The sequence below is a fragment of the Passer domesticus genome, chromosome 11, assembly GCF_036417665.1.
Source record: "Passer domesticus isolate bPasDom1 chromosome 11, bPasDom1.hap1, whole genome shotgun sequence".
NCBI classification, from domain to species: domain Eukaryota; kingdom Metazoa; phylum Chordata; class Aves; order Passeriformes; family Passeridae; genus Passer; species Passer domesticus.
In genome coordinates this window covers 32,179,719-32,248,830 of record NC_087484.1, presented here as the reverse complement: position 1 = coordinate 32,248,830, position 69,112 = coordinate 32,179,719, and the positions used below count along the sequence as shown (strand labels likewise).

The following is a 69,112-nucleotide window of genomic DNA, read 5'->3' as shown; positions in this document are numbered from 1 at the left end:
TAGAACGTGTCCTGGAGGATCGTGCCGCACCCGAAGTCGATGAGCTTCGCCTGGCCCGTGCCCAGGTCCACGAGGACATTCTCGGCCTTGATGTCGCGGTGCAGACGCCGTGGCTGCTGCAGGGCAGCACGGCCTCCAGCACCGGGCAGAGCAGCCCCCGCGCCACGGGCTCCGTCAGGAAGCCCCGCTCCTCCAGCAAGTGCCAGAGCTCCTGACTGCGCTCCGCACGCTCCATGACCAGCGCCAAGCCGTCATGGAGCACCTCGAACCAGCCCAGGAGCCGCACCACGCCGCGGAAGCCGGGCCGCCACACCTTCCACAGCAGTGCCAGCTCCAGGGCCACAAGGGCACCCTTGTGCTGCGGGGGGACCGCGATGCCGACAGCGGGGCCGATGCTGCGCCGCGCCTTGGGCCCCCTGCCCGGCCCCGCCGCGGCTCGCCACTGCCCGGCCCGGCACGCTGAGCGGGCCCCGCTCTCTCCACGCTCGCTCCCCTCCGCCTGCCGCCCTGCCGGGCCTCGCCTCAGCCCCGCCCGGCTCGCCCCGCCGGCTCCTCCGCGGGCCCCGCTCCCTCACCGGCCGCGCCCACTCCCAGACGCGCTCCCGGCACGCTCGCTTGATGGCCGCCTGCGAGCCAAGGCCAGCGGCGGGCTCAGCTCGCCGCCCGCCGCCCCGCTCCGACCCGGCCCCGTCTCTTACCGGGTCCCGGAGTAAACGCTGCCGCAGCCGCCGCTGCCCAGCAGCGGCCCTCCCGGCAGAGCTGCTCTGGGCGAGGCTTCTCCGCCCGTGCGGGCGGCACCGCGCTCTCGCTCTTGTGCCCGGGGCAGCCGAGCGCCCGGCGCGCTGCTGCTTGCCGAGCCGCCCCGGGCTGCGGCGGCTCGGGGCCGGCGGCCGAGCTGGCGAGCGGCGGAGCTCGGAGCGGGGAAGCTGCCGGCAGCGCTGTCGGCGGCGGGCCGGGAGCCGGGCGGCAGCGGGGCGGCTGCGGGCGGAACCGCGGCAGGAGCTTCGTTCGGGGCCGGGGCCTCGGCCGGGGCCGGGCCAGAGCCCGCGCCGGGCGGAGCCGAAAGACCGTGCTGCTCCGCCGGCAGCAGAGCGAGCGGCACCTCCAGCGGCGCCACGGGCGGGACGGAGAGAGCCCGGCGGAGGCGGAAGCACGGCGGGCCGGGCAGCGGCGGGCACGGGGCGGCCCCGCCGAGGGGCGCCGTGCGGGACGCGGCGTGAGCCGGGCGGGAGAGGCGGGACACGGACGGGACGGGACGGGAGCAGAGCGAGTGTGAGAGCGAGAAGGGGATGGGGAGCCAGTGGAAAGTCGAACGGAAAACCCATCGAGAGAAGCGCTGCTGCTGCTGCTGTGCCCCGCGGAACGAAAGAGAGAAAGAAACAAATCACACCCCAAAGTCATTCCTATTAGAGAAATAACCAAAGAAAACAATGGAGCAATAAAGAAGCTTCTTTCTTCTTTGGGTGAGACGAAGCATTTCATGGGGAAGAATTGCCTCTTCTGACAGTTTTGCCAGAGTGGACAGGAGCGCAGCATTGAATTTTCAAGTTGAAAAGGGAAATCGTGTCAGTAAAGTCATCTCTTTTCATCCTCTCTTGAGACAGTTGCAGGCTGCCAAAAGACATGGTCTGCAGTGTGGAACTTGGGGCCAAGTTTCTTTTTCTGCCAGAGGATGAGAAGGGGAAGCATCCCAGAATCATGGAGTCGTGGCATGGCTGGGCTTGGAAGGGATCTGAAAAATCCCATGGCTGCAACCCCGCTGCTGTGGCTGGGGAGCCCTTGCACTAGACCGGCTTGTCTGGAGCTCCGTGCAGCCCGGCCTTGACCACTGTCAGGGACGGGACATGCACGCCTTCTCTGGGCAACCTGTTCCAGGAGAGTCTTTTTTTCTGAATCCCTTAGCTAAACCTAATCTGTCTCCATTTGGATCCATTCTCCCTTGTCCTGTCCTTGCCTGCCCTTGTACAAAGTGGCGGGGGGGGGGATTGGTTGTGGAAGAGATTAAGAAAAGTGCCCAATGAACAGACAATCAGTGCCCCACCTCTAACAGATAGGAATAGAATTCCCCTATTTGCAACCTAAGACAACTGGGATCCTGGATCCATTTTTCCTGTGGCTGCGGGTCCCAGCCCCAGCGGAGCAGAACTGGGAGCTGGGACTGCGATCCCTGATTGTCGATCCCCTTGTCTCTGTCTCTCCTGTTCCGTCCCTTTCCTCTGGGGGATCACAAATCCCAGAGCAGCTGCAGAGCCCCGTGCCCAGCCCGGGTTTCCCAGCAAAGGGAGGCCTGGGGGTGAGGTGCCCCGGGCTAGCCAGGAATGGGGGTCCGGGGGTCCCTGGGCTCATGGAAACAGGGAATCCAGGGGCTGGCAGAGGGGGATACCCGGGAAAGGGGGTGCAGGGGGTGTTGGTGCAGGACAAGGGAGTGCAGGGGGTCCTGGAACTGGGGAAGGAGATGCAGGGGGGTCCCAGTGCCCCAAAATGGGGATTCAAGGGGGTCCCTGGGGGAGTCCCCAAAGCCCCTCCCAGGGGGAGCAGGAGCTGGGTCGGGAGCTCTGGGCAGAGAAAAGGGGGTGACCCCGGCATGGGGGGACATGGGGGAGTCAGACGCGCTCTGAGGGGGGACACGACCCCCGGGGACCCCCCTCACCTTCTCCCGCAGGGGAGGCCGAGCCCCAGCCCAGCAGACGAAGCCCAACACGAAGCCCCCGAGCCCCGGCAGCACCTTGGGGGACGTCCGGCGGCAGCTCCGGGGGCGGGAGGGGCAGGATCCGGGAAACGGCGGCTGGGAAGGGACCGGCACGGACTGGGACAGGCTGGGATGGACTGGGACAGGCATGGACTGGGACAGGCACGGACTGGGACAGGCATGGACTGGGATAGGGATGGACTGGGACAGGCATGGACTGGGATAGGGATGGACTGGGACAGGCATGGACTGGGACAGGCATGGACTGGGACAGGTATGGACTGGGACAGGCACGGACTGGGACAGGCATGGACTGGGATAGGGATGGACTGGGACAGGCATGGACTGGGACAGACTGGGATGGACTGGGACAGGTATGGACTGGGACAGGGATGGACTGAGACAGGCATGGACTGGGACAGGTATGGACTGGGACAGGGATGGACTGGGACAGGCTGGGATGGACTGGGACAGGCACGGACTGGGACAGGCTGGGATGGACAGGGACAGGCATGGACTGGGACAGGGATGGACTGGTACAGGGATGGACAGGGACAGGGATGGACTGGGACAGGCTGGGATGGACTGGGACAGGGATGGACTGGGACAGGCACGGACTGGGACAGGGATGGACTGGTACAGGGATGGACTGGGACAGGGATGGACTGGGACAGGCTGGGATGGACTGGGACAGGGATGGACTGGGACAGGCACGGACTGGGACAGGGATGGACTGGGACAGGCATGGACTGGGACAGGGATGGACTGGGACAGGGATGGACTGGGACAGGCACGGACTGGGACAGGGATGGACTGGGACAGGCATGGACTGGGACAGGGATGGACTGGTACAGGGATGGACTGGGACAGGGATGGACTGGACTGGTACAGGGATGGACTGGGACAGGCATGGACTGGGACAGGCTGGGATGGACTGGGACAGGCATGGACTGGGACAGGGATGGATTGGGACAGGCTGGGATGGACTGGGACACTGGGACACACCAGGGTACACCGAGATACCCCAGGACACACCAGAATACACTGGGACACACCACACCCAGGACTGGGACCCACTGGGAGCAGGATCAGAGCACACTGGGACCTAGCAGGACCAGAAGTGGGGCAGTAGGGATCATAGTGGCAGCAACTGGGATATACTGGGAGTGACTGGGATCATACTGGTGGAAACTGGAACTATATTGGGTTAGCTGGATGTGACTGGAAAGGACCATGAGTATGCTGAGGGCAACTGGGATATACTGGGAGTGTCTGTAACCATACTGGGGGTGACTGGTTTGACTGGGACCATGCTGAGGGAGAATGGGATCACACTTGGAATGACTGGGCCAGTGCTAGGGGCAACTGAGAGCAACTGGGATCATACTGGAGCAACTGGGACCACACTGAGGGTGACTGGGGTCATACTGGGATCATATTGGAAGTCACTAGGAGCAAGCTGAGAACAGCTGGGACTATGTTGGGGCAACTGGGATATACAGGGAGTAACTGGAATCATGCTGGAGTTGACTGGGAGTCGCTATGAGCAACTGGAATCATGGTGGAAGCTACTGGGAGCAACTGGGAGTGCGTGGAAGCACGCTGCAGGCAACTGGGATATACTGGGAGAGGCCAGGAGTGAGTGGAATCACAGAGCAATCATAAAGGAAGCTACTGGAATAATATACTGGGAGTCACTGGGATGGTACTGGGAGTAACTGGAACCATACTGGGATGATAGTGGGGGCAAAGGGCATTGTACTGAGAGTACTGGGAGTGACTGAGATGATACTGGGGGTGAGTGGAACCATACTGGGAGAGGCTGGAACCATCCTAGGGGTGAATGGTAACACCTGGGACCATTCTGGGATCATTCTGGGAGTGACTGGGATCATACTGGGATTGTAATGAATGCAACTGAAAGTTACTGGGATCATACTGGGTGTGACTGGGAGCCGCAGAGCCCATGCTGGGAGTGACCTGGGCACCCCTGGGGGAACTGGGGCAACTGGCCCAGCTGGGGCTCAGGGTTGTTCTCCCCCAGGGCTGCCCCGGGTCCTGCTGCCACCTCCGACCCCACAGAGCAAGGGACAGGGGACAGGGACAGGGGAGAGCTGAGGGACAAGGACAGGAGACAGGGACAGGGACAGGAGAGGGACAGGGGACAGGGCAGAGCCAGGGAACACGGCCTGGCCGAGGGACACTGAGCTCCAGCACTTGGGGCTGTTGCCCTTGGGCTCCCAGCACAGCCCAGGGGCAGAATCCCCTCCAGAAAATGTTGTTTGCTTTCAGCTTTGCTCTGGAACATTCCCCAGGAGCCCCTGCAGCGGCTGCAGCCCGGCCGGGTGCCCGGGGCCACCAAAGCTGCTCTGGCAGTGCCCTCCTGCCCTGGGCAGGGCACAGAACAGCCAAGGAAAGGCTCGTGCTGGGCTCAGGGCAGGCACAGGGCACTCCCCTGGCACTGCCACGGGCACAGCAGAGCCGGCCTGGGCACAGCATTGGCACCCATGTCCCATGCAATCCCAGCAGGGATTATGTCTCATTGTGTTATAAATGAGAAGCTTGACTAGACCAATGTTCAGGCAGCAATCAATATATTAATTAATATGGTAAAGTATGAGCAATACAGCACTTGGTAACAGTGGGGGAAATTTTCCCTGCAACTGCACACTGATAGTTGAGGCTTACAGGCATTGATAGGGGTACTCATAAGTTTTCTCAGCAGTTTCCATTCCCAATTTTTATGTCACAATTCTATACACTATTATGATTTAGTTTTTCTCAGGATGTATCCCAGAAAGGAGTATCCCCAGATGGTGGTGTCTGTCTTCTGAAAGAAGGAAGAAATCTCTCAGCTGGTGAGGTCCAGATTCCAGATGGGTTCACCTTTTAATTGCAAATCTCATAACAGTGATATCCAGCTTCCCTTGGTGGAAACTATCAATCCTTGGGTAGATGTTCATCTTCCTTTGTTAAGCTGCTTTTCACTGTTTTGTTAATGCGTCGAGATAAGCATGTTTCCTTTTGATATCTTCTAAAGCTATAGTTTCAAAGATCCTTACTACAAACAATATTCTAAAATGATACTTCAAAAGGTTATTATTGCAAAACTCTTTTTAGCTCAAAGCAGAAAATTCCTGTCAAACAGCAACATCCTTAAAGCTTTAATTCAAATGCTCCTAAATCAAGATTTATAAAGATTAATTGTGAACAAAGGAGAGGTTCAAAGGCCTTCTTCCATGCTTTCCTTCCTCAGTTATTTATTAGAATTGTCTTTATAACTGTCCCACAGTCAGTTTCTACACATATCACAATCACAGATATACACGTTGCCTGTATGTACCTGACATGAAACACAGCTTTGTATTTCACATTACTCCCTTTTTTCTTTTTGTTACTTTTATTAACACTTTCTTTATAACCTTTTAAAATTTTAAGCCTGCTTTACTTTTCTCCTAATCCTATCTCACAACAAAATAAATATATAAATATTCAAGTGACAATAAAACCCACCACACTCATGAATACATTAATTAAGAAATCTCAAAATTAGAAAAATCTTAAATTAACAAACTATAACACTACAATGTCACAATAAACCTTTTGCCAAAATTTCTCTAATTTTCTAAAGTTCCCAGTAAAGGCTGTTTTGAGCCTCTGAGAATCTCTTGTTGGTATTTCTCCAGGGAGGCCAACTCAAAGGACAAAATAATAATAAGTCCTTCTAAAGGTCTTCTTGAGAGAGTTGTTTGGAGGAAACAGCTGCAAGAGGAAATCTGGGAGCAAGGGGAAGGGCATAGATCCAGCTGCTCCAATTGAAGAGATGTCCTTAGACATGGCCATTTAACCAGGAGAGCTGGAAACACCTGAAGGAGGGGGTCATGAAATATTAGACTGAATGTTGGTGGCTCAAATAGAGGGGAAGATCAGTATTTCTTCTCCTGACACCAGTAGAAGAATCTAGTAGATCCAGAAAATTCCTGTTCCTGGTGGGAAAACTTTGCCATTTTTTCAAAGTACTCAAGTGACCCAGATGACAAAGGTTTGCGTGTATATTATGAAAGTAACAGGTATTAAAAGCTGTGCCCCTTTCCAGGCAGACATCAGCTGTGTGCCCATGAACAGGCAGTGCCACTTGTGCCCTGAGGTGCCCAGCTGGGATTGGATCTCTCCGAGAGCACCTGAGGGAGAGCAGAGCACCTTGCAAGCTGCAGGTCCCTGACAGCCCCGCAGGGCTCCTGTCCCATCAACATCTGCTCTGCTCCAGTCTGAAACAGGGCCCAGCATGGTGCCGGGATCATCAGAGAGCTGAGGTGTGTGCTGGAATTCAATGCCCTCCCCATCCCGCAGCAGCCCTGCATTTCCCTGCTCCAGCCTTGGTCTCCAGCACAGCCATGGAGGCTCTTTGGGCTCCTGACTGTTCCTGCAGCCCCCAAGGGCAGCTGAACTCTGCCTGTGGCAGTGGGGTTTTTTGAGGTTGTTTGGTCTCCTCTTGCACTGGGTTTGAGTATGTTTGGTCTTTCCCCGTCTGGTTGGGATAGCAATTTGAAGATGTTTAGTCTATATTTGCCTCCTGTCTAGCCAGGGCACTTGCAGTGGTTTTTTCCCCTAGCCTGGTAAGTTCCCTGTCAGTTCCGGGTTTCTCTCTTTGCTATGGGTTTATGCCTTTCCCATCTTAGCTTCTGACCTAACCCCGCCCCGATTTCCCGCTCTCTCTTACGCAAAAGCCGCTGTTTTCTCTGCCTCCCCGCTCTGTGCCACTGTCTGCCCTTCCAGCTGCACGGCTCCCGCGCTCTGCCGGATCCCGTGCCCCGCTGGCTCCCCCTCCGCAGCCGGCACCCCTCTCCGCCCGGGAAAGGAGGTCACCCCGCGGGGCATCGGCCGCCTGGCTCCTGCCCGCGCCGCCGGCACCGCTGAGCCTCCCGTGAGCCACGGCTCCTGGCGAGAGGGGGATCGCCCACACGAGCACCGCTGCTGCCAGCGCCGTGAGGAGAGAGACTGTCCCCGCCGCCAGGAGAGAGACTGTCCCCGCCGTGAGGAGAGAGACTGTCCCCGCCGTGAGGAGAGAGACTGTCACCGCCGTGAGGACAGAGACTGTCCGCGCCACGCTGCCGCTGCCTGCGAGTGCTGCGCCACCTTCTCACGCCGGCGCTGCTGCCACCGCGGCAAAGAACAGCTCCTGTGCCACGCTGCCGATTCCAAGCAGCGCCATCCTGGCGCGGGACAGAAATAAAGCGGCTCGGAGAAGCCAGCACGGGGTCGTTCCTTATTTCCTTTATAATGAATCTCAGAGGCTGAGCCCGCGTTCCCAGCAGCCGAACCGTGACCCTGCCGGCCGGCGGCAGAGGTCGGGCACGGCCGCTCCTGGGCCTGCCCCGATCGCCTGCAGGGATTGGGGCACGCTGGTGCACACCTTGAAATGAATGGGCAGGAGATCTTTCTCCTTTTTAATGCCTTTATTAAGAAGAATCAGCTCAGGTGGGGAGAAATCGACGGGTTGCGCCCTCGCCGCCGCTGCTCCCAGGCGTGGCACGAAGCAGGAGGATGATGCAGTTTTGTCCGCTGGTCTGCAGACAGAACTGGGGACTCTGTCCTCACGGGAGAGTCGTTGAGTCCTTGGTTTGTTGGTTTAGAAACCCGGGGGGGTCTCTTTAATCAGTTTCTTTTCAGGTTAGGGTGAGAAATAAAAAGATTCAAGCAGGTACGGGACAATGCTCCCATCCTTAGACGTCACTTTAAGTCACTTGTTGGCTCGTGATTTTAGGGGTTTTTCTTATAAAAACTGTAAAACTGTAAAAACCCAGGTTGCACTGCATTTCTTATTTGCATGTTGTCTCTGGTGTCACTGCCCATTCTCTTTACCCTGGAGGGTTTCCCTTGGTATCTCCTTGGCATACAGCTAGAATCAGGGAAACAATCAGTTAATCACCGGCCATTAACAGGTATTCGAAGAGCTTTTCTTCAGCAGCACACCTAAAGAAGTCTGACCGGTTTAACTTGCTTTTTTTTTTTTTTTTAACTCTGAAACTAAAAAAATACAATTTTCTATTCATAACAGTTCCCCCCTATTTTTCTTTGATCAAGCTTAAGCTTGCATCAACTTATAATTTTTGGCTTATTAACATAGAATTTCCTATATTTTTTGTATTGATAATACATTTCTTCAGCACTCGGGTGATCATATTTACTAAACTTCATTACCCTTTTTGGTTTTTTCAGGTTAATTCCTTTAGAAATTCTTAGGTTATTCTGTACAGCAGATGTCACTATTTTTGTTAAACATGGAAATAAGAACAGACTAACAAGTGTACCCACAGTGAAGGTTATAGTTTTCCAACTTTTTTTGAAAATCCATAGATTATCCCACCAACTGGAATCAAGCGTAGGAGTCTTTTGATTTCGTAAATATGCTAGTTCTTTTATTTCGTTTAAAGTGTTTCTAATGACTGCCACAATTAATTTGATTTGATAAGCTACTGTTTTGGTTTGGTTGAGTTGGTCATTAATATGATTAAGAGCCAATGCGGTCTGATTAGATATTACTTCTAATTCTGATTGTAGTTTCAAAATTTTGTTTAACATATCTTGTTTCTTCAGTTTTGTTTTTCTCAAATCCTCATATATAGGAACTCTTAAACTTGATCCAGATTCTTTGTGTATTATAAAGACAGTTTGTTTTATAATTTTAATGATGCTGCTACTAGACCAGCTTCTTGGCAATTCAGTGGATGTTGTGGTACCATTGACCCAAAACAGGCGTTTAGGGGTTTCCTGAAAGATATTAATTTTTGTCGTGCCCTCCCAATATTTAGAAATACTTTTTCCTTTTACCAGATTTACCAGGTTTGCTTCAGTAGCATTACGTTCAAAGCACCACCAGGTTTCTCCTACAGGGTGCTCTCCTAGGAGTGGCTGCCTAAAGGTGGCGGTGTTCCGGGTCATCCAATATATTTTCTTATTCTCTTGATAAAAGATCAATTGGGAGAGGTTAACACAATTGTTGTGGACTCTCAGCAAGGAGCTTACTTCTTTCTCATAGAGAGGTTGGTAGTACTCATTGTACAGCTCTCCTGGGCTCTCCAGAGCACCACCAGCAATCAGAGCCAGCACTACTACCCTTCCCAAGAGTCCGGTATGGGTCATCCTGCACAGCCTGCCCACCCGGCCTTGCCTCTTGAGGATTTTACTGAGAAGAAGTCTCCAAGTTCTTTAGAGTCTTTTGTTCCTCTGGTTAAACCTCTCTTGATCTGTCCCTGCTAATTTGGTCCCTCTTAGGGGAGCACTCTGGAGAAGATTAACCTGGGGTCTTTGGTACCAAGTTGGGCCGACTTAACCAGAATTACTTATTAACAATTTTTAACTTTTACAAATTTCTTAAAACACTTCAAGACATGTTATGATTCTAAACTTTTTTCTTACGCAGTTCATCAGTCTTTTTGAATGTCAGTTTTAAGTAATTTGGTCCTTTTATAATAGTATACTCAGCTGAATTAACTTCCGATGCGGTTGAATCCTGTCCTGAGTTAGAGTGTGAGGGTGGTGTGGAATCTGGTCCAATACCAGAAGGAGACACTGACGAATCTTGTCCAATACTCGGGGGTGAGACTGGTGTGGAATCTGGTCCAATACCAGAATGAGACACTGAAGAATCTCGTCCAATGCCCGGGGGTGGGACTGGTCCTTTAATTCTCGTAATGTGAGTCCAACCTTTTTCTCTGGTTCGCACAGCTGAATTAGCGATGAGTACCTGAAAGGGGCCTTCAAATTTAGGCATTAATGGTCTATAATTCCAGGATTTTATTAAAATCCAATCTCCTGGGTTGATGTCGTGTGCTTTTGTATCAAGAGGGGAGGTTTGGGGGAGGTATCCTCTTTTTCTAAGTCCTTCTAGGGTTCCTCCAATGACATCTAAATATTTCCTTGTAGCTTCTTCTCCTTCCAGGTAGTCTCCTGTGCTATAGAATTATATAGAATGACAGTCCAAAAATAATTTTATAAGGTGAAATCCTTATATCAGACCGGGGTCTTGTTTTGATGCGCAAGAGCGCTAGGGGTAAACACTTTAGCCAATTCATTTTTGAGAATTTTGTTCATTTGTTCCACCCTCCCAGAACTCTGGGGGTGCCACAGAGTATGCAATCTCCACTTTATTCCTGAAGCTTCAATTATAATTTGCAATGTTTGGGCCACAAAATTTGGACCTCAGTCTGAGTCTAAGGTATTCACTATTTCATTCTGGTTCACTTTTTTGGCAAGTTAAACACTCATAAAATTGTTTTTGCTAGGTCATATCCACTTATGCACAGGTTATTTCTTAGGAAATAATCACATAGTCCTTGGACTCCCCAGTGGGTTAGTTTCTGTAGTTTTGTTAGCACTATCCCAGCAAGTGCTTTGCTTAGCAACACCCGTCCATTAGATATTAGCCACTCCCCCATATCCCTTGATGTAACTTTAAATTTCACAAAATATGAGTTCTTTTTTTCTTTTTCCCTACTCGGGTGTGGTTTCTGCTTAAAAAAAACTTTTACCAGATCTTCTGGTCTTAAAGCTGCTTCCTTTGCTATCTTGATCAGCTAGCAAAGGTTTCACAACTTTAGGCTAAACAGTCTGGGGGGGGTCCAGTTGCTCCACAGTAATAGCAGCAGCTTTCACTCAAAGGGACTCGAGGCCTCTCCATGCCTCCTGTCTCTGACAGTACTGGCCCATCCTTGCCTGCTCCTGGTGGTGGACCCCCCCACTCCTTTGTGGCCTCGTACTGTAGGAAAGAGTTGTTTGCTCCCACACTTTCTCTGGCTATAGCAAGCATGATCTTGGCTTTGGCTATTGCTTTTTCTTCTTCTCTCCTTAAATACACTTTCAATGCTTCCCTCAATAACTCTTTAGAGTACAATTGAAAGTTCCGCCTCAGGCGATTAAGCCAAGCGGCAGGAGTTTCATCTTTCTCCTGTATACCCTCAAATGCCAGTTTTGTATTAGTTCCTTTGGGAATTGATTCTCTTATCCCTCGAATTATCAAAGACCTGTACTCCATCATGGCCTTCCTCCCTTCCTCCTGGTTAGGATTCCAATTGGGATCCACTAGTGGCAATTTTTCTTCTCCTGATGGCACTTGGGGCCCTGGACGGTTATCTTTTTCCCAAACTCTTATGCTTGCAGCCCTAATCATTCGGGACTGTTCCGGGGAAAATAATATATTTAGAATGGAATTCATCTCCCCCCAAGTGTAGAAATTTGGACCTAAAAACTGATCCACTTGGTTAGCAATGCCTACGGGGTCTTCAACTAGATTCCCTAACTCCTTCTTGAATCCTCTCACCTCAGAAGCAGTTAGAGGAGCATTTACAAAACCAACACCTCCTGCTACTCCTCCCATAGGAACTTCTCTAAGGGGAAAAAGTCTCTCTGCTTTGGAGGTCTTGGATCGGGTACTACAGTATGGCCCGTCTTCAGACACAAGATTGTTCACTTGAGGGGTAATAGCATTAACTTGGACCTGCTGTAAGTCAACGGCTATACCTGGTGATAAGGGGTTATTAGATAAGGAGGTATTTATGTCACAGTTAGGAGGAGGTGGAGGGACTGCCGTAGGAGGGGGAGAAGAGCTTGGGTGCATGTTAGGTGGAGCTGGAGAAGGGGTGGAGCATGCAGCAGGTGTAGTAGGTATTAGTGGTGCTGCAGAAGCAGCTGAAGGAGTCGAAGGGGGTGGTGAGGGAATGGCCCCCATGGCAGCCGGGAGAAGAACTGGATCTGCTATTTGAGGTGCTCGAAGGAGAGGGTTATAAGGTGGAGGGGCATCAGGAGGCAAGTAGTCTAGGGGGTCCCACCTTTTACCAATTTCCTTAATTCTAGCATCTCCTCTTTCATTCCCTTCTTTCTTGCTCTGCGCTTTACAAATTTGCACTCCTTCTTTCTGTATAGCATTCAACCAACAAGCTATATACAATAATTCCTCAGCATCAGTATTTTCTCTAGCCGTCAGATAGTTACTCAGCTGTTGACACATCCACTTGTCTTTCGTCCCACACCATGGCCATCCTCCTTGCACTTCTAATTCTGGCCACACTTCTGAACAGTAATGAATCATCTTAACTTTATCTAATCCTTCTGTGCCTTCTATAAAGTCCCATTTCTCTAATAGTTCACCTAGGGGACTGTGGGGAGGTATATTCTTCAATCTTTGGCCACTTTTCTTACTACTGCACCCTCCCATTATTTTCTGCCTCTAAACAAATCACAAAGATGTCTTTTTCTCTAAAGGAAATATATCTTATTTAAGAAGTCTCGACCTCCTGCCAAAACTCCAATTTCACTGACCCTTTTCATCAGGACTTTGTTGAGATCTTCGCCTTCCCTTGCTAAGACTCAACAAACAACCAAAACATAAAAAAATCCTCGAGGTCCTGACCTCTGAGGTTTGCCTGACCTCCTTCGTCAGGACTTAGAGAGACCTTGGCCTCCTTTGCCAAGGCTCAAACAGTCAAACCTCGAAACCCTGGTTTCTAAGGGGTGCCTGACCTCCTTTGTCAGGGCCAAACTGCCTGATATCCTAACATCCTTCGTTAGGACCTATATCAGAGCCTTTGGGGCGCGTGCCACTCACACAGCTATTTCCTCCGCACGCCCGGAGGGGGGTCCTCTTTACCCCTCTGGAGGCGCCTCAATCACCAGTTCCACTCGCTTCCCCCTGTTCCCGGCCGGCCCCCTCGCGGGGGTGCGGAACCGTGGTACTGAGGGGTCCTCACTCGCTTCGAGGGACCGAGCTGCCGGACCTCGTCTCACTCACACACACTCGCTCGCCTCCCTCTCCCGCCGCCGGATATTCTCACCTATCCGGCGCTGCTCCGTGTCACCGTCCCAAGCCGATCTTCTCTGGTCCCAATAGCCAGCTGGCCTGCAGGTCCAGGGTGGGCGGCCGTCCCAGTCCTGGTGTCCTCTTCAGGCGTGGCTATCCCAGACGAGTCCCCCAAGCTGAAATAAATGGGCAGGAGATCTTTCTCCTTTTTAATGCCTTTATTAAGAAGAATCAGCTCAGGTGGGGAGAAATCGACGGGTTGCGCCCACACCGCCGTTGCTCCCAGGCGTGGCATGAAGGAGGAGGATGATGCAGCTTTGTCCACTGGTCTGCAGACAGAGCTGGGGACTCTGTCCTCACGGGAGAGTCGCGGAGTCCTGCTTGTTTGTTTAACACTCCGGGATGTCTTCTTAATCAGTATGTTTTCAGGTTAGGGTGAGAAACAAAAAGGTCCAAGCAGGTACGGGACTATGCTCCCATCCTTAGACGTCACTTAAGTCACTTGTTGGCTCGTGATTTTAGGGGTTTTTCTTGTAAAAACTGTAAAACTGTAAAAACCCAGGGAGCAATGCATTTCTCATTTGCATGTTGTCTCTGGTGTCACTGCCCATTCTCTTTACCTTGGAGGGTTTCCCTTGGTATCGTTTTGGCAAACGGCCAGCATCAGAGGAACAATAGTTAATCACCGGCCATTAACGGGTGATTAAGGACTTTTTCTTTGGCAGCACACCCAAAGAAGTCTGACCGGTTTGACTTGCTTTTTTTAACTCTGAAACTAAAAAAAATACAATTTTCTATTCATAACAGTCCCCATACTGACTCAGTGTCCCCTTTGCTTCCCAGATGTCCCATCTGCTGTCCCTGTCCAGGAGATCTGCTGAACTTCGTCTGCAGGATCAGAAGAACCGGTGTCCTTTGGCCACCCCCAGTTCCCACTGAAGATGGGACCACCTGCAGAGCAGAGGGGACCAGCTGGAGCTCCAGGCACAGCTCTTGCTGCTCACAGCTGAGCCTGTGACAAGCTCCAGGAGCTCCTGCCATCTCCCTCCCTGTTGGCAGCTCCCTCCCTCCAGGCCCCAGGCCCTGCCCATCCACTTTTTTCCCTCCCAGCTCACCCCTTTGCTTTGCCTTCCCTTATTAAACAGTTTGTCTTTTTCATTTGACTCGTGCATCTGTCCATGGAGCTGAAGCAGCACAAATCCTGAGCCCGGGGACACACAGGGCCCTGCTGCCATTCTGTTCCAGGCCGTCGTCTGTGCACGGGCAGAGAGGAACAATGGCAGCTCAGGCTGCAAAGGTCTCTGTCCTGCTGCTCCAGTTGCACAGCACCGTGGACTTGAAGGTCGTGCTGAGCACACTGAAGGGAACAAGGACCCTGGGTTTTTGAAGAGCCAGCTTGAGTATGCTCTTCCATGGCGAGCATCCACCGGGGGCAGAGGAGCTTGCCAATGCTGGAAGTTCTCCCCAAGAGCTTCCTGAAAGCACAGCAATGCTCCATGCATACACAGGGACCTGAAGAGGGCAGAACCAGAGACCATGGTGGCCTAACAGTGAGCTCTGGGTGTGCCTCAAAGCAAATGAAGCAGCAGCAGCAGTGCAGTGGCTGTGACTCAGAGGCGCGAGCGTCCCAGTGGCTGCAGCGCTGTCAGGCAGTGCCTGCAGGCTGGGTGCGCTTCTGGCAGCTCTGCTCTCCCCACAAGTGAGGAATCGCAGCCCCTGCCTCAGGCCCACTCAGAAAGCCAACCAAGTGAGACCAGAAGCGGGGGACCCTTCCCAGCTGTCTTGGGCATGGCTGCAAAACAGCCGCTGCCTCTTCCTGTGCCCGTGTTTGGGGTGTGCTGAGCCCAGAGCCGGCCAGCTTGTGCTCTGCTGTGCCAGGAGCGTTCTGGGCGGGCAGGAGAAGTGCTGCGTGCACAGCAGAGCATCCTGCAAGGGGCTGAGCAGAGCCTCCTGCGGGAACAGGGCTCCGCTCCCTGGCTGGGAACAGCCTGGTTTTGCTGCCCTGAGCGCAGGCAGGAGTTCAGGCACGTGCAGAGGCAGCGGGCAGCTCGTGTTTGTAGGGGCCCGGTGATGGAGAAGGAAGACTCGCTCACCATATGATGATCGACAAGTCTCGTCTTTATTCCCGAATCACTGATTATTATACACCTTTTAATTAGCTCATGCATAGTGCAAAATCCCAGCTTACCATTGGCTAACTAGCTATCAGCTAACTACGTGCTGTTTTTGGTATAACTATCCCACTTTCCCAGGTTATTTTTCTCCACCACCTGCTCGGTGCATTACTTCATCCGTGGGCCAAGGACACACAGTTTAATTGGAATGGCAACTCCCTCATTTTCTATCTTGGTCAAATTAATCTCACTGTGAGCTTTAGCTCGGAGCCAGCTTGTTACAAAGCTCTCAACATTTCCCCCATTTTCTTTTTGGGCCAGAAGTGTTGTTTTCCAAGCCCTTTTCATCATCTGACTCACTATTCTTTGTATGCAATTAAGGAAGCATGGTAATACAAGCATTAGCAATACTATCACACAATATCTCTATAGCTTATTGATACAGAATGATCTGATAAATTCATACAACACATACCCTCAAATTCCTCACAACCATGGCCTTGAGCTAATAATAAAAAATCGATTGCTGCTCTATTTTGCAATACTGCGTGATTTACACTTTGTACATCTTGAGACAACATGTCCAATACCTGGGAGGTGGCGTTCAGTTCGTCTTTGGCCCAGCAGCCTAACTGCTTGGCCAAATTCATGGCCTTATTAGTTGCCCCTCCAGGTAAAAGTGTGGCTACTACTACTTGTTTCAGCTCGCTCCAGAATGCGGGTTGCCCTATTTGGCAGTCCCTCTGGAGCGAAGAGAACAGGACTTAAGTTGCTTGATGCAGTCATCTAGTGCCTCCTCAACCCCACAGTCTTTTTTAATCGGTCCAACAGTGGATGTCTGTGTGAGGGGCACAAGCTTTCGACAGCGTGAAGCTGTTATGTGAGTACGTACTTGCTTTTCTACTCGCTCACACAAGGTCTTAAGTTGCCAAGTAACATATGCCAAGATAATTTGCTCCGGGGCTTCATATAAGCCTAACGATCCTCCCAAATCAAACCCTGTAAAATCCCTTAGTGCTCGCTGCCACGAGTTCTGCAAGTTCCAGGAGAATCGGCAGCTTGGGTACCAGTTCTGCCGAACGGTCGATTGCTCCAACCAAAACACCTTATTACAGCCTCCACAGTCTAGCGCGATCCATGCAGCGCATTTATTGTCCCCACAGTCCAGGCATGGCTGTGATTGAGGAGCTTTTACTTCTACCGTAAGGTCCTGACACCACCCGATCCAATCGTCAGGAAGATGAACGCAGGCACGTCGCGCGTCGTTAGAGTAGGGCTTAAGGCGTTGCAAATAGGGTCGCAATATCAGCGTCAGTTTGTTGTGCACCCTCTCTTTGTCCTCCGGTGACAAGGCCGCGACGGTCCTCAACATCTGGTACAGCTCGAGTCCACTTCGCGGGGATCCACAAGGGTCCTGTTGGAGAGGAAACACAAAGATATCCCCTCCCCCAGTATAGTACCCTGGCAGCTATCCTGCTACATAAAGGGAGTCAGTCACAATATTCAAAGGACCTTTTAAATTCATCATTGTCCATACTACAGCTAAAAGTTCCAATGTCTGTAGACTGTCCCTGGCATCTGCATCTAACAAATGCTGTCGCTACTGTCCTTGCTGTTTCCATGTCACGGCTGCTCTCCTGGACTTTTTACCAGCGTCCGTAAAGGCCGTGATAGCCCCCCTTAATGGTGACAGAATCCAAATGGGCTTTGTTATCCAGTCCCATTCTGTCATCCACTGGAGGGGACTAGGATGCAGTTTCCCAGTCTCCATGACAGCTCCAGCTCCTAAAAGGGCTTCCTGGAGCTCCCCAGAGTTCACCGAATACCAGTCAAGCGTGTCCTTTTTGATGGGCAATCATATCGTGGAAGGCTCTGCTCCTGTAACTTGGATGGCCCTAAAACGTCCTTTCTTTATGAGGGATGCAATCATTTCAATTTTCAGTCTCACAGTTCTCTGTTGCTGTAGCGGTGGAGAGAGCCACTCCAATACCCTGAGCTCCCCCGTTTTCTTTTCAAGCTGAGACAGGGCACCTGTTAAAACAGAAACAAATCCCACATCCCTGCAGAACTGAAGAATTTTCTCAAAATCCTGGAGGTGAAGAATGGGTCCTGGTTTCATTTTGCAATGTTACATAGAGAAATGTTAAGATAAGAGTAATTAGGAATCAATTTAGATAATACACATAATCAACAACACATACAAGATCAAAAAATTACTAAACACTATAACACTGAACTCTTATCCCAGAGTCTGCGACAGCTGATAAACCTTAAAATGACAGAGAATTGGAGAAATCCTGTCCGGATTCATGGTTCTCCAAATCACCTCTGAAAATGGCTCAGCTGTCATAGATGGTCAAATTGCCAAGTCAAAAGGACTTGAATACTTTTTGATGCAGAAAACATCTGGGTTGATTGTCAGTCACTCCATCCAAATAGAGTTAGAACTTGGCTAGAGTTCGAACTCTAATTGGTGAGTGTCACTTAACACATTTTCTAAACAGGATTTTTAAAAACAACTGTTATAAACAAGAAACCTTAGGGTTACAAACCAATTAAACCAGCAAATAATTGAATCCTTCTGAAGTTTCTGTCAAGACAGAGATTTTCCAAGCACAGCAAACTTCTTGAATTCTCTACTGGAGTATTCCTGTAATAATAATTAAAAGAACCACAAAACTGGTAATTTGGCTAAAACCCTTCAGAAACATCTAAATAGTTAGGAAATAAAAAGACAGGATCCTGAAGAGACACGTGTCTTGCAAGTGATCACACAAAAAAATAGAAAAACACATGAAAGCTGGCTGTAAATACTACAACAATACCTTAATAATAATTCTTATCACAAAAATCTGAAAACTTCTTAACAAAAGTGCTTGAAGGGGTTAAAACAACTTTCCCAAAATATTCATCTAGTATTAACAACAATCACTATCTATCAGCATTACTTACAAAAACTGGAAATAACAAAGATTATAAACTTAATATCAATCATTCTTAAAACTTTGAATCTTGGATAGATATTTTAAAACAAAACTGAAAAAGATGACAGATAATTTTAAACACAAATAATTTCACTTAAAATAAGGATAGTACAAAATAATTAGCACATTTACAAAATAATTAGCACATTTACATCAATTTATCTAATGCCATCTCTTAATGAATAGAAGAAAGCAAAGACTATAAAGCCCATAGTATACAGAAATCTTAGAGTTTAAATCTTCTCATATGTAGTCTAAACAGAAACTAGGAAGTTTACTTAGACTCTGCCCCCCTAAAAGGTTGTTCCTGCCTCAGGTAAGGGAAAGGCAATGAAGTCATCACACTTAAAGCCATCAAACCCAAATACTCAATCACTTTTAAAAAGGCAAACACATTTACAAAAAAAACCTGGTAAACAAACTGTAAAGTCTGTGGAACAGTTGGGTGAAATGCCCTGTATAACATCTGGATGAAGCACTGTGTGAATTTTCAGAAGTTTTCTATCCTGATCTTGAAGGAAATTCCTGACCTGTTTTTTCTCAGACACTTGTTTGAATTGTTGCAATGGGCTGTCTGCTGTGGTTGCTAGACAGCTGTGACAGGGCGGTGCTTTGAGGAATGTCTGCCCGCGCCCGTCTCCTGCCTGCTCCGGCAGAGCCTCAGTCTGCGCTATCCCGGGGGTGCGGAAAGGAACGCCCTCGCCCGGACCCGCGCAGCCCCGGTCTCCTTTGGGCTCCGCTCTGCCTGGATTTCCGCTCGGGCTGGTTCCCCCTGGCTCTGTGCCAACACCCACAGCCAGCGGGAGCATGTCCCACACTGCTGGTGCTTTTGTGTGCTTGCAAAAAGTGAAAAAACCCTCCCAGCTCCAGCTTTCGGGTTTTGCGTTACTGGTGTGCGTCCGCCGCCGCTAGCACCTATTCGGCTGCCGCGTCTCGCTTTGGCCGGCTTGGCCCTGGCCGGCACCCCCCTCGCGATCTGTGCGCTTTCCCCACGGACAGCTGCTGTGCGAGTTTTTGTCACCGTGCGTGTCACTGGACCCGCGGTGCGCGTAACCGCCGCCGCTACCGAGCATGCTGCCGCCGCAGCACTCGGTCCGCTGCGCCGCCGCACCACTGGCACCACCGCCACCATACGCGTTTCCCTCATGGTCCCGAACTTACGCCACTCTGTTAACTCACGTACTGTACAAGGATCTTGAGAAACTCCTTGTGCACAACCGAAAGCCAACAACTGTGGGAGCTCTTTCTGCAAGTCTATGTCCTTAATCTGCCGCTTTTTTAAAAAGCAAATAAATAAATCATATGCTGCTTGCCTTTCCATTTCTAATCAGCGCTGTTGCAAGGCTTACAGACTTCAGCAGCACGTAGGCTGAGACTGTCTATACAGCTCCCAGGGCCGCGACCTCACAGTGGTCGTTTGCCGTCCCCCACCTTGCTTCAGAAGGACCCGCTTCTACTTCCCCATCCGTGGCAGCCGTGTCCGTCCGTAGTCGTCTTACGGGTCGACGTCGGGGTCAGCCATTTGATGGAGAAGGAAGACTCGCTCACCATATGATGATCGACAAGTCTCGTCTTTATTCCCGAATCACTGATTATTATACACCTTTTAATTAGCTCATGCATAGTGCAAAATCCCAGCTCACCATTGGCTAACTAGCTATCAGCTAATTACGTGCTGTTTTTGGTATAACTATCCCACTTTCCCAGGTTATTTTTCTCCACCACCTGCTCGGTGCATTACTTCATCCGTGGGCCAAGGACACACAGTTTAATTGGAATGGCAACTCCCTCATTTTCTATCTTGGTCAAATTAATCTCACTGTGAGCTTTAGCTCGGAGCCAGCTTGTTACAAAGCTCTCAACAGCCCGGGGCTGCGCGCCCAAAGCGACACGTGGGCGTGGGGAAGGAAGCGACACAGAGCCGGGGGAAGGAAGATGAGCTCTAGCTGGAGTGCTTGTGGTGCAAGGAGCAGAAGGAATTCAGCCTTGCCAGGGTTTCTGACGTGTGTTGGTGTTCCCTGGGAAATGCAGACATTTGGGGAAGTGCCTTTGGAGGAGAGGAGCTTGATTCTCAAGGAAACTGCTTCCCCAGGAGCCCCCAGTGAGGTAGGTGCAATTACAATCTGCACCCCAGTTCATGCTCAGTATTTACTACAATCTTAAATAACAATAAAGTCAAACACAGCAGATGACTGATGTTCCTACCTTCTGCTTCCCAAACACAGCCAAGGGTGGCAGCAGCCACAGCTCCATTCTCCTGAGCTCACAGCACAGCGCAGCTGTTCCAGCCACACCAGCACGGGACTGGCCGCAGGTTGTACAGCCCGTGCCTGAGCCAGGATCAGAGCACATTTCCTCTCAGCTAATGGGAGCCCCGCGCTCTTCCACAGGAGAATGAATGTGAAGAATGCCAGAGCAAATTGAAGTCTCTTCAGCCTGGTGAAGATGAAATCTGCTTCTGTCCTTGTATAGAGCTATGGGTTTGTTTACGTGGCTTCTCCTTCCCTTTTCTGCCTGGCTTTCTCACCTGCAGTTTTCAGTAGAAAAGTGAAGCCATAGGTGGAATAAATAGACTCCACAACCTGATGTAGTTATGAAGTGGGTCTGTATTGTCAGCACCCGGCACAAGCAAGACAGCTCTCCTGAAAACTTGTGCCCTGAGCCCTGGTCTGAGCCCCATGTTTTACTCACAAAGGTGCTCCATATAGATGACATTGCTCAACCTTTTCATGCATATTCAACCCCTGGCCCTGCTTGTCCTCGCCTGGCATGATAATTAGATCCATGCCCTTCTGAACATGCCTTGTTCATGGTGGGGGTCACATGGGAGTCTTTGGTGGTCTCTGAGGCCAAAGATTGTGGTCATCCTTATGGCTGAACTTTTCAACTTTTCTTCTTTGCGCGTGTGCTTTGGTCCCTTGGTGCTTATCTGAGTACGTCCGTCGGTCTTCATGAGCTTGGAGAGAGAGGAGCCCCTTTATCTGGGTTTCTGCATCCTTGGTCTTCTCCCAGTATTGTTCTCTATGCAAGAAGCTTCTGATATTTGCATTTTTCTATTCTTTTTGTACTATGACAGAGGTTTCTTAGGTAAAAGGTTAAAATTCAACACATAATTCTGCATAAATAAACACATAATAAGCTAAAATTTAAATGCTTAATTCATATTGCTAAACTCAAGGGAGCTCCAAAAATCTCTCTTTCAAAAGAAACAAACCTTTGAAAGGTTAAACCTCAACATAACTGTGATCCTCAATCAATAACTCCTTCTTCCACTTGCTTATAATTTCTTTGTCCTGGGCACTCACTATGGCCTTTTTTCTGGAAGCTCTCTGGCTGTCTTGAATGCTTATGGAGTAAAAGGTAATCCCTGATCTATTTTCGACTCTGCCCAGAGAGAGACTGCTGGAAGGGAGGTAGGACTGGTACTGGGGACCAGGCAGCTTGTCCAGGAATCAAAATTATTGAAATTATGGTAATGTGGACAAGGCATGCAAGTCCAGGTGGTGAGCTCAAATATGCAAGTACTTGCAGTTTCCCCTCAGCACTTGACAGCTAAGGGGTATGGTCTCCTCTTATTTCTGTCTCTTAATCCTCAATCCTTGCCACACTCCTTCAACATCTTTTGCATTGTCATCTTCCCTGTTTTCTCCCTCCCTTCTTCTTTCTGTGACTTTCTGTACACGACAGACAATCTGACACACACTGTCAGCTTGCTCAGTCACCCGAGCAGTGATAATGATGGTGTAGAAATTGTAGGTGCACAGGAGGCAAAGGTGTCATGCTTCTGTGTGCCCTCTGCAGGCAAACCTGCTTCCCGAAGCTTCAGTCAAACTTGGAACAAAGGCTTGTCCCCACTGCTTTGTTGTGGCTTATGCATTGATGGAGCAACACTTCTGTCTCAGCCCGCTTAAGCCACTGCAAAGCTGGAATTGTTGCTTTAGCAGCAGATGTGCTGGCAGGGTTCTTACAGCTCCTTAGTAAGAACTCTGCACTTCTTCTAGAAGAGGTTTGTGATCTTTGTGCAATAAAAACAATGCCTTCAACTGCTGCAGTGCAAGTCATGCACTCATGTAGATGTGTTTTCAGACACAGGTATTTCTATATATGCCTAGTGAGTGGCCTCGTGGGGAGCAGGGACAAACGAGGAAGGAAAGTGGGCTCATAAAACATGCTTCTGCTTCAACAAAAAGCCCTGTCTTCCCTTCACAGAGAAGGATATAAACTTTTTCTTGAAGGGAATAGACAAGTCTCTCTATGTCCTAATCTTTTACTAGTTTGAAATTGTTCAGAAAGGTTGTAATAATTTTTTTTTTTCTCTCGTGGTGATGGGGGGTGGGGTCTGCATTTCAAGCCTGTTCTCCCAGCAGTCAGGGACCTGCACAGCTGCTGTGGGTGGGACAGGTGCTCAGGTAATTACCAACAGCTGCTTGGTGAGAAGTTGGCTTGTGCCTGGTTGAGGGCTTGAGGGCTGTGCTGAGACAAGGGCCAGGGAGTGGAGTGGAAAATACAATTTACACAAGCAGGTATAGGTGGATGTCTGGGGTGTAGGTGGGAGTTAACTGGTTTAGGTACTGCATTTATGAAGAACTGAACATTTAACTCTGAGATAGGACTATTTAGTTGCTACTGTAAATGCTGCGTTTACTAACATGGAATGCAGTTTCTTTGTATTTTGCTCTGGGAGTGTCTCAACAACATTGAAGTCCAATTATAGTCGTCATAAACACAAGTTAATATCTTACTTTTTGTTGCAAATAGAAGCTGAAATGGCCAATGGATCTTGCATTCAGTAATGTACACATTTTAAAAGAAGTGGCTCTCTCACGTTCCTCTGGCTAGCTGGTCTCTTCAGGCTAGACAAACATTTCTGGGAACATTTCCTTGCTGCTCAAATATCTCTATCCCCTTAGAATCTGATGCAAATACTATATTTTTCTAAAATTATCTCTAGGCCCTTTCATTTTCTAATTTGCACCTGTCCCTAGGGGAAAAACCAGTCTGATAAGGTTTTATTTTTTGTAGGCCTCTCAAATTGCAGCCATTGTATTTAGCTTCAAAATCCTAAATCATACTATCAGGATACCTGAAATGGACACTGGTAGAGAGTAAAAAAACAATGCCTGATACAGATGCTATCAACTATTTTTAGTTCCTGACAATCCAGTATTGCCCTTACCCAAGGACTGTTCATGTTTCTTTCTCTCTTTCTCAGCTGTCAGTTCTGTGATGGCTGAGAAACAAAAATCCCAAGTAAGGGTATTCAGAGTAGATGGACATGATGAGAATTCGGGGCAAATTTGACCATATACTGATCTGTAGGATTGCCCTCCTCCGTGGAAGATTGTAGTGGTGTGATTGCATTCATTTCTGCTGGTCAGTGTTTTCAGTGTTAACACAGCTACCCAGGCAGCCAGCCAGGTTTTATGACTCCCTTTGGAACTGAAAGAAAAAGAGAAGAAAAAGTGTCTGTGGTGTTTTCCTGCAGCAGTTTCACATGCTATTGGTGGCATGTAACAACTAGATTCCACACCTAGGAACTGCTTGTGGTGCAGTCTGAAGTGTGCTAGCTGTGAGAGCTGCTTCTGGAGAAAGGTGATTTCTATTACTGCTGTGTTAATTCTTCCTACAGAATGAGAACAACCCAGCAACTTCCTAGTTGCTTCCAGATGTTTACATAAGGATTTGTATTTGTACCCCTGTTCTTGGATGTTTGAATTCTGTTGTCAAGCTACCCAAAAGGTCCGAGAGCTGTATCCAAGCAAGGGTGTGTTTGGGTGATGGTCTGGGACAGAGAGTATTCTCCTCTATAGTTAAAACGGGCCAAGTTTAAGCTTTTTAATTGACAGGCATTTTTAACCAGAAAAATAACAGTTTTTGGAAATACAGAGTTTTGAAATCCCCATGTAGCATATTTTACAAGCTCACTTTGGGAACTGCTTGCAATACAATGTTGCCTCCTGAGGTCTCTCAAGTTGTGGGTGTCCTAAAGAAGAAGAGAAATAGGAATTTACAAGAGAGGAAACAGAACTCCAGAACTTTTCACTACACCTGTCCTGTACTGAAGTGGCTGTTGTGAAAAATACAGCCAGCCCCATGAAACTTAGCAGTGTGAAGAAGCTGCTGTACAGTTTCTTCACAGGTGAACTTCAGTGTGTCTGAGCCAGTGCTGCTGGCTCAAATGCTGCCAGCATTATCTCTGCACCCTGGGACACTTCCCGGTTCCTGTGCCTTGACACTGCTTTCCCATGGGGCTGGGGAAGGAGTTTGGCTCTATGAACTGCCTGGTGCTGTGAAACAGGTTCATTTTTGTCAGATGAGGTGATGGTGTGCACATGTCCACATGTCTCCCTGCCTTAGTGCCCTCTGTGAGCTTCTTACTTGAGCTGGAATTTGTGGAGTGGTTAAAGCTTGCTGCCTTTTATTTCTTTGCTCCTATTCAGAGAAATGAGTTGTTGAAGTCCCTGAAATGTTCCGTTTTCATCCTTATGCAAGATAGTGAGGAATGCCTTCTTTTCATCCCTTAGGTAATTCTTTGCTTTGTTATTGCATGCAGTGAGATAGGATTAGTGTGGGTTACAAGTAGTAAGAGAATATGGAATAAGACAACAATAAGCACAAGAGCAAAAGATAAAAATAGTCTCAGGAATTAACCTAGTAGTTTGAGATTTCTATGAATATATAAAACACTTGCAACGATGCTTAAATCTCTTTTTCTTTCTGATAAAAAATGTGTTTTCAAGTATTTTGCATACAGGATTCCCCTGGGATGTAAGAACTTGAAGCATTTCAAGTCTGCAGCTTCAGGAATGAAATAAACTTTTGACTCAAGTTGTCAACCTGAATAAACTCATAACTACCCCACAGCAATTGCAGGTTATAGCTAATAAGGATGGAATAAAAACACAATTGCCCTTTTTCCTCTTAGCATTTTCTCCCTGGCCCTATAAAATTTGGGGGTTTGCCTTGTTCCTTAGTTTGCTTTCCAAATCATTCATGTCCTCAATAGATCTGGAGAACTGTCTCATGTGTAGATCTGAAGAATCAGTTTTGAATCTAGGAAATTAAAGGAAGAATCACACTTCATAAGCTTGGGCTTCTGGACTGGAAGCTTGAGATCATTCAAGTAGACATTGCTGAATGTTCAACCTGGTCTGGCAGGCTCCTCTCTCTGAAAGGTGGGCAACTGAAACCTCTGTGTTTGCACAGAAAGGCAAGTTATGGGATAGCTGGGAATTGGCTCTGGCCAGCTGGTGTCCCAGGTGTCATCTTTAATAGTTGTTTTCTTAGGTTATTAGTAACCAGGCTATTAGGCCAAGCACCTGTAGTGTTTGGGTTTTTGGTTGTTCTTTTTTTTTTTCTTTTTTTTTTTTAATTTTATTTTTTAAAATTATTTGAGGGTTGGTCTGTTTGGTTTTGCTTCTGTTTGCTTGTTTTAGTTTTGGCTAGCTGCGTTGGCAGGTGGCTGTGAGTGCACTGTAGTACCCCCAGCTGCTGCCCAGCTCTGCTCTATTATGTTTCTTTTTCTTAGCCAGGTCTCATAAGCCCTCAAAAGAAATATAATACACCCAAGGACAGCTTATCTATTACTTTGGGGGCATAAAATAAGCAGGATGACTTCTGCTGCAGTGTTAGAAACAAAAAGGTTTAATAAAAGGCATAATAACAAAGAGAAAAACTCGAGCCAGGTGCAGAGGTCTGCTCCTGGTAAAAACACTTCACAAAAGCACTTAGCTCTTTTCTTCTCTTCTTTTTCTCCCTGATGGATCAAGCGGGACTTTTTGGCTTCTATCCAATTAGATGTCCTCAAGTATTTGGTGAAGTCCCTGAGGTCCCATGAGGTGGCTTTTCACCTAATCCTTGAGAGAAACTTCTGGCCTTCTTTTCTTTTCTGGGGGACAAAGGCTAGTTTTGCCACTCTGCCATTAGGGTGCACACTCCTACAGACATGGCTCTCTTTTCTTTCTTGGTCTCTTACCCCTCTGGCACTCAAAGCCATACTTGCTATTGTAGTCATTAGGTACATGGTCCTGCTAGGATGGTTGACTAATTCAGGAACAAACAGCCTTGCTGCCATACCAGGGACACTGCTCTGGAAATGGGCAGAAAGAGAAAACATTTAATGTTTTTCACTTTAGAAATGTTCCATTGCAGCTTTATCTGCAGCAGAGTTACATTTACTGGACTGTCCAATACAATTCCATGTGTCCAGAGCTAACTTTAATCACATAATTTAGGAGTGTCCAGCTGTAAATCTCACAGCCATGGGATCAAAAGTCCTTTCCACTTCTGGTTAAGTGGCTCTCCTTTCCGGGTCTGGATGCACACCCAGTCTCCTGACTAGTGAGGACATTCTTGAACATTCAGGCTTGTTAGTGAGACCAAAACAACAAACTTGCACGATGATAAAAGCATTTTCTCCTAAGGGTTATGCTCTAGCAGCAGCATTTCGGCTTCCAGCCTTTGGTGGCAGACAAGGCTCAATAGCCAGGGCTGCCAGAAGGAGGCAGGGCAGGAGCAGTTTGCAAAGCTTCATTAAGAATCCGGGGAAACTGAGTCCCCATTTAATCCCCATTTTCTTTCCAGAGAGCCTCTAGGGATATTTCAATCCACCACCTTCTATCAACAACCATAACTTTTTGGAGGTGGTGCCAAGATTTTGTTTTCTCAGTTTTGATCCTTGAATGTTGAAATAACTTACAATAACACAGAAGAAGGTCAACAGGCATTAGCTGTTTCTCATGCATTGTATGGGGTTCCCCCCTCTGCAAGGGGTCCAAACTTTTCATACCACAAGTTGTTCCCTGAGCAAAAGACCAGCGCTTTTCACCATGTGCTTCCTTCTCCAAAAGTTCTATTTCATTCCCCCAAATCCAAATTCGCAAAACATTCTCCATTTCCCTTTCTTTGCGATCATTGCTTATTTTCCCGTGTAGTTCAACCACTTCTGTTGCAGAATGAGGTATCACTGCAGACACTGCATCCTGGTAAGTGAATTCCTTCTTTATCAGTGAGCAGGGCTTGGGATGAGGAGGGAAGAAGATTGGCTTTGCAGAGCCGAACCTCTCCTCCAGGGAGCAGAGGAAGGTGACATCATTTTCGGGGCATCCTGCCTCTGTATTTTATAGGGGTGGGGAGAGTTTAGGGTGAGGGGCGGGGTTGGACTTTGAGGCACTAAAGCCCTCCCAAGGGCTGTGGGGCTGACCTTGCAGTCAGGAAGGCCTGGCTGTTCCTGGACTACGGAAAACACTGCTTCCGGGCCTTCCCCAGCAGTGTTGAATTGCAACTCTAAAGCTCTTTGGCTTTGGAAGAGCGTGTTTCACTGGTTTCTCATGGTTTGGGGGCTGGCTTCATCCTGGCATTCAATTCCTGCTCTGGCCTGAGGCTGGCTATTGTTTCAGGCTCAGCAATTTGCAGCTGATGCAGCTCCTTTTCCAGATGATGGGCACCATACAGCTCTGAGTCAAACCTCCATGCATATGCATACCAGGCATGGTCCTTTACTGGGAATTTTTAATTTTCTTCTACCAAATTTCATGTTTCTCCACAAGTAACTGTGGATGGTGCTAGTTTCTCTCCATCCCCATCTCTCTTTAGGGCTGGACAAGCTTTCTATATAAGCTTTTAGCAAGTGTGTCAGTGGAGAGCAGTTCAGATCAGTTTCTGCGTGGGATTCTATTACTTTTCTGCCAGAAAAGAGCAGCTTTGACTGACAATTTATTTCTCCTTTATTATGTCATGAACAGTTAATGCTGTATAAAAGGCCCATCTCACCTCAAGAGTACCCTGCTTGCTGTGCCAATTAAAATGCAAGCCTCCAAAAACATTGCTCTATGAGATACTTTAAAAGGATTTAAACTTGTTCATGTACTCTAAGTTAGAAAAGCAGGAGAAATACTGACGAGATGTTCTCAAGAGTTCGGAACAACATCAAAACCCTTCACTGGCAACATTTGAAAATAAGAGAACTTTAAAGCCAAAAATAATTTAGAGCAGGATTCAATCAACATAAAATATTCTATGAAGCATTAATTTAGCCCATTCAACTTATAATCTCTGTAAGTTAATTTACATTTAGATTACTAAACCTGTTACATTTTAAGTTATTTTCAAAAATCTGAGAGGAGGGAAAAGGGAGAAGAAAGAGAAAAAGAGAATGACAGAAAAGAACCAACATAGCTATCACTCCAGGTTCCAGTGGTGTTCAGCTGATAGAAATTCCAAGAAGAGGTAGGGTCAAGACATGTGGTGGCCACATATCCCAAGGTAAATAGCCTTTGGCTCTCCTGGGGCCTTCCCCCACATGGGGCTCCCACTCACCTGGCCATTTAGGAGCTGGGTTAGGGGCTCCAGACACAGGTGTGGAGCATTGCCTCTGGTGTGCCAGGGATCAGTGGCCACTGCTGGGCTGGGATACAGGCCTGGGGGTGTGGGGCGTGCTGAGTGGGGCATGGCCTCACCAGAGCAAGGCTTGATCTGCCCCTTCCCCACATACAAGCCCGTGAAAAGTGTTGAGCCAGCAATCTCCTCTAGTCTCTCACAAGAAGGTGTCCAGGTTCCTGCGCTTCTTGGCTGTCAAGACTCCACAGATTTGTGGCTGGATATTAAGAAACTTGGATATTTATTCCTTGCAAAAGCAGCAGCATGAGGGTTGTTTATTCTTTCTAAGGCCTTCCCTCCATTCTATGTCCTCTTCTTGAGGTAGTCCTTGTAAAGCCTCTCCTCTCTCTCCTTCTCCATGACAATGGAAAGGGTCAATGGAGAAAACAATAAATGAGAGGTTAAAACTATTAGAGTTATAATGTAGTGAGGAAATAAAAAGCAGTGCACAACAATAAGAAGAAAATAGTGCAAAAGGAGTAATGGCTTAAGCAACAAAGGTGAAGTGTTACATGGGGCCCCTGGAACAAAGACAGGATGGCCAGGGTTTACAGAATGGTTCTGATGGTAGATGGGGGCTGCTGGTGCTGCCTGGAGGAGCTGTGCACCTGCAGTGGCAGTCTCCTGCTCCCTCTCTGCAGCAGGGATGGTGGCAGTGGCGATGGTGATGGGTGTCTCTCTGTCCCTGCAGAGCTCTGTTTGGCACTGCCACTGCCATCAGTCTGCCATGCTGGGCATGTGTGTGGGAATGAGATCTGCCGCTTTGCTGCCTCTTCCTACCACCCTGCTGGGCTCCACTTGGCTTGGCTGGACTCACTTGGGATCGGTGTCACCACTCTGGCTTGCCTGGTTCTGCTGCAGTGGAAAAACAGTCCCACATGCCACACTGGCCCTGATGGTTTCAGCTGTGTGTCAAAGCTGTCACTTCCGTGCCCCCCATCTCAGCCCCGCCTCCTGACTAATACTGTGGAAGGAGAAAAATGGGGGAAAAAATGGTGGTGGTGCTTTGGTCCCAAGGCCTCCCTGCTAGAGTGAGTCATACAGAACGATCCTCCTTGCATTTTCTGTCATGGCATTTCCCTGCTGTGGGAATGCCATTTCCCATGGCTATGATGTAAAATGTTTTGAATATATAGTATTCAATAATATAATACACATACATATATATAGATATATATATATATGTGTATATATAAATAAAATATATATATACAGAAAGATCCATGGCCATGTCTCTGTACCTAGGAAAAACCTCTAAATGTAATTAAAGCAGTGCTTCTCCTTGTTTTCTGATTTCTAGAACAAAGGAATAAGCTTTCTGGTTTTTGCTCAGCAGAAATAGTGGTCAAAGACCACTACTGCGGCTCCTCACATCCTGGTCCCTTCTCAGTGCTCAGCTTCTCAGTGTGGGCTCTAGGGGCTAAGTGTGTTTCTACTCTTACATGCCTTGAGCAACAGGTGATGGACTAGGAGGGCTTTTTGTGTTGCTTTGTAGCAGAGGAAAACTTTGCAGGATTTTTTTGGCATTAGGTGTAGAGCAGGTCTGGTTCTATGCAAGAATTCACAATCCAGCCTAGGGCGGCTGCTATTGTGATGTCAGCAGTCGCATCCCGGCGTTGTCAAGGCAAAGTTGCTGTGCTGAGGCCCGGAAGGGCTCAGTGTGCAGAGCAGCTCTGTGGCACGCTCACTGCAGGCGGAACCTGCTGATCGACGAGGTCTCTGCCAGCAGGACTCGGAATATTTTTGGTTTTTCCCACAGGCGTTGTCTGGTACAGACTTGAGCAGCGCTGCTCAAGCCATGGAGGGAGTGTGTGCTGCAGTTTGCGCAGCTTTTTCCGTGGCTTATTCTGGGTACTTTCTCACCCACCTGGCACGTAAGTAGATGTTGCAGCATATGGAAACCAAAATGCCACAAAGAGGCCTTTGGTTGGGTAAAGCCGCTGTCAACAGCTCCAGCTAAGAGAGGGGTGTCTCTAGCCAGTGGGGAGTGGGCAGCATTTGTAATGTGGCCTGCAGGGGCTTCACTCCTCCTGTGGCACAGCCTGTGGCTATGGAGTTTAGTCTCCTCAGTTTACTGGCTCAAGGAAGACAACTTCCAAGATAGGAAGAGTGGGAGAGCTTGTCAGGATTCCTTGTAAAAGCTGTGCACTGCTCTCCAGGACTGAGGGAATGTCCCTCAGTTCAAGTCTTCTTGTCTGCATTCCCTCATCCCAGCATGTGCCTGTGGACCTTGACATTTCCTGCACACTAAAAGAGCCATTTGTTCTGTGATGAAGTCACAGAATCAGCTTGGAAAAGGCCTCTGAGATAGACATTTCAGAGGAGTTCTTGTATGCTCCCGAACCCTGGAGCTGTTCCCGTGCTGTGTCACGATAGAATTGCCACCCTGGCTAAGGGGCACTTGGGTGAAGCTTTTCCGGGGAAAGGTTTTCAGTGAGCTCATGGCAATTGCTGCATGCAATCTCTTGAGAAAACTGAAGCACAGGAAAGGGAGGAGCTGTAGCTCCTGCTGGGTGGGGTGGGGCAGAAGCAGTCATTGTTACAGAACCACTGGGCCTTTCTGAGTCTCAAGTTTCTGTGGGTTGAGTGGCCACAGAGGACAGAAGGTAGACACCAGGCAATATTTTGTGCTGTTGACTTGCTTGCTGTGTGACACAGGGGTTGCAGCTGGAGTGATGTAGTGAAAGCAGAATGCTCTGTCTTTGGGTTGACTTTTTGTGGGCTTGCCCAGCACAGGCAGTTTTCTTACAGCATCTGGTTGTTTTTCCCTTGTGTGTTGCAGGTCACATCACCCGTGCCTGGAGAGAATCCAGTCTTTGGGTGAGTGGGAAAGAAGTCTCTGGCCTTGGTAGCATTTGACAATTGTGGAGCAAGCTGTGAGCTGGGCGTGTTGCAGTCCAGTGCCAGCCTGGTTGGATGAATGAAACTACAGTCCAGACCCTTTGCAGCAAGAGCAGCAGCAGCAGGAGGAGCCCAGGCTGTTTTCTCCAATTCCTTTTCAGAGCTTTTAAGCAGCTGGAAGTGGGGTTGCTTGGTGCTTTAAGCCATGACGGAATTTCCCCTGCACAAGAGAGTGCAGTCCCCTCTAATTGTCCCATTTTACTTCAGTGGGAACAACTTAGAATCCCATTTCTCTGCAGATGATTTCTCCTTAGTGCATCTGGGTCTAGAGCTGAACATAGAAAAGGTCACTTGTCCCTCACGCTGCTGTCTGTCTGCAGAGCCCAACACCAACCTCGGAGGATCCTCTGGCTGCGTGTCTTCCTGCAGAAGAGGCCAGAGGGGAGGAAGATGCTCCCCAAACTGCGCCTGCTGCCACTGCAGGGCCTGAGCATCCAGCATCAGTAAGTAGCATCTCTGGGTCGTGCTGTGGCTGGAGCAAAGCATAGCTGCAAGTTTCTGATCAGACAGCACCTCCTGTGCCTGGCTGAAGATGCTGGAGGCCGGAATCTTTCCGGCCCTTCCCCCAGTCAGTGGAGCTTGGAAAAGCAGAGTGGAACTTGGATTGTTTATGCAGCAGCTTCCTACTGTTCTGAAAGGGGCTGTGAATTTGTCTTAGTAAGAGACAAGAGGTAGCATTAGGATGTCTTTGGATGCTCCTGGGGTACAGGTGAGGCCCTTGGTGGCCAGTGGCTGTGCAGGCTCCCTGTCCCCTGTGAGGAGAGCAGTGCAAAGATGCAGTTCACAAGCTTGCAGGATACGAGGAGGCACTGTCCCCAGCAGGGACCTGGCCCTCCCCACAGAGCAGCTAAAGTCAGTAGCTAAAGGAAGAGCTGAGCTGCAGCAGGGCCTGTAGCTGAATATAGGTAAGGTGGTGAATGACAGGTTCTTTCCTATCCCTCATGCTGCTGTCTGTCCACAGAGCACAAGGGCAGCGTCAGCACCTGCTCTGGCTGCCTCTGTACCTGAGGAAGAGGCTGAAGAGGATGAAGGTGCCGATGAACCTGGCCCTGCGGTCAGCCCACGGCCGGAGCAAACAACACCAGTAAGTGCCCGCTTTGGGTAGCAGCGTCTTTGGTGTCATTTTGTCCGTCATGTAAAAGCAGCCTTTGGATTTTGTGCCTTGAGCTGTTGAAGCGGGCTGCACAAGCTGAGAGGTGAAGAGCCCTGGGTGTGGCCAGCAGCATCTTCCTAGGGGCTTGCATTTGAAATGGAATGGGGGCATCTCTGCCAGGCTCATTTGTGACCCAAATTCATTTCTTGTCCCAGAGCTCCATCTCCTCTGTCCTGGCACCTGCACGAGCTGCAGCTGAAGGCTCGGGAGAAGGCTCCAGTGCCCAGGCTGGAAGCTCAAGCACGAGCAGCTCGTGCACCTGGAGCACGACCAGCTCGTCTGGCAGCAGAGAGCAGCAGCGAGAGAGGACAGAGGACAAGTGCCTGGCCATGCTGAGTAGGTCCTTTGTGATCCTTGTGTGCCGGAGCAGTGCCTTGTGTGCGCGTGTGCCGGCATGAGCTGTCCCACCTCCTGCTCAGCTGAGTGCCAGGTCCTGAGGCCTCCTCCACACAGGATCTGTTGTTGTGCTCTGAGGTGGTGAGGGATCAGCGGGGTGTTGCTCCTGCCTCTGAGAGCAGCTCGGCCTGGTTTGGCTTTGCCTGAGCTTCCCTGTAGGCAAAAGGCCAAGCAGAGATTGTTTCTGGCTGAGCAGGAGGCTGTGACCTCGCGAATGAGTAGGCCTCAAGGAGCTCCTGCGGGGCCCAGCTGCTGTGGGCACGGCCAAGGTCATCTTCAGCACTCAGCCTGTCCTAAAGGCTGAGGGACCTCATTCCTAAGGCCATCACAGTAGCTTATAACATGAGCTGCTGCTCCTGAAAGGCTGAAGGGCATTGTTTAGGCAAAGTCCTGCTTAAAGCTGGAGATCTGGGCTCTGCTGGAAGCACTTTGCAATATTCTTCCTGTTCTGGAGAGGGCAGCTGATGACAAAAATTGATTCCAGAACCCAAGATGCCTTTGATGTTTGCAAGGATGAAAGCTTGTGTTGAATGTCGCAGAGTGTTCATTGCCAAGAACAGGAAGGTTTTGTTTTTCCTGCTGCCCTTAATGTTTATAGACAACAATCACTTCTCTTGGTTAGAGTTTTCTGATCCCTGTCTCCTCTGACTGTTTCTCTGTGTGCTTAGATTTTACTTTAGGCTTTTAGTTTAGTGCTGGCCATCTGTGCTGCAGGGCTGCTTGTCTTGCTGCTGCTGTTTTTGAGGTGGTGCTGGTGCAGTGGTGTTGTTGTTTCCCGACTGACTGAGTTGAGAGGGCCCAGTGTCCCGGAGAGTGGGGCTGCCTTTGTGATCTGATGAAGGGTGGGATCTCTTTTGAAGTGAGCATCTGTCCTTGGGATTTTTACAGAGATGCTGGTGAGCGAGGGAGATCCTGAGGCTAAATACACAGAACTGGAAATTCTTGGCAAAGGGTGAGTGCAGCCACAGTTCCTTCTTCAAAGAGAGGGGCAGTGTGTTTTGCTCGTGTCCCATCTCCCCAGAGTGACATCAGGCAAGTTCCAAAGCTGTTCAGACACTGCGTTAAGATGATGCCAGGTGATCTCTCAATGCTGGCCAGCATTTATAGCTGTGTTGTGAAAGCACAGCCAAGACACCTGGATGCTGGCAATGTCTTGTCTGCGGCAAAGAGCGGCACCTGGCAGCTCTCCTGTCCCTCAAGTGTGTTTGCACCTGTTTGCCGCTTTTCATAGGAGAAATAATTTTTGAGTGTCTCAAAAGAATACAGAATACGTGGGAATGAAAGGAGGAGAAACTTCATTGTCTCAAAGGTCAAGCTAGCAGCTGACAGCTGTCAGGGAACAGCTCTCAGTAACATTTCTTTCCAATATTTTGCTGCAAATAAAATTCAGTAGTCAGGATGACCACCACCTAGTCTAGAAGCCAAAAGCAGCAATGAAAGAAGCAGCTCTCTTTTGTGGCTGCGGTGGCAAAAGACAAAGTTTCAGGGGCATGCCCAGTGGCAATGCACTCTAGAGGAAAAGGCATCATCTGCCTGATGGCAGACTCCTCGTGGATCCTGTGGGGTTTAGGCGTTTGCTGCAAAGAATCCACCAAGCTATTCCCTTTGAAAGCCAGCTCTGCTGACTGTAGATGGGATTGATTTGCAACATTTTCTCTGTACCAGGTGTTCTGGTTTAGGGCGAATTTTGGAGGAAACCTCCAGAAAGGGCCCCTCCTAAAAGCAAACCCACATGGCCACTGCCCCCAGCCAGTTTGGGAATAATTTCCTCAGACAGAAGTGGAAAGAAATTGTTTATTTAACAGGGAAATCACTCCCCAGCACACAAAATGAACAATACCGGATGACAAAACTCATTTGCTGCTCTGAAGAGATGGCAAGTTCAGAAAGTCTCTCCTGGGGGTTGTCATTCTCCAGTGCTGGGAAAGGCTGCAGAGTAGGCCCTGGTGGGCTACAAAGTGTGAGCTCTCGGTGTTTTGCTGGGTCCCAGTCTGGAGCAGGTTCGAATGGCTCCAAGAAAAGGGAAAGAAAAACACTAAAGGCGAAACTCAGACTACCTTAGCTAGCTAAACTAACTAAAAAGCAAAAGGAGTGTGGTGTGTGGCCCCATCTGTGCCCAGACCACAACACTGGAGTTCTGTGTTCCAGCAGACTGCGGGGGAGAGTGCAGCTGATAACAAAACTCTGTGCTCCCTCTTCTCCTGGCCCCTACTGTCTGATCCCGTCTTGGAGGCACAGAATATAACATCCAGCATAAACAGAACAAATGACTGGGGAAACAAGCATCATAACGTCACCCCAGAACAGAAGCCAAATGTACAAGAAGTCGCCAGAAAAGTGGAGTCCTTCCAGTGTCTGTTGCATCGAAGAGAAGCAGCTGCCAATGGCTCTGGACCCAGAACATAGCTGCCTAAGGACCCTGTGTTTTGAGGATTTCTCCATTTGTGTGCAGCAATGGAAGCCTTTGCCTGCTATGGCTGTGGCTGGACACTACTTTCCTTGCAAGCTGGAGAAGGGATCTGTGTCTAGAGGCTTTCCTCCAATGGCTGTTACATGGCTTCAGGCTTCTCAGAAAAGCCTGAGTGGTAGTGCTTGAGTTTGGCAGACAGACTCCAAGGAGAGGTGTAAGAAGACCCAACGGGCATATTCCTGGAAAAATCCGACACATGCACAGCTAGAGAAAGAGAAAAGGGAGAAAAGACCCAGAGAAGAATCTGTCATGTTCCATTTACTCTTTGCTCCAGGACTTTGTTCCTGTTGGACTGCAGTGTTTTGCACTAGCAGGGACTAAAGGACTTGTTCTTTCTCTGCTGCTGTTTTGTTTCTAGGGGTTTCGGCACTGTGTGCATGGCAGTGGAGACTGCCACAGGAGAAGAGGTAAGCCTCAAGCAGCGCCGCAGCTTCTGCAGCTCTCGAGTACCCTCCCCTCTGCTGTGAGCTGTGGCTGAGCTTTGGCTCGCCAGTGGAGCTTTGCTGCAAAGGCAAATGGAGTGCAGAGCAGTGTCTGCCTGCCAAATACAGTGGGGACAGATTTTGTCCTTCTCAGCTGCCCCAGGGGATGCAAGGAGGCCAAGCGGCATCGTTCAGAGGAGGACACAGGGCTGGGTCTACGTGCCCAGGTGGTGTCTCAGAGCATGGCACTGCTCTTTGGGGCTGCAGCGTTCCTGAATTCTCGTTTCTGGCTGTTAGCCAATACATGGAAATCATGCTGGCAGTTCTGCAGCCACCTGCAGTGCTGCCCTTGGGATCTGTGCTTAGAGAGAGCAAGGTCTGCAAGGAGTGTCTCAAGGGCCTGAGTCCTGCTCAGAGCCTGGTGTGCATCCCTAGAGGATCAAGGCATGGGTTATTTCTTTTTACAGTCAGGCAGTAATTGCAAATATCAGTGGTGTGAATTAAAGTATTTTAGTGGAACGAAATGCAAATTCCTGAAGTGAGGAAGTGCTTGGATTGTCTTTTTTGGAGGTGTCCTTAATGATGTTTTCATCATCACAGCATTTTTTCCGTGAAATATGTAGGGTTGTGTTTCTTATGGGGAATAACCCTGAGGATGATTTTAGGACAAACAGCATTTTATCAGTCATGTCTGTAAGAGTTTGCTTTGTAGTTGTGCAATGGAGAATGCCAGTGGTTGCTGGAGTAATGATCAAGCCCCCTAGAAGTGCCCAAGGTTTCCCAGCAGTTTTGTTCCATTTCTACTGGCACAGAATCGATTCCTGCTTGCAAGAGGTGTGTCAATGACAATGGGGATGATAAAGGAAGGTCCTGGGTAAGACAGTGGGCACAGTGAGTGTTGTTAGAGCTTTGAGGTGGAGAGCTTAGACCATGTTTCTCCCAGGTTTACAAGGCAAAGGATATCTGTCTCTCTGTCCTGGGAGGTGCCCAAGCATGGGGTCTGATGTCCAGTCACAAGGCAGTTTGGCCCAGCCCAGCTGGGGCTACTGTCATCCCATAATCACTGTCTTCATGTTCCCTTTGTGCTCCTGTGCCACAGACTTCTTTGGTTCATGGCTTTCCATGTTGTTTTAGGTGGCCATCAAGAAAATTAGTCTCCTGCAAGAGAGCAGCAGCGAGCTGTGCCTGAATGAAATCCAGGTCATGCATGGCAGTAAGAATGCCAACCTTGTGAACTATGTAGACAGGTGAGTGGTTCTGCTGTCCTGCCATGAAAGGTCATTCTCATCCTGCAAGCCAGAGGTGCAACCACTCCTTTGGTCGCTGGCAAAAGAGGATGGAGCTGTTAATTCCTGTTCTTGGGCTGATCTACAGCGTCTTGGGAGGAGATTGCATTGGGCCTGCATTCATCTTTCCTGGCATACCTAGTGTGAAGGGCACTTTCAAAGACAGGACTGGGCCCTGTCTTACTGAGCCAACAGCCTCCAAGTTCCTGTCCTCTCTCCACATTTTTTTTGTTGGGTTTGGGATTTGATTTTTTCCATGTGTCTGAAGTGCTGACAAAGCACTGTCTATTGTATTTCCCTTGGCCTGTTGCATTGGTGTGGATACCGAGCTGTCTTTTAGACTGCTCAGAGTTCAAGCCCTGCAGAGCGTCGGGAATGACTACTCACTTCCTCCTGTGTTCCTCTGAGAGAGACACAGAAACAAGAATCCATCAGGTTGTGTAAGTGCGTGCGTTCATCTCCAGGCTGTTTGCTCCTTTCAGCTACCTGGTGGATGAGGAACTCTGGCTGGTGATGGAATACATGGACGGAGGTTCTTTACATGATGTCATCAGGGAGACTCGCATGGCAGAAGGAGAGATAGCAACTGTCTCTCGGGAGGTAAGGGATGGCACTTGTGCTTCCCATGGCTTGGTTGGGATGGTCCTTCCAAATGGGTGATAAGGAGAGGAGAGATTTCATCTTCCAAGCCTTTCTCTTATGTCCTTGGCAGTAGCAAGAGCATCTGAAGTGCCTGCCAGTGTCCCTGCCCTTCTTCTGGTGTGTTTGTCTTTGCCTCTCTAAACACTTGCCTGGAGCCTGTGTGTGCTGCATTCCTTCCCTGTAAGGGCAAAGGCGCTGGTGGTGCAAAGTGAAGCAAGGGGCAAAGATGAAGAGATACTCACAGGACTTTCCCAGAGCTCAGCCTCAAAGGAGAGCCTTGCACCCAAAGTGGTGTTTGCAAAAGCATCCACTGCTGTCTGGCTGCAGAGAGCACAGCCACTGCAGCAGGGCTCCTTCAGCCTGTGTTTGCAGGGCACTGGCCAGAGGAACAATTGCCCTTTCTCTTTCAGAAGCAAACATATCCTCACTTAGAAAGGCACTGCTGTTCTCGTGGTGGAGCAGCAGGCTCCTGCCCTTGCCAGCAGCCTGTCCTGCCATGGCTCACCATCCCCCAGGAAGTCAGTGTTGCAGATGTGCCACTTTTCTGCCTGTGGGATGAAGTCCACTTAGGCTCGTGTTTCTTTTTCCTCTCTCAGTGCCTGCAAGGCCTGGATTTCCTGCACTCCAAGCAAGTGATCCACCGAGATATCAAAAGCCACAACATTCTCCTGGGCTTGGATGGATCAGTCAAGTTGGGTGGGTGTTGCTGGCCAGGCTCAGCCGTGGCAGGCTGCGGTGTGGGGCTGCCTTTGGGTGGCTCCAGTTCCCTGCAGTGGTGCCTGTGGCAGTGCAGGCTGCCCTGCTGCAAGCACAGAGCACAGCCACAAGGTGCAGGGAAGTGTTGCTGGGAAGAAGGGCTCAGGGGTGGCTTTGGGTTGTGTGTGTCCCTTCCCAAGCAAGGCAGTTACAGTCTAATAGCTTCAGGGGACTAAAATCCACTGCCTGAAACTGGGGGGTTTTGCTAAGTGGCCAATTCCGTATTTCCTTGGCTGCAGGCCTGAGGTATGGCCCCTTTACAGCTGGGTTCCACACTGCCTTCTTGGACATTGGTACAATGGGGATTTCTTTTGTTTGCTTTCCTAATTCACGCTGGCTTGATCAGAGTGGTTTTTCCTCCTCAGCTGATTTTGGCCTTGCTGCTCAGCTCACCACCGAGCAGAACAAACGGAGATCAGCTGTTGGAACAACTTACTGGATGGCGCCAGAAATTTTCACCAGGAAGCCCTATGGCCCCAAAGTGGACATCTGGTCCTTTGGCATCGTGGGGATCGAGATGGTGGACGGAGCGCCTCCGTACCTGATGAAAACCTCCCGCACGGTACGCTGCAGCTGCTCTCAGACACTGCTGTCACCCCAACAAAATCTGCTTCCATTCTTCTGCCTGGGAAGCTTGCCAACACCTGAAAATGATAGGTTCCAGGCTGCACAGTCTCTCGTGCTTCTTGGCCAGATCATCCCCTTGCCATTTTTGTGCATGAACAGGACCTAAAAATCAGGATGCCTTTTGCTTGGCAGAAGCTTTGCCTAAGGGAGCAGTGAGCAGTGCTGAGCTGCATTTTATGGAATAATCCTTGGAAATAGAAGAGTTAGATGAAAGTCAGTCTTCCATGTCACTTGTAGAGGCTGTGTCAGTGCTCAGAGAAGCAAAGTGTGCTTTAGCTGATGGAGCTGCTGCTGATTCCATCATCCAGTGAAATGAGTGGTCAAGGCAAGAGCCTTTGCCTACTGGACTGGCTATGGCTGCCTCTGGCTTTGGGTTGTTTTAGTAGGGCTAGGAAAGGTATCTGCCACCCTGTGGCAGGGAGTAAAGTGCCACTGCAGAGTGGAGCTTGTCCAATGGGCTCTGTGTGAGCAGTTTGGGGTGCGAAGGAGACAGGTAGAGTGTGGCATTTCCTTCTTCTCTAGGTTCAACAGCTGATAAGCACCGGGGCCCCCCCGAAGCTGCAGAAGCCCAGGCAGCAGTCGGCGTGGCTGCGAGACTTTCTGCACTGCTGCCTGGAGAGGGACGAGGACAGGCGCTGGTCTGCCCAGGAACTTCTGCAGGTAACAGGCAAAGCGGCTGCAGGTCCTGGATGTGGAGAGAGAGGTGCACAGAATGCCCTCCTTTCTGTATCTTTCTGCTAGCCAGAGAAAGCCTGCTTCAGGCTGTGGGGAAAGTAGAAGCTCATTGCTTCTTTTTCTCTTTGGGCAGCATCCATTTGTAAGATCAGCCAAGCCAGCCTCCTCCCTGACGCCTCTGATCATGGCCACGCAGGAGTTCATGGCCGACAGGAGATACTAGCCCTGGAGGAGGCCTTTGTTGTTGTTTGTTGTTTGAAGTTTGTAGTTTGTAGTTTATAGCTTGTAGTTTGTAGTTTGTTATGAGTGATAGTCAGAATAAATACTGTAATAAATAAATAAACCCTTTGTGTTGGAAGCTTCCTTTTGTTCTCACCCTGTGAATAAGCTCTAAATTTGCTTCTGAATGGTCAAGTGTTTCTGCTATGTGGGAAGACCCATGGATGGGGTTTGTGGCACAGTTTGTTTGTGAGCAAAGATCTTTTTCCTTCCTCGCCTCCAGGCCACAGCCTCTTGTGGAGATACAGGCTTGCAGCTGTGACTAGAGGAGCAGAGCAGGGCAGAATGGAGCAGAGCAGTGGTGTCACTGCTGGGGATGCTGCTGTGCCTGTGGTTGTGTTGCAGCTCTTGGGAAAGGTTGGGAGTGTCTGTGTTGCTGTGGGCAGAGGGGGAGGGAGCCGGGCTTCTCCACAGGCTCAGGTGCAGGTGAGTGTCCAGTGGGAAGGCATGTTCTGCCATGGGAACTGATGCCAACACAAGGGAGTACTACACATACTTGCCTTGGTGGAGTAATCTTCATGCTTTGCTCCGAGGAGCTGGCATGAAGTCTGAAAATTTACTGAATGTGGTAAAAAGATACAGCTTTGGCGATTTGAACAAAAATAGGGTGTTTATTTAAAGGGGAAAAACAAAAAGGGAGGTAAGGAAAAAGAAGAAAGGAAAGAAAGAAAAAAGGATAAAGTCCCAGGCCCAAGGATTGAGGAAACCTCTAGCTGAACTGGCGTCTGGCCCCAAGGCAAGAACCCGAGGGCATTGCAGTGAATGCACTTAGTCTGCCCTCAAATCTGGAATAAGGTCTCTAAAAAGAGATATTGACTGAAATCTGCAGTGTGGGGTCCCCTGCTGTAGCTAAGTCACAGTCCCAGGAACAGTAAAAGACAGCAAAGACAGCTCTTCAGGCCAGGCTGCCCCTTTGATGTTCTCGGTCCCCTCAGTCTGTACTTGCAGTCCTGCCCCCATAGTCTCAGGTGATTGGTGCTAGTAGATGATGGGGTAAGATCTTCTTTCCCAGAGTGTGCTGTCACTGGGGTGGGATGATATCTCTGAGGTTTTTGATGGGAAGCTCTCTCATTAGTATGCACCATTGCTATGGCATCAAGTTACCAGTTCAACCTGGAGTGGGCTAGAAATTGTCTGTAAAATGCTGCATGCTGTTAGTGAGAGGAAACTGCACTGGGAACTTTGAAAGTATAAGGCTACTAAAAAGAGATAATTAAATTTACAAATAATGTAATTAGGTTAAGAACAAAGGATTATAAAAATAATATAGTTCTTATTTTGCTACCTATTTTAACAGGACTGTTAAACATTCAGTTGGGATCTACTGAATAGCTAGTATAACTTGATAATGATTTTATATTATTTACTTCATTAATTTGAACACTTTTACTTGATCAAACTAGTAACTTTAAACAGTTATAAATGCAAAAGCTAATTAACAGTTACAAATATAAACCAGTCACAAATGCAAAAGCCATGTAAGGGATTTTATAAATGACAGTTCCTCCCTCTTTCTCTTATGTTAGTAATTGGCTTTTGCATTTACATAAATGTAAAAGTTCTTTGTTGATAGTGTTTAATTGTTTAAAATTAATCTAAACTTGCTGGGCCTTTTTACCCGTTTTCCTATCTGTTTTGATTGGATTGAGATTTATGATTTTCTTGACAGTAGGCATAGAATGTTGGCTCGTTTGAAGATTTTGACTAGCGAACATGCTTTGTACTACTGAGGTAATTAGATGAATGAAACATGGGATTAAGCATGGGAGAAAGAGAAGGCTAACTAAGGAAACTCGAAAAATAATTAAGGCTTTCTTCTACCACTCCCTAGAGAACATATTTTTCCACTAATCAGGTGAAAACTGGACTGGAACATGTGTAAGCTTTCTGATGTTTTGGGTAATTTTAGTAATAGTTTCACCATGGTCATCAATATGCAGACAATAGTCTGATGTGTTGAAATTGCCGCATATTCCACGCTCTTTGGCTAATAAATAATCTAGGGCTAAAGAGTTTTGATATACAGCTGTTTTCATTTGCTTCTGTTGGGCGTTGAAAAAATCAATTGCACTCTTGGCCTGATTAGATATGACGTGAATCAGGGCTTGTAGTCCAGTAATGTGATTTAGCATGTAAATGGGAGTTTGATAGCCCCAGCTCCCATCCTGAGCCCAAGTGGCAGGTCCGTAAGTTTCTAAAATTCTCTCTGGTGGCCACTCTTCCTCACCCCATTGTTACATTCCCCCTATTTCACATCTTTTTTGTCTCTTTAATTTATCATCTAGGGGAACTCCGAGCTGGTTTCCAGCTGCTTCTGATAGTAGAAAGGGGCTAGGTCATATTGCTCCTAAGGTACAATTGCCACACCAGTGAGAAGGGAGTTTAGAATATGCTCTTTGCCCACAATTCCAGTATAAACCTTGGGGGGCCTCCCAAAAATGTGAAAGCGTGATAAAAGTGGAGGTCCAATACTTAGAAACTTGGGGTAATACTGAATAAAGGCTGACTTTTAGGGTCCCAGCACTGATAAAGTTGTTCATTGGGATGTAATATGCAGTTCTTGTTTCTGATTTTCTTCTTTGACCAAAAGGTATCTGGTTCGTTCAGTATCCACCACGTCTTGTGATCCTCAGTTAGTAAATATCTTTTACAGGTAGTTTCTCCAACTTCCTCAGTGTATCTTTTTCCTTTTCTCCAGATACATTCTTCTCCAAGAACTGTGTCCCTCAATAGCCAATTGTCTTGATCTCTTGGAGTTTGGGAGGGGAAATAATTTAGTTTAAGTCATTTGAGGGGTCCAATACTGACTCCTTGCTGAGGCCAGGCTTCTGATTTGAAGGTGCCTCCACAAACCCAACAATTGGTTATATTTTGATTTTTACTAATTTGTTCTGCTAAAACAGTAAATAAGTTTTTATCGGTAGCTAATGGATTGTCCCCCTTTTGTTTCCCCCTTTCAGTTATTACAATTTCTCGAATCAAATCAACATCATAAGTTTTCCTTTTTAACAAATCCTTCTTTTTCGTTATATAATTAAATTTGACATATAGCCAAATCTCTTGATCAGGACACTCTCCATTCCTTTTCTGGTTTGCATTTCCAATATTTCTACCAATCCATTGGTTTTTGTCCGATTGTCAGTATCTACTCAGTGTCATCATATTATAACAAAAGGGATTTACATAAGAATGTGCCTGGAATGAGTGTTTTATGAGGTAGGAGTTTCCTTTGGTCAGGTACACTGTATGTTAGCATTGGTGGCAGCAGATGCAGGCTCTGACAAGGGGGATCTACAGGATCCAGAGGGAGAGTATGAGGAGTAGGGCGCACCTTCCCTTCCCTCGCTCAGGGGTCAATGGGAAGATTGAAGTGCTGTGGTACTCTTTGATAGGTGGTGCAGACCATTCAACCTCTCTGGTTTTCCTACTGGGTTCAGACCCCTTGGTTTTCATGGGAGTGTACCTGGATGCAGGAAGGGACCTAAATGCAGGAAAGTCCTACCTGGAACTGGCCTTGGTTCTATTCATGTTGTTTCTCCTAAGGAAATTTAAAAAAAAAAAAAAAAAAAAAAAAGACATAGTTATTGGAGAGGAAAGGTCATTTCTCAGGGAAATGATACTCTTCACTGGTGGAGAAATGGAATTGAAAATTCATAATAACTTGTTAAAAAGTAAGTACAATAACCATTAGATTCTCTACTGTAAAACAGTGAGAGAATAACAATTGATATAATAATTTCAGGAATAACACCGGGGAGGACTGTTGTAGAGAGTAGTTCATGGAGGTTTCTCGTTATCTTGCGGTGGTGTTACTGGACCTTTTACTCGGCTGACGGAAGTGCACCCTTTTTCCTGTGCTCGGATGGCTGTCTCTGTGGTCAGTTGAACTTGGAAAGGACCTTCCCCTGATGGAGTCAGGGATTGTTCCTTCCAGCATTTAATAAGTACCTACTCTCTGGGGCATATCTTATGTAAATAGAAGTCTAAAGGAATGTTCTGGGGTACAAGACCTCTCTGCTTTAAGTCTTTTAGATTCTGGGCAATCATTTGAATATCCCTTTGCACATTTATATTTCCTCACTCTTTGGCAGTTACTTGATGCGGGGTGGCTAAATAGGGAAGCCTGTATAACATTTCATATGGGGAACAACCTAAGTCAGCTCTGGGTTAGCTCTGGATTCTGAGAAGGGCAAGGGGTAGGCATTTTATCCAAGTCCACTTCATTTCTAACATCAGTTTGGTCCAGGTTGTTCTAATAGTCTGATTCATGCGTTCTACCCCTCCCAAACTTTGAGGGTGCCAGGGGTATGTAATTTCCAAGTTATTCCTAATTGTTGAGCCAACTGCTGCAATACTAATGATGTAAAATGGGTACCTTGGTCTGAATCAATGTTATTTATAATTCCATATCTTGGGACTATCTCTTCTAGGATTACCTTACTTACTGTTTGAGCAGTGGCATTAACAGTGGAAATGCTTCAACCCCATTGGTAAGGTGATCTACAATCAGTAAGAAATACTTCCATCTTTGGGCATGGGGCATTTCTGTGAAATCAATTTGAATACTTTGGAAGGGTCTAATTGCAATTTCAATTCTTCCAGGTCTCGTTCTCCTCGTTAATTTTCTATTGACTTTTTGGCAAATTATACAACCTATGGTAATTTGATTAGCTAATTAATCAATTCCCCGACATCCAAAATTCTGAAGAAAGTGATCTGCTAAAGCTTTAGATCCCCAGTGTGTGGATTGGTGGAGGTTCTGTAAAATTTCTCGAGTGAGCTCTTTATTTAACATTTAATGGCCATCAGGAAGATGCCACCATCCCTCAGAATCTTCCTTTCCAGCTAGTGATATGAGTTTCTGTTTTTCATTGTCTTTAAAAATAGGGATAGGAAGGGTGTTATCTGGTGTACTCTCGGGTGTGTCTCTTGGATAAAATCTGTATACCTTTAATTCCCCCTCAAAAGCAGCCTCCTTTGCAGCATGGTCTGCTAGGATGTTTCCTCTGGTTTCTCCAGAGTTCCCTTTTGATGACCTGGAACACGTACCATTGCAATTTCTTTCGGTAACTTAAGTGCCTCTAAAATTTTTAATATAAGTTCTTTGTGTAAAATGTCTTTGGCCTTAGATGTGGGAAACCCTCTTTCAGCCCAGCTTTTCCCAAACGTGTGGACTACTCCATATGCATATTTAGAGTCCGTATAAATGGTTCCAATAGCTCTGTCTAGTCTGTGCAATGCTTTTTCCAAAGCATCTAATTCACATACCTGGGTAGACCAGGAAGGTGGTAGTTTTCCTTTTCTAACCTGTACAGTTCTTTTCCATCTCTGATGGAGTATCCAGAGCACCTCTTTCCATTTACTACTCTAGATGATCCGTCGATGAACAGGATTTCTCCTTCATCTAATGGGCTCTCTAGGAGGTCTTCTTGAATTTTTGTTTGCAGGTTTATAAAAACTATGCAGTTGTGCACGAGATCTTGTTTTTGGGGAATTCCACATAGGAACTGTGCAGGATTGGTGTGGGTGGTTGTTTTCAGGGTTACAGTTGTGGAATGGATGAGGGTGCTCCCATATTGTATAATATGAGAGTCTGTTAGCCATTCGGCTGCTCGTTGTTTAAGAATGGTTTGGGTGGAGTGTGGTATGTATTCTGTCAGATTTCTCTCAAATGTAAGTTTTTGGCTGGCTGTTACTAGGATGGCTGCTGCAGTGATTGGTTGGATGCATGTTTGCCATCCTTGGGACACAGGGACCAACAATATGGACAAGTAGGCTACAGGTTTATGGATTCCTGACCACTCTTGGGCCAAGACCTCATAAGGAATTCCTTTCTCTATGTTAATATAGCGGTGAAAATCTTCTTCTAGTGAAGGAAGAAAGAGAACTGGGGTCTGAATCATCTTTTGCTTTAAATTTTCTAAGTTTTTATTATCCTCTTGGGTCCAATTAATAGGTTCTGATGTAGTTAATTTTTCATATAAAATTGTGACACTTTGTGTGTATTCATCAATCCATATTCTACAGTACCTCATTAAGCCTAATAATTGTCTAACCTCGCTCTTTGTTTGGGGAGGTTGTAAATTTAAAATCCCTTCTATCCTTTCAGTACTCAATTTTCTGGTACCATGACCAATTACATGTCCGAAATATTTTACTTTGGTTTAACAAATTGTAATTTGGATTTAGATACTATTAGTCCATTCTCTCCTAGAAGGTTCAGTAACTGAATGGTGCCTAATTTTACAGTGGATTCTTGCTCTCTGGAGAGTAGTATGTCATCTACATACTGTGTTACTTGTATTCCTGAGGGTGGAGAAAAGGGAATGAACAGGCTCTCCAAGGCTTGACCGAAGAGTGTGGGAGACTCCATGTACCCTTGCAGTCACCAGGTCCAGGTGAGCTGCTGTTTCCTTCCAGTGTCTGGATCTTCCCAGGTGGAAGCAAACAGGTGTCTAGAAGGAGAATCTACAGGGCATGACCAAAATGCATCCTTCAGGTCGGTTACTGAGAACCAAGAGTGTGTAGGTGGTAACTTAACAAGGTGTAAGGGTTTTGTACTAATGAGCACACAGCTTGCACTCTTTTATGTACTTCACGTAGGTCTTGAACTAGCCTGTAGCTATTGTCAGGCTTTTTAATAGCAAGAATGGGGTGTTGTATGGGGAAGTACATGGCTCTAGTATATTATAATGTCACAGTTCAGTTATTATGGGTTTTAGCCAATACCTTTTGGTCTTTGTAAGGGGGTGCCAGGGTACTTTTGCTGGTTTAATATCTGGAAGGAGATTAATTACAATGGGTGTAATGTTCATTTTATCCCAGTTACCTGGTTGGGCTTACACTGTAGGATTAATCAGTTTTCATCTTGTGTGGATAAAGTAAACAAAATGACCTTCATCCTTCCTTCTTGTGGAACTACTCCAACTTTCAAAGGTATCTGGAGATCCTGGCCAAGTAAGTTGTTACCTGCTGGAGGTAGAAAAACAAATCTCCCTTTCTGGTTAGTCCATTACCCTTTATAGTGACATTCTTAATGATGGGAATGGGGAAGGATTCCCCTTTAGCAGCACAAATATTGAAAGTGTCTTTGCTTATGGCACATGCATTTGGTTTTTCAGTTAAACAAGTTGTCTCTGCTCCTGTGTCTACTAAAAATTCCATTAATTGTTCTAGGGGTCCTATCCTTGATTTTATCAAGGGCTCTTGAAGATGGTTTTTGTGCCCCAAGAAGAAGAGCCCCTGACCCCCTCAGTTCTCTGAGGGTTGATTCTCCACTTGGAGAATCTCTTAAGTCCCTCAATGTCTTAAAACAGCAGGATTGCATATGGTCTTCTTTCTTACAATAAAAGCAAATAGGTTTCTTCAATTGAATATTCTCCCCATCCTGCCTAATTGGTTTAGGAATTTGGACAGCAGCCATCATCTTAGCTTTAGTCTTCATTTTCTCTTCATTTCACCTGGCATAAACTTACTGTGCTTCAGCTAATAACTCATCTAAACTTCTTTCTGGCCATCCATCTAATTTCTCTAATTTCTGTTTTATGTCAGGCCAAGAATGTAACCCAAAGTGGACCTAGAACATTGTCTTCCCTCCTTCACTACCTAAATCTCTTTCTAAATATAATTGGATGTTATTATTTAAGCGAGTTATACAGTCAGTTGGGCTCTCATGTTTTTATTGTTTGCTACCAAAGGCTTTCTTCATGTTATTAACTCTGGGGACTGCCTCTTTTATTCCCCTTACAATTCGGGTTCTGTATTCTGCTATACTTTTTCTTCCCTCATCTGAGTTAGGGTTCCATTCTGGATCTGTTAATGGTAATTTCTTCTCTCCAGTTGTTCCTAAATTATGTTCTCTGTCCAATATATTGATCCCTGCAGTCTAAATAACTTTTCTCTTCTCTGGAGAGAAAAGGGTTTGCATTATTGAATTTCATTTTCCCCTAGGGTAAATCCTAGAGCCTAAGAACTGGTAAACTTTTTCTGACATACCTACTGGGTCACTGAATAATATCTCCATTTCCTTTTTAAAATGCCTCACTTCTGAAGAGGTGAGGGGTGCATTTACATATCCTATTCCACCTTGTGCACCCTCCATTGGGACCTCTCTGAGGGATGCCACCTTTGTTTTATCTTTACTGCTGGAGCAGGAGGAACATTTTTGTACTACCAGGGTTCTCCTTCAAGTGAAGAAGGCTGGACCTTCTTGATTGGATGGAACTTCCTGCATGGCTGAATTTGTAATTTGCCTGGAGGAGAATGATAGAATATACGTTTCTTCTGATGTCCCACTGCTACTTTCAATTTCTTCAGCCCTCTCAGTTACATGACTCATTGAAGCCTCCAATGACTCAGCTGCAGTTGCAGCTGGTTCGTTGGGAGGTGCAGTAGGGGGGAGGAAATTTAATGAGTCCCACCTTGGTTGATTGGTTTTCCTCGTTGTGTCTTTATCATTGATCATTACAGAGAGAATTTGGTTTATCTGTTTCTACTTCCTTTTCGCTGTTCCAATATTTAAACCAGACCTCCACATACTGCAATTCCAGTCTGCATTTAATTTATTTTGGGCGTAATTGTAAAGTACTTCGCAAATCCACATCCTGGTAGACCCATGCTTCAGCCAGCGAAGACCTTGTTTTAATTTCTTCTTTGGCCATTCTAACATGCAATGCACAATCTTGAGCTGTGGGTCTTTATCTTTAGTAAGTTGATGTTCTTCCCATTGTTTTAACATGGTTTCCAAGGGATTTTCAGGGAAGATACTGTATTTCTGTAATTGCTTGTTGTTCTTCCTATGCTTTTGTCCTATGCTTTTGTCTGATATTATGGGGGCAAAATAAATTAATAAATATTTAATTAACCAAGGTGAGTATAATGATTTGAATAGAGATGCTGTATTACAATGTTGAAAAAAAATGAAACTTTGGGAATTAAAAAGAAATGAAAACTAAACCACTCAATATGGCTGTTGTCCATCTGTGGGAAAAGGTATGATCCCTCCCTGTGGGTATGATCCTGTGTGGGTGGATCATTGGGCCTTCCAAATGACAAATTAGAAGTGCTCCATGCCCCAGTACAGGAACAATTATTAAAAGGACACATTGTACCATCAACTAGCTCCTGACCCATGTCTTTTTATAAAAAACCTGGCAAAGACAGATGGAGGTTATTACAAGACTTTTGGAAAGTAAATTATGTTTTAGAAGACATGGGCTCCTTGCAACCAGGGCTCCCCTCACCTTCTGTACTTCCCAGGGACTGGCAGCTCACAATCCTTGATATCAAAGACTGTTTATTCAACATCCCTCTCTGTCCCGCACTCCCAAATTCGCATTTTCGATACCAATCAACTGTCAAGAACCCTTTAAAAGATATCATTAGGTCACATTGCCACAGGGAATGAAAACTTCCCCTGTTTTATGTCAAATGTTTGTGGCTGGGATTCTATCTCCAATCAGGAAAGCCTTCCCTGAAGCTATATTTCGGCATTATATGGACGACATTTTAATTTGCTCCCAAGAAAAGACTTACCTTAACCCAGTGATCAGAAAGACTGTGACAGCAGTTGAAGATGCAGGTTTTGATATTGCTCCTGAAAAACCCAGTAGACCTCCCTGTGGAAGTACCTTGGATTCCTTATCAGCGGGTGAGCCATTATTCCCCAAAATATCTCCATCAAAGATAAGGCTCAAATGCTAAGGGACATACAACAGTTGTGTGGCTCCATCACCTGGATCCGACCACTGCTTGGACTCACGAGAGAAGAGCTGTGCCCTTTGTTCAGCCTACTGAAGGGGAGCTATGACCTGACTTCCCAGCGCATCTTAACTCCAGATGCCCACGACGCGCTGCGAAAGGTAGCACCTGCTATCTCATCTCGAAAAGCACACCGCGCTGACTGCTCTCTAACCTCCCAGTTTGCTAGTCTTGGTAAATCCCCACATTTCCAGGCACTGCTTTTTCAGTGGGACCCGTCTTCTACAGAAAAATTGTTAATTGTAGAATGGGTATTTTTGCCACACCAAAAAAACTATTACAATCCCTCAAGAGCTTTTAGCTCAGTTAATCATTAAAGACAGGAACCACCTCCGAACCCCTGCAGCGTGTGACCCAACATACATTTATCCAGCATTTCAACTACACAAATTAGAATCGCTATTACAGACAAATGGATACCTTCAGTTTGATTTAGACAGCTATCCCGGACAAGTCTCTATTCATTATCCAAAACACAAGCTACTAAAAGAAACATTCCATCTAGTCCCAAATTCTCTAAAAGGTAAGGTTCCTCTTAAAGCCCTCACAGTTTTTACAGATCGCTCTGGAAAATCACACAAATCGGTTATCACTTGGAAGGATCCAAACACTCAGAAGTGGGAGTAGGATGTTCAAGTCATTGAAGGAACCCCCCAAATTCCTGAGTTGGCTGCTGATGTCAGAGCATTTAAAAAATTACAACAACCTTTTAATCTAGTAACTGATTTGGCCTATATAACCAGGACAGCTAAAAGGGCAGAACACTCCATGCTAAAAGAAGTGTCTAATCAACAATTATTTGGCTTGCTCTGCAAGTTGGTTTGGCTTGTCTCCCACTGGGGAATCAGAAGGCAGATCTTCTAGCTGTGACTGGTAACACCAATCACAGTCCCATGTACTGGGAAAGGTGCAGCAGATGCTGCCCAAGGCTTCGTTATGCTGCTAGCCTAAAATACGGAATTCTGGAGCAGAACGTTGACCCAACAAAGCAGCAGCACCACCACCAAAATGGGCTTTGACTCTCTACAAATCAGTTTCTCAAGGGCTGGCACCCTCAGATTCCAATCAGACCTTTCATTCCCCACTGCTTGCTAACATCAGCCATCTGGGCCGCCTTCATGGAGATGCTGCCAAATTTTAGAGATCTTTTGTAGCACCACAGCGTATCCCAAGAAGGAGCTGCCGGTGCTATGGCACCTTTAATACTTTCCTTACCAGCAAAGAGCAATTTGCTTCACAGAGAGAGACAGAGAGAGAGAGATTATTTTGGGTAGCAGAAAATGGGTAATCATGTGTCTTCACTAGTTTGACTGAATGTCAAAGCCATGCCCTAGACATGTGGGGAGGAAAACCAGAGATAAATAGATGTTAGGCAGAGAGGTAGAAATAAGACATGAGGAACTAGAGATAGCCACGTATTTATCCCACCCCCTTAGAGCTGTGGTAAAGGGGAGTATTTTCCTCCAACCTCCATCGTTGGCAGCCTGCTGCAGCCCCCTGCCATATCCAGCCCTTTTCTCAGCTCTTCGGGGTTTGGAAGAATTTGCTTAGGCCAATAGATTTTTGGGGTGGACGCTGTGAATTCCAGCTTTCTGAGAGGAAGGAAGCACTGATAAGGATTCTTTGATTCCCAGACTGCGGGCAAACTGAAGAGGAGGAAAAGCCCTCCCAGAAAGGAGACTGGGGAGACAGGGAAGAGAAGCCGCAAGCGGGCTGGCAGCGCGGAGTGTCCCTGCTGCCAACCGCGCCAGCCGCCCCAGCCGGCGGGAGGCCCCTTTCCGTGCGGGCAGTGCCAACGGTGCGCAAGTTCCTCCTCCTTCTGCTCCCAGCTGCCCCTTTGGCCTAAAGCACGCTGACCCTTTCCAAAGGCACCACAGGGCAAGCTGAGGCCACTTGCAGGATCGCCCCTGGCAGCCCTGCTCAAGCTTACAGCCCACTTGAAACCCAAACAGCTTCGTTCAAACCCAGCATTCCCAGTGAAACCTTGCCATGCCCCAACAAGACACAGTTTGTACAAGCAGGAACACATGCATCAAAGCTTGCTTTGGTGCTGCTGATCCAATTAAACCTACGATGAAGCAAAAGGAGGAAGACATTTCAAGCAATTGCAACCAGAAAGATCAGACTCACAGTGCTGATCACTTTACAAAGATGTCACAGCCTGAAAAGACGGAAATTCATCCAAAAAGTGAGATCTCGGCGCCTGGCTTAATGGTGTGTATGAAGTTAACAATGGATGGTTTGTTTCCTGTCTTCCAGGGAGTTTGAAACCATCAAGGAGAGGAACAAGCATCCTTGCGTGGGAGAAGACATCACCCACGCAAGGATGCACAGCCTCTCCCCAAGAAGAAAAGGCCAAATTAACCCTGCACTTGTCCAGGACTAGCAAGAGTTAGGCTCAAGAGGATTAGAAAGAAATAAGATAGCTTTTTAAGATTTTAGGATTCTTTATTCGTCCATTAAATTTACGTGGTAGGTACTTCTCAATTAATTAGTTCAGATACATTAATAATATAAAAGATGTATTAGTACTATTAGATGATAAGTTGTGTTAAATTACTAGTAGATTAATAGTATGTTATTTATCATTACATGTAAGAGGTTACGTGTTCACTATGCTCCATCCTTTCTCATTTTGTCTTTGTTGAGACATGATCTGTCTTTATCATTAAACCAAAGTTTGTTCCATTTTGCCTTTTTGTCTGTATGAAATCCCTGAGGCAGTGTTCGTTACATTTCCTTGGTGTTGGAAACACGACATTTGCCCTGAGAGGGCAATGTGGGCACATGAGTCCCCCCCAGGCCCAGCCCCTGGCTCAGCTGGCAGCACTTCCAGAGGCGTGTCCCCATTACTGCCAATGAAATCATGGTGGAGCTTCCTCCTTTGATTCCTGAACATCTCAGCTGGGAGTGGCTGGGGAGGCTTTGCTGAATTCAATGCACTGGATCTAAAGGAGTGCTCTTGTCTCACTGTACTTGCTGGGATAAAAGTAGTGGGTTGAGGCCTTTTGGTTGCCCAGCAACATAACTTTGTTTCGTTTTGGGGGACAGATGGACTTGAGCACCTTGGAGGACTTTTCTAAACTCTCTGATTCTAGAAAAGAAACATCCACATGCACCACAAAGACACCAGGAGTTCAGATCAGTTTCTCTTTAAAGGACCAGGCTCTGAGCCTCCAGTAATGTCCTCAGCTAAAGCAGAGCAGCTGTGAACCTGATCCTCTCCCTTCTCACAGCTTTGGTATTTGCGCCAAAGAAGAATCCAAGTCACTCTTTTACCGATCCCAGCAAATGGCTCTGCCTAGCAAGGCTTTGGCAGCAGGGGCTGTGGAGGATGGCGGGGGGCGAGGCAGGGGGGAAAGGCCAGGCTGCTTCTGGGAAGTGACCAAAGCTTGCCCTTGCCTGCTGGAGCCAGTGCAGGCGGGTCTGGAGCCTACAAAGTATCTGCCTTGCAGTGGGCCTTGTTCCAGGTGTTTTCCCAGCTGGTGGCTGGCGTAGGTGTAACATGCAGGCTGGGAAGGAAGCAAGATTTGCTTTTGCTTAAACCTTAGGCAGGGAAGCAGTACAAGTGGCTGGGTTTTGCCATATCTGGCACCTAAGTATTCAAACAAAGCTGAAGGTCATTAGTGTGGAAAAGAAATTCTCTTGGTGTTCCTTCCTTAGAGGAATGCCAGAGTAGTAGAGATGAACATTCTCCCTTCTTCAAGGGAGCTGGAAGAGAGACCTAGAAATTCTGCATGACCTGTTGACTACAGCAATGCTGGTGCACTGCCCCAGTGTGTGTGTCCCCATCAGCTCCCCTGAGAAACATCCCGATTCTCCAAGTTTCTGGGATGGGGTGTTGAGGTGAGAGACCAGCTCAGCAGGCCAAAGGAGGGAAAACATCAAGTGACATTATTGGGCACCAGACAATTGAGAAAGGGGGCAGGATGAATGCCGCCACTTGGAGAGAAAGCTCTGCACTTGGTTCTGCATGGAACGATTTGCAAGCTCTAGCTCCTCTCAGAGCCAGAGGAGAGGCAGCGGCAGGAGTCCTTGTGGTTCTGCAGTGCAGGAAATGTGGAATGGGCCCTTGGACAGAGCCAGCCTCCTCTGCCTGTTCAGCTGCAGGCACCTTACAGAGAAGCACAGAGGAGAGCCAGAGCTGTCCCTGCTCTGCTTTTCCCCGTCCAGAGGGCTGAGGAGAAAAGCCCCAATGGGGAGCTCCTCAGAGCAAACTCTCAGCAGAAGAAGTAGAAGGGGCAAAGGTGGCCTATCCCTGTTTCTGTCCCATGGTTCCCCTGGGGTTCTGCATGGAATGTTGGGCTGTGCCCATAGCAACTGCCCTTGTCTGCTGCTCCTGCGGCCGTTGGTGGAACACTGGTGGAGCAGCACTGGAGCAGCAGCTGCAGCATCTGCTCCTGGCTGTCCCTCAGCAGCCACCTTCTGCACTCAGCGCCATAGCTGGCCTCTGCAGCGACATCCTCATCTCCTCGTCTGCCGCCAGGCATCCCCACAGCACTTTGGCACTGTGCAAGGTAAGAAAATACCCATGGGCCCCAAAGCACTCACAGAACAGCAGGAGGCTCCAGCTGGCTCTGCCACCAACCACCACAGACACGGTGTGTGGTCACTTTCCCCAGACGAGGTTGCACATGAAAGCAGGCTGCAACTTCTCCAGGAATAATGCTGCCTCCAGGGGAAATACAGACCTTTCCATAGAGGATGTAGGGAGCTGTCACAGTGCACTTGTAGATTCTCGTCCACTGATCACCTGATTAGAAGTTCTTAGCACCCATTTACGTTGTGGTAACCCCAAAGCCAATTGGTCATTCCGGGGGAGGTCAGGGGTTCAGTGTCCACTAATCCTGTTACACCCTCACTCTGGTCACACCTCCTGCAAAGCTTCAAAAACCAGAAGGATGGGACTTCTCCTCTGGGATGCCTGCCCATCAGAGCATGGAAGCAGTTTGCTGGGCTTGTCTGCAGTACTGGCTTTCATCCTCAGAAATGATCTGGTTGTAGCAATTCTTATGTACTCACATACTTACATCACTTACAGACACTGGAACAATATTCTATTTTCATAGCTTTTTTGATTTTTTTCCACCTGCCTTGCATCTCTTTTCCAGAGAGATATTGCTATAGATTTGTCTGTGTTGTTCAATGTGTGTAGGGCTGGCTCTGCCTCACGGTCAGAGGCAGCTGTGAAATGTCCTCTTGAGTGGTGCTTCTCAGGAACACAATCACAGTATCACAGCATTTTCTGGGCTGGAAGGGACTCCCAAAGATCATGGAGCCCAGCACCTGGGTCTGCTCAGGACAGCCTTAAGAAACCCAGCCTGTGCCCAAGAGCAGTGTCCAAAGACTTTTGGAGCTCTCTCAGCCTTGGTGCTGGGAGCCCTTCCCTGGGGAGGCAGTTCCAGTGCCCAAGCCCCCTCTGGCTGAAGAACCTTTTCCTTCCATCCAACCCAAGCCTGCAGTAGTGCATCTTCCATGCATCCTCTTGGCTCTTCTCACTGGCCCCAAGACTCAAGGCACTCTAGTGCCTGCCCTTCAGCTTTCCTTCTTCAGGAAGCTGCAGACTGCTAGAGGGACCTGCCTCAGAAATTCCAAGTGAAAAACACAGCAATGACACCTAATGGAGGGGAGCTGGGACAGAGGAGCTTGGGGTTTTCAGTGGTGAGGATGAGAAGCAGGCTACCGACACATCTTGGCAGAATGAGTTTTATCTGGAGCGTTGTTTTGATCTCTTTCAGGTGGAAAGGAGAGGCACAATGAAAAGGAAAGTGAGAGCCCACACTGAGCCGTGAGTTTTGGCCTAGGGTTAAAGGACAGCAAACTTGAGGGACAGCGAGCAGGACAGCTGCTCTTTCAGAGTCAGGGTGGGATTGGTCCAAGGCCGTGGCTGCACGCCAGGTGTCTCTTGACCACTTGCCTTTCTTACGTCCTACTCCTTCTTCCTCTAGACACATCAATGTTGGCAGTGACTTTCAGGCCGAGCTCCCCGAGCTGCAGACCGGGCCGCCAAGTGAGGCTGAAGAGCCTGCAACCCTGGTCTGGAAGCCCTTGGAGGAAGACGACCCTGACCTGGATAAACCGGACAGAGGTAGCTGTCTAGCTTTCCTTCCACTCCTGAGATAGTCGGGCATGTAAAATGCTGGTTTTTGGGTAAAATGGCAGCTTTTGGCAGGCTCTGCTTCTCTCCTTGTCATGCCCATCTTCCCTTGTGGAAGTGGTAGGGGCAAGGAGAATGCTCTGCTTTTGCAGCAGAGCAGGAAAAAGAGCAACTGTGCTGCTCTCCAAATGGGTCAGGGGCATCTGCCACTGGAAGAGGGGAGATTGGCCCCCACTCCTTATGCCAAAAGCTGCATGGAAGGGAGAGGCAGCACTAGGTGGGCCCTTGCTTCAGCTGCCCCTTGCTTTGCTCTCCTTTTCGTGCTCTCCAAGCTGCAGGCTTTAGCTCTTGTGCTTTCCTTCTGCCTTGTATGGCAAGCATTCCCCTTTGTTGGCTCAAGGCTGACTTTGGGTGGGTTTTTGTTGTGCTTGCAGTCAGAGAACTGTTGGACATGGCCAGCTCCCGTGGCCTTCCCGGGGCAGCAGCTCAGCTGGAGCTCGCCCTGCACTGCCTGCACCAGGCTCGCGGCAGCGTTCCGGTAGGAAGCGGCTGTTTGGGCGCGGGCAAGAGTGGGCAGGGAATTGATAAGGCCCGGGCAGCGGGACAGCCTTTCCTGGCTGCTCCTTGAAGAAGGGAGTTCACAAGCAGCAGAGCACTCGCTGCCTGCTGTGTCTCGTCCAGCTGCGGCAGGGCTGAGCCCAAATGGCTCCAGCAGGGACAAGATCTCTCCTGGAGGCAGCGCCGCAGGGTCCTGCAGCCTGCTGCCTTGAAAACCTCCTGGAGATCTGTGTTCTCTAAGACATTTTGAGGGGCAATTCCCAGAAGCCGCAGTCAGCTGAGGCAATTCAGGGTGGAGGAGGAGCAAAATCATGGAGTTGGAAAGGAAAATGCTACCCTTGGGAGCAGGAGCCAAGGGCCGGGCAGCAAAAATGAGGGACTGGGAGCAAAGCACAATCTTTGACCCATATGAGATCCAGTGGCCTGAATCCTCAGCTGAAGACGCAAAGCGGCTGAAGGGCAGCATGGGTGGGGTTTGGCTCCTTTTTTGTGTTGTGGGGCAGCTCAAGCCTTTTTCCTTTGCATCTTGCAGGAGGCTCTGGAGATGTTGCTCTCGGGGGGGCCTTCAACAGCTCAAGGCCATCCCTTGGCTGATTATCATTACGCAGGTAACCTAAGCCCAGCTTCTTCCTTCACTGACACATGCTGCCGTGCCCTTAATGGCCGTGTCAAGCATTTCTGCTTCAATTAGTTGTGCTTTAAACCAGCACACGATCTCGCCTTCTCTGGGGGCAGGGAAAGCACCAGCATCGACTCCTTCAGCTTGACTCGTTTTCCATGCTTTTTTCCCTGGGGAATGCCTGCTCTCGTCTTCATCACCTTCTGAGGGAGCAGACATGCACACACGTGAATGACGGCTGGAGCCAGCTTGCTTTCGGCAGCCAGTGGGATCTGCTTCAAGTGGCTAGAGGGATCAATTCAGCTGCTGCTTTTTCTTGCCAGGCTCTGATAGATGGACACCTGAGGAGAAGGAGGCCTTCCAAAAGGCTTTCCACACCTACGGCAAGGATTTCCATCTCATCCAGAAGCAGGTAAAGCCACAGGACATTCCTCACCTTGGCAGATCATCAGAAGGACAAGTTGACTATTGTGGTACCAAATACTGCACCTATGTCCCTCTTTTCTCAAGTACCAAAACTGTTAAAGCAGTCACAGAACAGGACATGGAAGGCCTGCGTGAAAATGGTGATCCGGCCTCTGCAGCCCTTCTCTCCAGGCTGTTTTGGAAGACAAAGCTCTGTTCTGTTAAACTTGTCTCCCAGGTGTGCTGCTGCTTCCACAACACCTTGTGCTGGGATAACTGCAGTGAACGGGGCAAAGAAGAACTCTGCTAGAGGGACTTGGTGTTGATCTGTGCATTATATGTGTTACCACGTAGCATAAAACTCAGTTTATTACATTGCATAATGCCTCTCTGACTCCTGCATATTGATTTCATTTTACACCCTCCTCAATTTTCTCCGTGACTTTAATTCCTACTTTACTCTGTAATCTCGTTGTTCTCCAATGCACCCTACAGGACGGCTGTTTCAGATTCCTTCTTTTTCTCTTCACAACAGATCCCGAGTAAGACCGTGGCACAGTGTGTGGAATACTACTACTGCTGGAAAAAAGAGCAGAAACTTGCCAGCAGCACTCTTGCTCAGGTGAGTGGGAAGAAAATCCAGACATGCCAGCAGGGTCAAGAAACGGGCAGAAGGGCACAAGCCCTGCTGGCAAGCCACGCCAGACACCGCTTTGCCTGGCTCCCTTGGTCCCACGCACTGGGAGAGGCGCAGCAGGTGCTGCCCGGGGCTTTCTTGTGCTGCTACCCTAAAATACGGAATTCTGGAGCACAACTTTGACCCAACAAAGCAGCAGCACCACCACCAAAATGGGCTTTGACTCTCTACAAATCAGTTTCTCAAGGGCTGGCACCCTCAGATTCCAATCAGACCTTTCATTCCCCACTGCTTGCTAACATCAGCCATCTGGGCTGCCTTCATGGAGATGCTGCCAAATTTTAGAGATCTTTTGTAGCACCCCAGCGTATCCCCAAGAAGGAGCTGCCGGTGCCATGGCACCTTTAATACTTTCCTTACCAGCAAAGAACAATTTGCTTCACAGAGAGAGACAGAGAGAGGGAGAGAGAGAGATCATTTTGGGTAGCTGAATATAGGTAATCATGTGTCTTCACTAGTGTGATTGAATGTAAAAGCCATGCCCTAGACATGTGGGGAGGAAAACCAGAGATAAATAGATGTTAGGCAGAGAGGTAGAAATCAGACATGTAGAACTATGGATAGCCACGTATTTATCCCACCCCCTTAGAACTGTGGTAAAGGGGAGTATTTTCCTCCAACCTCCATGGTTGGCAGCCTGCCGCAGCCCCCTGCCATATCCAGCCCTTTTCTCAGCTCTTCGGGGTTTGGAAGAATTTGCTTAGGCCAATAGACATTTGGGGTGGACACTGCGAATTCCAGCTTTCTGAGAGGAAGGAAGCACTGATAAGGATTCTTTGATTTCCAGACTGCGGGCAAACGGAAGAGGAGGAAAAGCCCTCCCAGAAAGGAGACTGGGGAGACAGGGAAGAGAAGCCGCAAGCGGGCTGGCAGCGCGGAGTGTCCCTGCTGCCAACCGCGCCAGCCGCCCCAGCCGGCGGGAGGCCCCTTTCCGTGCGGGCAGTGCCAACGGTGCGCAAGCTCCTCCTCCTTCTGCTCCCAGCTGCCCCTTTGGCCTAAAGCACGCTGACCCTTTCCAAAGGCACCACAGGGCAAGCTGAGGCCACTTGCAGGATCGCCCCTGGCAGCCCTGCTCAAGCTTACAGCCCACTTGAAACCCAAACAGCTTCGTTCAAACCCAGCATTCCCAGTGAAACCTTGCCATGCCCCAACAAGACACAGTTCGTACAAGCAGGAACACATGCATCAAAGCTTGCTTTGATGCTGCTGATCCAATTAAACCTACGATGAAGCAAAAGGAGGAAGACATTTCAAAGAGTTGAAACCAGAAAGATGAGACTCATGGTGCTGATCACTTTACAAATGTGTCACAGCCTGAAAAGATGGAAATTCATCCAAAAAGGGAGATCTCGGCGCTTGGCTTAATGGTGTGTATGAAGTTAACAACGGATGGTTTGTTTCCTGTCTTCCAGGGAGTTTGAAACAATCAAGGAGAGGAACAAGCACAGAAGAAGACATCGCCCACGCAAGGATGCACAGCCTCTCCCCAAGAAGAAAAGGCCAAATTAGCCCTGCATTTGCCCCAGGCTAGCAAGAGTTAGGCGTCAAGAGGATAGATAGAAATAAGATTGTTTTTCAAGTTTTTAGGATTGTTTATTCTTCTATTAGTTTACATGATAGTAATCTCTCTGTTTATTAGCTAAGATATATAAGTATTATTCAAGATGTATCAGTAGTGTTAGATTTAGCAATAAATGTAACAGGTTTGGTGTTTCTATGCTTCAACTTTTCACATTTTGTCTTTGTTGAGACACAATCTGTTTTTATCATTAAACCAAAGTTTGCTCCATTTTGCCTTTCTGTCTCTATGAAATCCCCAAGGCAGTGTTCATTACATTTCCTTGGTGTTGCAGGCACGGCATTTGCCCTGAGAGGGCAATGGGGGCACAGGAGTCCCCCCCAGGCCCAGCCCCTGGCTCAGCTGGCAGCACTTCCAGAGGCGTGTGCCCATTACTGCCAATGAAATCATGGTGGAGCTTCCTCCTTTGATTCCTGAACATCTCAGCTGGGAGTGGCTGGGGAGGCTTTGCTGAATTCAATGCACTGGATCTAAAGGAGTGCTCTTGTCTCACTGTACTTGCTGGGATAAAAGTAGTGGGTTGAGGCCTGTGGTAATCGGTGGAAGAAATGCGGCACTCAGTATGAGTGATCAGCAAATCTCAAAACTTTATTGATAGGCACATACATTTATATTGGTGCTAATGAGGCCAATACATATTGCAAAAGGCGAGCTCATTATTGGTTAGTTACTTATCAGCTAACTACGCCTACCTTAGCATTCTTGTGGCTACTATGTTGCAGCTGTCCACATCTTTTCTTCATATTTCTAACTAACCATCCTCTCCCCCATCCTGATGTTGCACCAAGGGCACAGTGCCCTTGCCAGGTTTGGACACTGACTGCTGACTCCTATCCTCATCTCCTTCTTGCTTAATTAAGGGTATTATATCAGTGTGACCTTTGTCAACTGGCTAGCTGTTCACAAAATCCTCCACACTTCCCCTGTTTTTCTGTTGCACAAGCATAGTCTGATTAGATGCAGCAAGTATCATTTTTTGAACCATGTTGTGTAAGCACATGCAAAAAACAAGGCAAAACTAACACTACTAACAAAGCTATAATGCCTACTATAATGATGACTCTAAGAATAGAGTGCAACCATGATCCCAAGCCTAAAGATTTGAGCCATTCATCAATACCAGAGCCCGATTCTACCTGTAAGTTTCCAATTAACCTTCGCAACTCAGAGAGCTGGGAGTGGATGGACTGGGAATGATCAGAGAGGTTCATGCAATGCATGCCCTCAAATTCCTCACAACCATGGCCTTGTGCCAGTAAAAGGAAGTCAATTGCAGCTCTATTCTGAAGCGTTGCATGGAGAATAGAATCAACATCAAGCAAAAAGCTAGAAAGTGCCAAAGAAGTGGCATTAGTTTGTTTAGCAAGCCAGCATCGTAGCTTGTTTAAAATGGCATGGGCACCTGCTGCTGATACCCCTGGAGCCAAAAAGGATGCTGCCACTATGGCCCCTGGGGACCAAAGTTTTACATCATCTTTGCAGTCAGCAGTAAATGCAGGGGCCATTCTTTTAATTCTATGATAGCGGTGGCTCATATTCAGGATCATGGATGTATTGGGTGTGAGTAGAGACAACCGTGCAATTGTACATGGCCCCCCGTTCAGCATCGATGGGACACTGGGCCAAGCACGGTCCCCACATATTAAAAAGAAACCTGCTGGTAATTGAATAGGGTCATTTGATGAGATTGACACCCTCTTTGTGGTATAATTGCACCAAGTTGTTGCATTACGGTAAATGGCCATGCTAGAAGTTACAATAGTAGAATAGTTCTTGGCTGGCAGCTGACTTTTATGCTTAAACCTAAGGCATGCATCCACTATCACTGAGCCTAACAGTTCCAAATCTTGGGGTTCCTGCGGTGCTATAGGAAAATGAGAAATCCATTGGTCCCAGTTATCTACACTGACCCTGGCGTCATTGGTTTTGCAGGTGGGTATTTTTGATGGGCATGGCCAGGGATCTGCCGGTAGTCCAATCAAACGGTAAATGGATTGCCGGGAGAAGATAATGACAAGCAAATAGCCTCCTGGTTAGTTAAATTTGCCATGGTGATCCAAATATTAGTCTTGGGCTGAGGTGGGGCCCATGCTTGATGGGTTCTCACTCCTTTGGCAATGTCTGGGCTGTCTATTAAGAGGGTAAATATGAGTAAAACAGCAGCATAAGTCTGCCACATCACCCTGATTTTCCCGGGCGCTGTTTTGAACCATCCAGACATTTGGGAAATTAACAGGTTGCTCACAAACTGTTAAGAAAGTCTCTTCTTTCCTTTCCCCTTTTTCTTTCTCGAGCTGCCCAGACTTAATCTTTTTAGAACCCTTAAACAATCGTCCTACGCTTGGTTGGGATCTTGATCCCCCAGAATCGGACTTACTACATCTAACTGGGAGAGGGGAATACCCCAACCACACTTAGACAGTAAGATACACAATTGAGATTGCTGTAAAGCGTGCTTGGCAAAGTGCTGTGTTTCCCACCTAAACCATGCGAGAATTTTCTGTTCTGGGGACTCATACAGCTGTAACCCTTGGCAGCCAGGTAACCCTGTAAAGGCCTGGAGTTCTGCTTGCCAGGAATCCCACTGCCAATAAAATGTACAGCTTCTGCACCACAGCTCAGGTAACTGGGACTGAAGCACCCACTTAGTTTGCTGACAAGCCCCGCAAAAAGGCAATATCCATGCAGCACACTGAGTATTTTGACACTTAATACAAGCTAATCTCTTAGGCCTTCTACGATAAAACGTATGAAGCGATGGAAGCAGGCTTAGTATATTGTCTAGAGATTGACACCGATCAATCGCTCGGTCAATGGCAAAGCTACAGTGTCCTTTCAGCTTGAGAAGTATCAGTCGAATGGTGATCAGCAGCTTTGCCTCCACTCGCCGACGGTCCTCTTCGCTCAGTTTTCTGGGGTCTGGTTCCATCTAACACGGCTGCTGGGGTCCATTTAGCAGCTACCCACAAGGATCCTGTAGGGGTAGAAACACAAAGATATCCACGGCACCAGTATAATACCTTAGCAGGACCTTGCCATTGTCCTGTCTTGGGATCTCTGTATTTTACCCATACATCCTGCCTCACACTATCTTTCTCTGTTACATAATGATGAATTACAGCAGGAACTTTGCTTTCCCCAAAAACACACAGGTGCTTTAAGACAAATAGACACTTTAGCAACCTTTCTTGCGGCTCTCTAATATCTTTGTATTTACCTAGATATCTTTTCAGGGTACCATTAGCTCTTTCTACCATCACTTGTCCTGTCGGGGAATTAGGGATGCCTGTCACGTGTTCTATCCCCCACATTTGCATGAACTGCTTTATTCTTTTGCTGCAGTAGGCAGGCCCATTGTCTGTCTTAATACGCCGTGGCACTCCCATTACTGCAAAGCAGCTACTGAGATGCCTCTCTACATGCCCTGCTTTCTCACCAGTCTGTGCTGTGGCCCATATAAAATGACTACAGGTGTCTATAGTAACATGCACATACTTTATCCTTCCAAACTCAGCAACATGTGTGACATCCATTTGCCAGGTCTCATTTGTATTCAGCCCTCTGGGGTTAACTCCTAGACCTAACCCGCAGCCCCCGTTATGATGACTACATATGGGACAGGCTTTGACTATTGCCCGTGCCTCTTCCATAGATATCTGAAATTCTCTATGGAGGCCTTTTGCATTTTGGTGAAACATGGAGTGTGCTTCTCTGGCCACAGTCTGCCTGGGAATTGGAGTCACATGTGTGATTGAGACTAGCTTATCTGCTCAGGCATTACCCTTTCCTAGACCAATATCCCACTTATGACTTCTGATATGAATGACAGAGAAAGGATACTTCCTCAGCTTAATTGCCCTCTGTAACTGTATAAACAGCTCATGTAACCTCCTGTTTTGAACCTCTTTTATAGAGGCATCTTCTATTCGCTCGCATACTCCAGCAACGTACAAAGAATCTGTCACTATATTGAGGGGCCCAGAAAAATGCATCATGGCCCAAACAACAGCCAATAACTCCATGGTTTGTAAAGTATCCAATTCGGAGGCCTGGAGAATCTGATGGTGCCATTGTCCCTTTTCCTGCCAGGTCACTGCAGCAATTCTGGATTTTCTTCCTGCATCTGTGTAGGCTGTTATGGCATCCGCCAGGGGTTTCTGTGACCTTTTTGGGCATTGAGTCCAACCCCATTGCCCTACCCAATTCAACGGTATATTGGGGATATCATCAGTGGTGATCACACTTCCGGCTCCTAACAGTGCCTCTTGTAATTCCATACTGTTTATCAGGTACCAGGTCAATGTATCTTTCTTCATTGGTACCCGTATCTGAGCAGGCTCCTTTCCCATGATCTGTAGTGTCCGTTCACAACCCTCCTTGATGAAATCAGCCAAAATTTCGATTTTTTGAAAGAGGGTTTTATGCTGTTGAAGTGGAGGAGATATCCATTCCAAGGCCCACGCCTCCCCCGTTTTTCTGTTTTGCTGAGTAAGTGCACCTAGTAAGTATTTAGTTCCACACCAAACTGTCAGCTGTATAGGGAGGTTAAGGTCTCGTCTCCGGACACTGCCCTGTGTCACACAGTCCAATATCTGTCTGTCTTCTTTGCTTGTTGAATGGTCAACATTTCTCTTGCTCTTGATAGAGTTTCACATTCTTCATTGAAATCCATCTGGACTTTGCACCTGTTAAAACACAAACAAATCCCATGTCCCCGCAGGACTGAAGAATTTTCTCAAAATCCTAGAGGTGAAGAATGGGTCCTGGTTTCATTTTGCAATGTTACATAGAGAAATGTTAAGATAAGAGTAATTAGGAATAAATTCAGATAATACACACCATCAACAACACATACAAGATCAGAAAATTACCAAACACTACAACACTGAACTCTTATCCCAGAGTCTGTGACAGCTGATAAACCTTAAAATGACAGAGAATTGGGGAAATCATGTCCGGATTCATGGTTCTCCAAATTACCTCTGAAAATGGCTCAGCCATCATAGATGGTCAAATCGCCAAGTCAAAAGGACTTGAATACTATTTGATGCAGAAAACATCTGGGTCGATTGTCAGTCACTCTATCCAAATAGATTCAGAGCTTGGCCAGAGCCCGAACTCTAATTGGTGAGTATCACTTAACACATTTTTTAAACAGGACTTTTAAAAACAGCTGTTATAAACAAGAAACCTTAGGGTTACAAACCAATCAAACCAGCAAATAATTGAATCCTTCTGAAGTTTCTGTCAAGACAGAGATTTTCTAAACACAGCACACTTCTTGAATTCTCTGCTGGAGTATTTCTGTAATAATAATAAAAGAACCACAAAACTGGCAATTTGGATAAAAACCCTCAGAAACATCTAAATAGTTAGGAAATAAAAAGACAGGATCTTGAAGAGACACGTGTCTTGCAGGTGATCACACAAAAAAAATAGAAAAACACATGAAAGCCGGCTGCAAACACCACAACAACACACCAACAACAACTCTCATCACAAAAATCTGAAAACTCCCTAACAAGAAGTGCTTGAAGGGGTTAAGACAACCTTCCCAAAGTATTCATCTAGTATTAACAACAATCGCTATCTATCAGCATTACTTACAAAAACCGAAAATAACAAAGGTTATAAACTTAATATAAATAATTCTTAAAACTTTGAATCATTGGGGAATCGACTGATGACCCCACAACAGGATCTGATTCACCTTTCCCAAATGCTTTGTCTTCCAAGACACCTTGAGTAATTAAATCTTTACTAATACTTTCATCTTTACACGACATTTTGTTTCCCAGGGAATAATTTTTTATAATAAAAGCAGTTCCCCCTTTTTTTTTTTAATTTTGTTTTGTTGCTTTTTGTTGTTTTTTTTTGTTTTTTTGATGAATCCAGGTGGCATTTTGTTACACTGAGATTTCTTACTGATTGACAACAATCATTAACTGAAGGATAACAGGCTGGTAAAGCTGGACAGTTCGCAGAGATATTTTAAAACAAAACTGAGAAAGATGACAGATAATTTCAAACACAAATAATTTCACTTAAAATAAGGACAGTACAAAAACAATTCGCACATTTACATCCATTTATCTAATGCCATCTCTTAATGAATAGAAGAGAGCAAAGACCATAAAGACCATAGTATACAGAAATATTACAGTTTAAATCTTCTCACATGTAGTCCAAACAGAAACTAGGAAGTTTATTTAGATTCTGTTCCCTTAAAAGGTTGTTCCTGCCTCAGGTAAGGGAAAGGCAATGAAGTCATCAAACTTTAAGCCATCAAACCCAAATACTCTACCACTTTTAAAAAAGCAAACACATTTACAAAAAAACCACAAAACGGTAAACTAACTGTAAAGCCTGTGGAACAGTTGGGTGAAGTGCCCCGTGAAACATCTGCTGCATTTTCTGTGGAGTTGCCCTTTTTTTTTTTTTTTTTTATGAAAAGCTGGATAAAGCACTGTGTGAATTTTCAGAAGTTTTCCATCCTGATCTTGAAGAAAATTCCTGACCTGTTTTTTCTCAGACACTTGTTTGAATTGCTGCGATGGGCTGGCTGCTGTGGTTGCCAGGCAGCTGTGACAGGGCGGTGCCTTGAGGAATGTCAGCTCCCGCCCCGTCTCCACCTGCTCCAGCACAGCCTCAGCCTGTGCCACCTCGGGGGTGTGGAGAGGAACGCCCTCGCCCGGACCCGCGCAGCCCCGTCTCCTTTGGGCTCTGCTCTGCCTGGATCTCCGCTCGGGCTGGTTCCCCCTGGCTCTGCGCCAACACCCACAGCCAGCAGGAGAATGTCCCACACCGCTGGTGCTCTTGTGCGCTTGCAAAAAGTGAAAAAGCCCTCCCAGCTCCAGCTTTCGGGTTTCGTGTTACTGGTGCACGTCCGCGCCGCTATCACTGGCACTGCGCTTGTCGCTGCCGTGTATTCGGCCCCCGCGTCTCACCTTGGCTGGCCCGGCCCTGGCTGGCACTTCCCTCGCGATCTGTGCGCTTTCTCCACGGACAGCTGCCGTGTGAGTTTTTGTCACCGTGCGCGTCACTGGACCCGCGGTGCGCGTAAGTGCCGCCGGCACCGAGCATGCCACCACTGCCACACGCGTTCTCGCCGCCGCGTCTGCCCCGGGCTCTCCCGCGGCCCCTGTCGCACTCCTGGTCCCGAACTTATGCCACTCTGTTAATTCATGTACTGTATAAGGATTTTGAGAAACTCCTTGTGCATACCCGTAAGCTAACAACTGTGGGAGCTCGTTCTGCAAATCTATGTCCTTAACCTGATGCTTTTTTAAAAAGCAAGTAAATAAATCATATTCTGCTTGCCTTTCCATTTCCATTTTTGAGAACATCAACGTTTTTGCAGCCCTTCAAGGTCTCGGCAGCACATATTGGCCGGGCTCTTCTATAAGGTCACCCAGGGCACGGCACCTTTCCCTTTTTCAGCAATGCTTATTCGCCGTCCTTGCTGCTGTAGGACCCGAACTCGTTCACCGATCCACCGTGGTTGCCGTTACCGGTTTCACGTCCAGGGTCACCATTTGTGGTAATCGGTGGAAGAAATGCGGCACTCAATATGAGTGATCAGCAAATCTCAAAACTTTATTGATAGGCACATACATTTATATTGGTGCTAATGAGGCCAATACATATTGCAAAAGGCGAGCTCATCATTGGTTAGTTACTTATCAGGTAACTACACCTACCTTAGCATTCTTGTGGCTACTATGTTGCAGCTGTCCACATCTTTTCTTCATATTTCTAACTAACCATCCTCTCCCCCATCCTGATGTTGCACCAAGGGCACAGTGCCCTTGCCAGGTTTGGACACTGACTGCTGGCTCCTATACCCATCTCCTTCATCCTTAACTAACGGTATTATATCAGTGTGACCTTTGTCAGCTAGCCAGCTGTTCACAAAATCCTCCACAGTGGAGGGCTGAAGGGGGAAGCTTTGTCCCTCAGCCTTGAAGTCTTGTTGAGGAGCTGCTTGTGCTCTGGGGGACGCACACCAATGATGTTTATCCAAGCCCTGCAGATTCATTCCTGAGCTTCCTGACTCGCCACAGAGACTTTGAGGCTGTCATGTTGGGGCACAAATTTCAGTCTGGGAACTTCTTGAAATGCTTCAATTACTCTGTTTTTGTTTGGTGGTTTTTTTAGGGTTTTTTTTGTTGTTGTTGTTGTTTGTTTGGTGGGTTTTTTTGTTTTGGTTTGGTTTGGTTTTTTGGGTTTTTTTCCTTGCAGAATTATTGCCATAATCTTTTGCTTCCAGAGAATCTTTTCCATGTCTTTAGGAAACTTCTCTCTGCTAGGCTCCCAGATGAGGCCAATTCCCAGGTTCCTTCCCACACTGAGGTGTAGGCCATGTTTTCCACTCTCCAGCTGGAACAGAAGAAAGCAGAGAGTTTGCTGTTGTGGGAGAGCAGCTTCTCTTTCCTGCCTGCTTTCTCTTTGGGACAGGTCGGTGTGTGCTCATTAGATAAAGGCAGGTTTAAACTCTGGAGGAGTTGTGTTCCAAATTGCTCCCTCCTCGAGCTCTTCTGTGGGCATCCTTGGACAAAAGGCCTCTTGGTGGGAGCTCCCAGTGGCAGGTTAAGGAAGGAGGTTGATATTTCAGGGCTGTGACTGCTGAAAGCAGCTGGTTTCCAGAGGTGTCCAGAGCTGGGAGTGGCTCCTTTTCTCAGCTGCCTGCAGAAAAGGAAGTTGCCAAGTGAGAATTTCCTTTGCAGAGATGGCCATCAGGGATTTTTCCAAGAGAAGGGCTGGCAGAGAGGCAGGTCTGGTGCTAAAGTGGCTGTGTGTTTGTTTTGATAGTGGGGAGGGTCGGAGATGCAG

The 69,112-nt window shown here is 47.7% G+C and overlaps 2 protein-coding genes and 3 long non-coding RNA genes across 16 annotated transcripts; 3 read left to right on the top strand and 2 right to left on the bottom strand.

Moving 5' to 3' along the window:
• Nucleotides 1–26,203: 26,203 nt before the first annotated feature.
• Nucleotides 26,204–30,532, bottom strand: LOC135278325 (uncharacterized). 3 transcript variants are annotated; one of them, XR_010345842.1, is made up of 3 exons: nt 29,568–30,532; nt 28,900–29,310; nt 26,204–26,671 (listed from the first exon to the last, which is right to left on the bottom strand). It is a non-coding gene; the product is annotated as an uncharacterized LOC135278325 (long non-coding RNA). The 3 variants fall into 3 exon arrangements; XR_010345840.1 differs by having other exon boundaries at nt 26,204–29,310; XR_010345841.1 differs by having other exon boundaries at nt 26,204–29,310; nt 29,777–30,532.
• A 98-nt stretch (nt 30,533–30,630) lies between these two features.
• On the top strand, nt 30,631–32,303 carry LOC135278597 (uncharacterized). Its single transcript, XR_010346049.1, has 3 exons — nt 30,631–30,833; nt 31,742–31,779; nt 32,181–32,303. It is a non-coding gene; the product is annotated as an uncharacterized LOC135278597 (long non-coding RNA).
• Nucleotides 32,304–32,417: 114 nt separating this feature from the next.
• On the top strand, nt 32,418–40,597 carry LOC135278323 (serine/threonine-protein kinase PAK 3-like). Of its 3 annotated transcripts, none has more exons than XM_064384881.1 (8): nt 32,418–33,349; nt 34,298–34,361; nt 37,436–37,548; nt 38,070–38,187; nt 38,826–38,925; nt 39,351–39,547; nt 40,135–40,272; nt 40,421–40,597. In XM_064384881.1, the coding sequence occupies exons 3-8, from the start codon at nt 37,505–37,507 to the stop codon at nt 40,508–40,510; spliced, it is 687 nt and encodes a 228-aa protein (XP_064240951.1). In that variant the 5' UTR covers nt 32,418–33,349; nt 34,298–34,361; nt 37,436–37,504; the 3' UTR covers nt 40,511–40,597. The 3 variants fall into 3 exon arrangements, with proteins under 3 accessions (XP_064240951.1, XP_064240949.1, XP_064240950.1); XM_064384879.1 differs by having other exon boundaries at nt 34,298–36,286; XM_064384880.1 differs by lacking the exon at nt 32,418–33,349 and adding an exon at nt 35,561–36,286 and having other exon boundaries at nt 33,415–34,361.
• Nucleotides 40,598–41,149: 552 nt separating this feature from the next.
• On the bottom strand, nt 41,150–52,005 carry LOC135278322 (uncharacterized). Of its 7 annotated transcripts, none has more exons than XR_010345834.1 (3): nt 47,396–51,900; nt 45,515–47,034; nt 41,150–44,104 (listed from the first exon to the last, which is right to left on the bottom strand). It is a non-coding gene; the product is annotated as an uncharacterized LOC135278322 (long non-coding RNA). The 7 variants fall into 7 exon arrangements; XR_010345839.1 differs by having other exon boundaries at nt 45,835–47,034; XR_010345836.1 differs by having other exon boundaries at nt 41,150–45,602; nt 46,857–47,034; nt 47,396–51,898.
• Nucleotides 52,006–54,578: 2,573 nt separating this feature from the next.
• On the top strand, nt 54,579–60,490 carry LOC135278321 (zinc finger protein 541-like). 2 transcript variants are annotated; one of them, XM_064384878.1, is made up of 8 exons: nt 54,579–54,842; nt 56,064–56,113; nt 56,274–56,413; nt 56,857–56,960; nt 57,513–57,588; nt 57,923–58,011; nt 58,540–58,626; nt 60,114–60,490. In XM_064384878.1, the coding sequence occupies exons 1-8, from the start codon at nt 54,597–54,599 to the stop codon at nt 60,120–60,122; spliced, it is 801 nt and encodes a 266-aa protein (XP_064240948.1). In that variant the 5' UTR covers nt 54,579–54,596; the 3' UTR covers nt 60,123–60,490. The 2 variants fall into 2 exon arrangements, with proteins under 2 accessions (XP_064240948.1, XP_064240947.1); XM_064384877.1 differs by lacking the exons at nt 58,540–58,626; nt 60,114–60,490 and having other exon boundaries at nt 57,923–58,532.
• The last annotated feature ends 8,622 nt before the right edge of the window (nt 60,491–69,112 follow it).

What these genes read in the sequence shown, in the direction of transcription:
- LOC135278321 (XM_064384877.1), top strand. Translation starts at nt 54,597, where the DNA reads ATGGTTCCCCTGGGGTTCTGCATGGAATGTTGGGCTGTGCCCATAGCA. An exon ending in CCTGGATAAACCGGACAGAG is followed by an intron (nt 56,414 to 56,856) that starts GTAGCTGTCTAG and finishes TTGTGCTTGCAG; the next exon opens with TCAGAGAACTGTTGGACATG. An exon ending in AGGCTCGCGGCAGCGTTCCG is followed by an intron (nt 56,961 to 57,512) that starts GTAGGAAGCGGC and finishes TGCATCTTGCAG; the next exon opens with GAGGCTCTGGAGATGTTGCT.
- LOC135278323 (XM_064384879.1), top strand. Translation starts at nt 36,257, where the DNA reads ATGGCAGTGGAGACTGCCACAGGAGAAGAG. An exon ending in AGACTGCCACAGGAGAAGAG is followed by an intron (nt 36,287 to 37,435) that starts GTAAGCCTCAAG and finishes ATGTTGTTTTAG; the next exon opens with GTGGCCATCAAGAAAATTAG. An exon ending in TAGCAACTGTCTCTCGGGAG is followed by an intron (nt 38,188 to 38,825) that starts GTAAGGGATGGC and finishes TTCCTCTCTCAG; the next exon opens with TGCCTGCAAGGCCTGGATTT.